At 36.4% G+C, this 72089-nt stretch overlaps 4 protein-coding genes across 6 annotated transcripts; all 4 read left to right on the top strand.

Moving 5' to 3' along the window:
- The first annotated feature begins 24127 nt into the window (after positions 1–24127).
- On the top strand, positions 24128–31108 carry LOC104228169 (ABC transporter B family member 21-like). Of its 3 annotated transcripts, none has more exons than XM_009780574.2 (13): positions 24128–24476; positions 25068–25412; positions 25718–25772; positions 25873–26048; positions 26174–26395; positions 26537–26775; positions 26910–27435; positions 27628–27901; positions 28285–29174; positions 29409–29675; positions 29778–30041; positions 30132–30425; positions 30543–31108. In XM_009780574.2, the coding sequence occupies exons 2-13, from the start codon at positions 25083–25085 to the stop codon at positions 30891–30893; spliced, it is 3888 nt and encodes a 1295-aa protein (XP_009778876.1). In that variant the 5' UTR covers positions 24128–24476; positions 25068–25082; the 3' UTR covers positions 30894–31108. The 3 variants fall into 3 exon arrangements, with proteins under 3 accessions (XP_009778876.1, XP_009778877.1, XP_070024604.1); XM_009780575.2 differs by lacking the exon at positions 24128–24476 and adding an exon at positions 24513–24915; XM_070168503.1 differs by lacking the exon at positions 24128–24476 and adding an exon at positions 24513–24932.
- A 10873-nt stretch (positions 31109–41981) lies between these two features.
- Positions 41982–48011, top strand: LOC104228171 (MYB-like transcription factor EOBI). The gene is made up of 5 exons (XM_009780578.2): positions 41982–41991; positions 42089–42147; positions 46134–46245; positions 47206–47335; positions 47456–48011. The coding sequence occupies exons 1-5, from the start codon at positions 41982–41984 to the stop codon at positions 48009–48011; spliced, it is 867 nt and encodes a 288-aa protein (XP_009778880.2).
- Positions 48012–52986: 4975 nt separating this feature from the next.
- LOC104228172 (pentatricopeptide repeat-containing protein At4g02750-like) lies at positions 52987–54555 on the top strand. Its single transcript, XM_009780579.2, has one exon. The coding sequence runs from the start codon at positions 52987–52989 to the stop codon at positions 54553–54555; it is 1569 nt and encodes a 522-aa protein (XP_009778881.2).
- Positions 54556–63836: 9281 nt separating this feature from the next.
- Positions 63837–64568, top strand: LOC138886283 (secreted RxLR effector protein 161-like). The gene has a single exon (XM_070167353.1). The coding sequence runs from the start codon at positions 63837–63839 to the stop codon at positions 64566–64568; it is 732 nt and encodes a 243-aa protein (XP_070023454.1).
- Positions 64569–72089: the final 7521 nt, after the last annotated feature.

Raw genomic sequence — 72089 nt, 5'->3', positions numbered from 1 at the left:
TGACAAGTACCTTTGAGGATTTCAATATTATCATCTTTGCATGGCACTGTTTTATTGCTATTTGGCGTATTCAAGTTCGTCTGTGTCTTCCCACTCCCAAATCCACAACCTAGTCCATTATTAGCTACATGTGTAGCTATCACTGCTTTCATCTTGCCATTTTTGATTGTTGGATCTGACTCTAGCTTGCTCTGCTCACTCACCATGCTCCTCGGAGTAGTATTGCCTATTGGTTCTTCAATTCTCACCCCTTTTGGTGAGACAAACAGCTCCATAACTGCCTTCCTTGCGTCTGTTGATCTCTGACTAGTAGTCGAAATTTTCATAAGATTCCGTTTAGGTCGTCCTTTTCCTCTCATGGCTCCAGCCGCGTACGTTAGCAAGGCCACGTTAACGTGCGCCAAGAGAAAACATGGAAGAAAGCTTTTTCTCTTATTGTATTATTTTTGAAATTAGGTTTCTTTCTAAGGTCAAAAGCCTTCTTAATTTTAAAAAATAAAAATAAAAATGTGTGCTTTAAAAAGGGTTGGTTGTTTCTGCTTTTTTTACTTTAAATGGCAGACCTAAAAGGATTATGAAATTGGACTAAAGAAGATGTTGTGCTTCTTTCTTTGGAGGGAAGATTTTAAGGAAATGTGCTGAAGGCCATTCGAAATTAGTCTGAAAATTTTAGTTACCTCCTATAACAATGGTATACACCCTATTTATTATAAACTAAAATCATTTTAAAACATTATTTTCTATAGCTACCTTTTATATTTTATAGCAAAATAGGTATTTATGGTATATAATACTATTGAGGCATGAAATACGCTATTTATGTTTTTGCTTTCTCTTTCTTTCAATTAATATATGATTCTCTCTTAGAATTTTTCTTCTTTCTCTCTCTTCCTTCTCTCTCTCTTCGAGCAAAATACCTTATTCTAATCGTGAATTCTCCGGCCAAATCCTCTAGGATTACTGTAATTGAAAATACTTCTAAACTGTTGGGAGAAAGAGGGGAAAGACGGACCTTTTTTTCAAAATCAGATTCCTCCATAGCAAGGAGTAGGGGTGTGCATTTGATTTATCGATTCAATTTTTACCCTTATCGATAATTACTTATCGATTTGTACATATGCTTATCGTTATCGTTTCAATAAGGTTTCGATTTTTTCAATTTCAATTTATCGATTTTTGGGGCTTATCGATTCGTTTATCGATTACACCAATAAGAAAATTTGTGGGACCTTTTCACTCCCGAAGAGGTGCATAGCATGCCCGAATCCTCTTCCAAATGGTAGGAAATAATAAAATCATTGGAGTAGATATAAAAATCACCTTAAATCTAAGAAGTCGAGTTCGTGATGATATAAAAAAATTAAAGCATATGTACATGTAATTAATACCCGAGGTTTCAATGTTAAGAGAGGTTTACCATGTGCATCCATGAGTACAAGTCCACCACCACCAGATCTTCCTCTGCCAGCAGCAATGGAACGATTCTTTCTTCTGGTGTAGTTGTCTACCCGGAAAACTAATCGACCTAGTTTATCAGGCGCCATGAATCCATCTGTCCCTTGGAAACTCATACCTCTTCAGGAATGAAAAGTCAGAAGCTGCACTGAAGAATGGGTAGAGGAAATAATAGGGTTAGGGACTTAGGGTAAAGGAAAGGGTATTATAGAATAAGGGTATATTTGTCTTTTTAGTATATCTTATCGGTTTATCGATAAACCGATAACCGAAGAGGACAAAATCGAAATCGAAATCGATAACTCGATAAGAAAAATTTCGAAACCGAAATCGATAAATCAATAAACTGATATCGATAAACCGATAACAAATAATCGATTCGATTTATCGATAAACCGATTCGAATGCACACCCCTAGTAAGGATGGGCTCGTTGCTCTGAGGCTAGGGCCATTGCGCAAGGAGAAAAAATGATTTCAGAATAATCCGAGTAGAGCATGGGTACTATAACATGAACGACAGATACTGTATTTTATACAGATCTGACGAGCCGGAAAACACCATCTCCGGTGAACTTTCCTCTCTTCTTTTCTATTTAGTCACATACAATAATAGAAATACATTGTATTATGTCACTCAAACACATTGTATTTTTATATAAATACATTTTTTTGCTTGTTTTTATGTATTTTAAAGGTATGTATTTTTTTAATACAGCTGAATACACCTATATTCATGCATATTGTACATACAGTATGCATGAAAACATGATATAAATATTGAAATACACCGAATACAAATATTGAAATAGAATAGAATATAAACAGTAAATACATTTAATTTTAAAATATAGTAAAATACACTGAATACAAATAAAAATATAGTGAATACAACCAATGAAATATACTGAATATAGCAGCAATAATATATATTAGAAATAACTAAAATACTATTGATACAAATACATCTGAATTCACTAAATACAAAAGAGCGAATATAATAAATACAAACATTGAATCTAATGAATGCAACAGTAAAAAACAAATATTGAAATACACTAAATACAAAAGTTAAATACAACAAGTATATACAACCGAAAAATCATTCTAATTAATCGGATTGATAATGAGGCATGTTAGAATTAATTTTGTTGAATTATATTAGGAGTGTATCATGTCAATTGATCCTATTTTCGTTATTAGACAACTGGAGAGACCTATTTTTAAGGTAATTGTTATTACGGTATTCATAAATACATGACGCAAATACATGTGAATATATTCGCGTATAGCTATAAAACCCTATTTTCAGGCGATTTTTGCTATTGTATTCATGAATACAGCGAATACACTACCGTAATAACTGAATAGTAGCTTGTCACGACCCAAGTTTTCCTCCGTAGGATGTCGTGACGGCACCTAGTCTCTAAAACTAGGTAAGCCTAACAATTTGCGAAAAAGAATTGAAATACGACTAAATCTCACATTTAACAGATAGATATATAACTGAATTACCGCTCGGCATGTACAAGTAAAAATCTACAACTCAGAGTGTAAAAAACACCCAAAACTCGGTAGTTACAAGTCACAAACTCTAAGGAAGTACTAAATGTCTCTATACATCAGCATCTAAGAGAATAAAGAAAAGACAACACACTAAGGATAGAGGGGGACTCTGAGGTCTGCGGACGCTGGCAGATATACGTTGAAGTCTCCGAGCAGCAACACACACACTCCTAATATCAAGGATGGTAGGATGTACCTGGGTGTGCACAAAAACATATGCAGAAGTATAGTATGAGTACACCACAACGGTACCCAGTAAGTACCAAGTGTCACGACCCCAAACTACCCCGATCATGATGGCGCCTATCACAGTACTAGGCAAGCCGATTCAACACTAATAACGTAAAGGTCTTTTGTAAATTCATTCCCAAATCAAATACGATAAAAAATCCTTCATTTTAATATAATAAAATATGCGGAAAACAAATACGCAAATACATCCACACTGCCCGATCCTCGTGTCACTAGTCATGAGCCACTATACTACAGTCTGATACTGTTTACTTAATACAAAATGAGACTGAAATATGTAATACTGAACTAAGAAGAAGAAAGGCAAGGCTGCGGACGCCATGCAACTACCTTGCAATCTCCGAAATGCTCTGAACGCAAGAGTCAGCTCTCACTCGGATGCTTTGGCACCTGGATCTGCACACAAGGTGCAGGGAGTAACGTGAGTACGCCAACTCAGTAAGTAACCAAAGTAAATAAAGGCTGAGTGCAGTGACGAGCATTTAAAATCATATACATACTATAACATAGAATCTCAATAGAAATATCAAAGTCAAATATGTAGTTCAATTTCCGAACATTTCGTAAAAACTCCAGTTTCGATGAAAGTTATTGTCACGGCCCAAAAATTCATCCGAAGGAGTCGTGATGACACCTAGTCTCTAAACTAGGTAAGCCTAACATTAACTGAAATAACATTGATATTTATTAACTTCAAATTAAATTACTCTGAACAAATTATAATTCCCAAAACCAGTGGTACAAGTCATAAGCCTTTTTAAGAGTAGTTATACAAAAATAATTACATCACTGTTCCGAAACAAAAGGAACATATGGAAATAAGTACAATTGAAGGTGACTCCGAGACCTATGAACGCTGCAGCAGGTTTACTTTGAGTCTCCACCGCAATGATTCACGCAGCTACTATCGATCAATACCTGGATCTGTACACAAAAATATATAAAAGTGTAGTATGAGCACACCACGGAGGTGCCCACTAAGTATCAAGACTAACCTCGGTGGGCTAGTGACGAGGAACAGTCTAGACACCTACTGGTCAATTGAATTGAACAGAATTTGATAATAAACTATCAACCTAAAATTGACAAGTAATATCAACAGCAGGGAAAGAAAAAACTATAATCACAAGAAACAATAAAGAGAAACACGGATGGAAACGAAAGATAACCAATTAAATTAACATCAACATAGTTGGAACACATACAAGTAAAAATGTACTCAAACAAGGAAGGCAATGTCAGCTCAATAAATCATACCGTTCCTGATGCACAATTACAACCATCTCAACTCGATGTCTTATATCATAACCTCAATTACCAAACTTTTAGCTCACCCGACACCTTGTGCCCATATATTTCTATCTCTCTTTACACAACAACGTTCTCATGTTACTCAGTAAATAGGGTCCATAATCAATGCAATTAAAATTCAAGGAGTCTCATTTACATAACATAAAGTAGAGTACAACTTCTAAGCTAACTAGGAACTCAGCAAGAAAAGATGAAATTATTTTTAGAAATCATTTGAATCAAGAAAGTACCATTTTCAATTAAAATATATTATCAAAAGAATTATTACCTTTATCATGGGATTTAAGAAATTAACTTAGTAAAAATTTCCTTTTAAGTAAAATACAACCTCAGATGGTTTAAGGGAATTTAATCGAGCAACTAATTGAATTTAAAGAAATGAAAGAATTATTGAAATTTGAAGTATTGAAATATATATATAAATACGGCGAAGTATTAAAAACTCTATGGGGTTCCATCACAAGTGTCACGGCAGTAAAGAAATTTGAACAATTAAAACACTTGAATTGATAACTACAAAGAAACACAACAAACAGAAAGTGCACGACATCACCCTTCGTGCTTTATCACTCTTCCTCACAATATGCATAAATAGAAATGTGCACGGCATCACCCTTCTGCTTTACGCTCTTCCTCACATGATCATGCACAACATCACCCGTCGTGCTTTTACTCTCAATAATGTGGCACGACATCACCCTTCGTGCTTTTACACTCTTCCTCACAATATGCATAAATAGAAATGTGCACGACATCACCCTTCGTGCTTTACACTCTTCCTCACCCAAACAATAGAAACAATAACATCACGGCAAGAAAGTCAACAATATGAATAATAACATCCTGGCAAAGGAGTCAACAATAGAAACAATAACATCCCGGCAAGGGAATCAACAATAGAAACAATAACATCCCGGCAAGGGAATCAACAATAGAAACAATAACATCCCGGCAAGGGAATCAACAATAGAAACAATAACTCAATAAACAATCTTGTTTCAACAGTTAGCTTTGCAATATAGATCTCAACTCGAGTCAATACTCAACAATGGACAATTACCAAAAGAATGTCATAAGTCTTGTTCAACATGAATAATCGTCAATTTAAACAAAAATAGTACATAATAAGGATCACGGAAAAATCAAGAAGCACGATAACCTCAACAAAACAACCAGACATAATAAGCACGTGATAACTACACCGGTAACCACAACAATTAGACATGTAGCATGTTTATACGAAGTCATAAAGGAAACTCACAATCAAGAAGTATCAAAACAATAAGGAAGCCAATCACTTTAATTAAGGTAATTAAGGGTCAAGTAACACGTACGAATTAGAGAAAAGCTAATAACATCATATGGAGCATATAGAGGCAATATAAGCAATTAGAAAACTCAACCATAACAGGATACTTTCCACATAATAAACATAAGGACCTAAGAACCCTAGAGGCAATTTCCCACAAATAAGTCCGAGCACACACTCGTCACCTCGCATGCACGGACTACAATTAGCATAGAAGACTCAAATCCTAAAGGGAAGTCCCCCACACAAGGTTAGGCAAGATACTTACCTCAATCCAGCTAATTCAATACTCAATTTAGCTTTTCCTTTACCAATTCATCAACTCTCAGCTCAATCTAGCCAAAAACAACTTGAATACATCAAACAATGCAAGAGAAAATAATTTCAATTAACAAAACTATGATTCTTATACAATTTGCAAAAACACAACAAAAGTCAACTCCCCGAGCCCGTACCTCGGAACCCAACAAAATTTATAAAGATCGAACACCCATTCCGCTACGAGTTTACCCATATAAAAATTATCTAATTCTGATACCATTTGGTCATTCAAATCATCATTTTACATTTTTGAAAGATTTCGCAATTTTCCCCAAATTTTCCTTTAGATTCTCATGAATTTGATATTAAATCTAAGATATAACCACAAAATATAGTTGAAAATTAATTAGCGACACTTATCCAATAATTTGGAGAAGTTTGGGTCTTTGAAATATTGCCCATGGAGGTTTAGGGTTTAAGAAAATTGAAAAATGGGCGAAAATCTCGTCAAAAACCTCACTTAACAGGCCTCAGATGTCGCATTTGCGACCCAAGGTTCGTAATTGCGAACCCTCACAAATTGCGAACAAAGCAGGGTTGACAGAAGTCGCATTTGCGACAAAAAGTTCGCATTTGCGAACTAGGAATCGCAAATGCGATGAAAAAGTTCGCATTTGCAAACACACCAGAAACCAGCAATTTTTTTCCGACATGAAAATGAGTATAACTTCCTCATACGATGTCCAAATTCGATGATTCTTTTTCCTATGACTCTCTAATTTTGATACAGATCTAATGGTTTAAACAAAACTAAATTTGGATCTCATTTGCTTAATGTGGTATTATTGTTGCTTGAAGAAACGACGATGAAGCATCCAAAAACAAGCGCAGCATAGCCTAAACCTATCCGAAACTCACCCAAGCCCTCGGATGTCACGACCCAAAAATCAGCCCGGTTGTGATGGCACCTATCGTGAAAGTAGGCCAGCCGACACAACTTCTGAATCAACCATTTTCCAATAAAAGTTATTTTTTTACCATTTATAAACGAATAATCTCATAATGAACATTTAAAAGAAAAATGTGGAATAATTATACAAGCCCGACATCGGGGTGTCACAAGTCATGAGCATCTACCAAGGTCTGAGTACAACAAGAGTCTAAAAATGTACTAAATACAATAATAAAAATGAGAGGAAGGAAGCAGTGCTGCGAAGGTCGTGCAACCACCTTGCTAACTCTGATGACTCCGCATATGAGCAATCAACACCCGCTACCGGGTTCCGAAATACCTGAATCTACACACAAGGTGCAGAGAGTAATGTGAGTACTCCAACCCAATAAGTAATAAGAGTAAATAAAGACTGGGCAGTAGGAAACGATGAATCCACATTTATGATAAACTCAATAAGCATAACAAGCTTTCAAATCAGAATACAAGTCAATCGTCTCATTTAAAATCCAGCTTTGGTAAAAATCATTTGAAAATGCTTTCCAACAATTTCAGTAGGGGTGCAATGCCATTTATAATAAAAGAGATGAAAATCATAATCGGCCCCTCGGACAAAACATAGTTCGTATACAGCCTCTCGGGCAAAACAAAAATTTATACCCATTTCATAACTTGAAAACTTCAGTTTGAATGAAAGTTGTTTAAAGCGATTGCTCAATATTTTCAATAGAGTCTCGATCTAAAGATGAGTAAAAGCAGTAATTAAATCAACATATTCGATAAAAACTCACTTTAAGGAGGAGTGAAAAATAGTAAGTTCATAAATAGGCCCCTCAGGCAAAGCACCACTCATGTACATGTATATCTATAGCCCCTCAGGCAAGCCTCTCAGTCACTTGAGACTCAATATATATATATATATATATTCCTGCGGCGTGCAGCCTAATCCATAGATATATAATCCTCACAACCAGGCCCTCGGCCTCTCTCAGTCACTAACCTCACAATCAGACCCTCGGTCTATCTCAGTCATCAACCTCACAATCAGACCCTCAGTCTATCTCAGTCGTCAACCTCACGATCACCCAGACCATCAGTAAAACAGGGAACTCAATCCAAACAGTTTTCACATTTTAAGAAGTAAAATGATAAAACCAGATTCAAACAATAAACAAGTAAAACATGATTGAGGATATGCTTTCAAAACAAATAGAGTGAGGAAATATAGTAAAAATGCCTCTAAGGGTCTCAACAGGTCGGTACAAGGCCCCAAACATGGCATACAACCCAAAATATAATACCAGCCTCTAAAACATGGAATATCATAAGATTTTCAAATCAAATACGCGACTTAACAGTTGTACGGGACGGACAAAGTCTCAATCCCCAACGGTGCACAGCTCCACGCTCGTCATCTAGCATGTGTGTCACCTCAAAGTAGCACAACAAAGTGAAATCCGAGATTTCAAACCCTCAGGAAAATATTTACAATCATTATTTACCTCGATCCGGTCCAAACTCTAGCCCGTGATGCCTTTGCCCTCACGAATCGACCTTCGGATGCTCCAAATCTAGACACAATCAGTACATAACTATTAAAATATGCTAAGGGAACAAAGCCCACTCAAAAATATCCAATTTAAATCAAAAAACCCGAAATTGCTCAAACTCGGCCCCCGGGCCCACGTCTTGGAATCTGATAAAAGTCACATCAATAGAATCCTCATCCTCTCACGAGTCAATACATACCAAGAACATCAAAATCAGACCTCAATTGCCCTTCAAATTCCCAATTTACACTCTCCAAATCCAAGCCCTAATTTCCCAATTTTTTGCTTTAATTTCCACATATTTTATGATTAAACAAGTAAGAATCAACATAGGATCGAGTATAGAGCTCAAAAATCTTACCTCCAAGTGTTACCCTTCGATTCCCTCTTCAATCTTTCTCAAAAGCTCCAAAAATCGTTCAACAATGGAGAAAATAGACCAATGCTCACGAAACTCACTTTTAAACATTCTACCCGAGGTAAAATTACTTTCTTTGCGAATGCGACCGATCTCTCGTGTTCGCGTAGACCAAATTCACTGCCTCTCTATTTTTCCCTTCGCGAACGCGGACAATTTCCATGTGAACGCGGTCCAACTCTCGCGAACGCATAGCACATGGGCCGGGGGTTCCCAACGACCTTACTCCTCTTCGCGAACGCGACCCAAGTCTCGCGTCCGCGATGCACATGACGCCTCCACCTTCGCGTTCGCGTCCCCTTCCTCGCGAACGCGTAGAACAAAAATATCAACATATAAAAACACCCTTCGTGAACGCGGGTCCCTGACCGCGAACGCGAAGAACAATTTGTCTACAATACAAACCAACAAAAACTGTCAAGTCCAAAGTCCAAAATTGATCCGTTTAGCCATCCGAAAATCACCTGAGGCCTTCGGGACCTCAACAAAACATGACAACACATCCCATAACCTCATTCAAACTTGTTCCAACCTTCGGAACTCTCAAAACAACATTAAAATACCAAAATCACATCGGATTCAAGCCTAAGAATTTCAAGAACTTCCAAATTACGCTTTTGATAAAAATTCAGACAAACCACGTCCGAATGACCTGAAATTTTGCACACTCGTCACAAATGACACAACAAATCTACTGCAACTTCCGGGATTCCATTCCGACCCTATATCAAAATCTCACCTATCAACCGGAAAATGCCAAAATCTCAATTTCGCCAATTCAAGCCTAAACCTTCCACGAACTTCCAAAATGCATTCCGATCACGCTCCTAAGTCCCAAATCACCTAACGGAGCTAACCAAATGAGAAAAATTCCGATCCGAGATCATATACCAACAAGTCAAATCTTGGTCAAACTTTTCAAATTTCAAGCTTCAAACTAAGAACTATTCTTCCAAATTCATTCTGATTACCCTGAAAACCGAAACCAACGATTTACATAAGTCATAATCCATCACACGGGGCAAGTCATGCCCGAGAACTGACGAGCAAGGTGCAAAAGCTCAAAACGACCGGTCGGGTCGTTACATCGGAGCTTCAAACCAAACATGCACGCAAGTCTAAAAACATCATACGGACTTGATCGTACGATCAAATCATCAAAATAACATCAAAAACTATAAATTTAACATCAAAACTCATGATTTTCTCAAGGACACTCAAATTTTCTAATTTTTCAACAGGACGTCCAAAGCACGTCAAATCAATTTCGGTTCTCACCAAATTTTACATATAGGACTTAAATATCATAACAAACTTGTACCGGGCTCCGAAACCAAAATACGAGCCCGATACCAACGAGTTCAAATATTAATTCATACCTTTATTTCCTTTAAAAACCAGCACAATAATTTTCTTCAAAAAATATTTTCTAAGGCTAGGGACCTCGGAATTCAATTCCGGGCATACGTCCAAGTCCCATATTTTACCGCGGACCTTCCAGGATCATTGAACACAGATCTGATTCCGTTTACCAAAAATGTTGACCAAAGTCAACTAAAAACCAAATTTTAACTCTAGAAATTACTATATTTTTCATATTTTCACATAAAAGCTTTCTGGTTTCACGCCCGGACTGCGCACACAAGTTGATACACATAATATGATGTTGCTCGTGATCTCAAACTGCCGAACCGGATGCAATTGCTCAAAACGACCAATTGGGTCGTTACAGTTATTTAAAACATTTGTTCAACATTTTTCAATAGAGGCTCAGAATAAATGAAGAGTGAAAACCATAATTTCATAAACAAGCCCCTCGGGCAAAGTTTCACTCATATATATATGGCTCATCGGGCAAGCCTCTCAGTCACTCGTGACTCAGCCCTCATCAATCAGCACTTATGCTCAGCACTCCCGCTCAATAGATAGCTCAATAATAATAACTATTGCGGCGTGCAGCCCGATCCATAAATACACATTGTCGACTGCGCTCACTGGGGGTGTGCAGACTCCAGAGGGGTTCCTACCGCCCAAATGCTATATCGCTGCGGCGTGCAACCCGATCCATATATATATATATATATATATATATATATATATATATATATAGCTGTGGCATGCAGCTCGATCCATAAATATATATAATCCTCACCGTCAGGTCCTCGACCTCTCTCAGTCATTAACCTCACAGTCACTCAGGCATTTTAGAAAAAAAATCAGGGAACTCGACCCAAACAGTTTTCATATATTAAAGGTAGAGTAATGAAACTGAAACAAATAATAAACAGGTAAAAGTCATGACTGAGGATATGCTTTCAAATCAAAACAGCATGAGGATAGTAGTAAAATACCCCTGAGGGTCCAAACAGTTTGGCATGAGGCCCAAACATGGCATTCAGCGCAAGTTAACAGATTCATTTCTAAAACAAGTAAATATCATATAGAGTTTATCAAAATATGCAACTTTACAGTTGCCACGGGACGGACCAAGTCACAATCCCTACCAATGCACGCCCACACGCCCATCACCTAGCATGTGTGTCACCTCATTTATCAAAACAGTACGAAATTCTGGGTTTCATACCCTCAGGTCCCATCGTTACTTACCTCGAACCGGATGAAAATCTACTCTACAATGCCCTTGCCTCTCGACTTGGCCTCAAATCGTCCCGAATCTATCCAAAATTCGAATCATATCATTAATACATGCCAAAAGGACAAAGCCCACGCAAAATTATCAAATTAAACTCAAAATCCCGAAATTGGTTAAACCCGGTCCCCGGGCCCACATCTCAGAATTCGATAAAAATTATAACACTAGAATCCTTATTCTCTCACGTGTCTATACATACCAAAATCATCAATATAGGACCTCGAATGGCCCCTCAAATCCCCAATTTAAACTCTCTAATTTCAAACCCTAATTTCCCAATTTTCACCTCTAATCTCTTCAATTTCCATGTTTAATCAACTGAACTTCACCATAGATACAAGTATCTAGTTTAAAAATCTTACCTCAACAAGTTTTTCCTTGATTTCCTCTTCAAAACCCTCCAAAAGCTTCAATCCCGACTTCAAAAATGGTGGAATGGGCTAAATTTCGCGAAGGGGAACTTATATACTTTCTGCTTAGTGATTTTTGTGTCTGCGGACAAAATTTCGCACCTGCGGGCCGTTTCTGCGCCCAAAAATCTGCTCCTGAAGAAATTCACTTAACTCCTCAAATGTCTCACCTGCGACCCAGGTCTCGCACCTGCGGGCTCGTAGATACGGTCCAGCCTTCCGCTCATGCGACTAATGTCGCTTCTGCAATCACCTTTCCGCTTCTTCGGCTCGCACCTATGGTCCCCAATCCGCAGGTGCAGTTATGACAGAAAACAGCAGCTGAAGCTGCTCAATTCCAATTTCAATCTTTCCGACAACCTTCCGAATTCATCCCGAGGCCCCCGGGACCTCAACCAAAAATACAAACAAGTATATACCAATATTCAAACTTATTCCAACCTTCGAACACTCAAAACAATATCGAAACACCAAATCACCCTCGGATTCAAGCCTAAGGATTTCCAAACTTCCGAATTCCGCAACCGATCTAAAAACCTATCAAACCTCATCCGAATGACCTGACATTTTTCACACATATCACAAATGACACAACGGACCTACTCCAACTTCCGGAATTCCATTCTGACCCCGATATCAAGATTTCCACTGCAGACCAAAAAATGCAAAATTTCCAATTTTGCCAAGTCAAGCCTAAATCTACCACGAACCTCCAAATTACATTTTGAACACTCTCCTAAGTCCAAAATCACCTTACAAAGTTATCCGAACCATCATAATTCATATCCGAGAACTTCTATGCATAAGTCAACATCCGGTTGATTTTTCCAACTTATACTTCCAAATAAGAGACTAAGTGTCTCATTTCCCTCCATGACCATCCCGAACATAGAACAACCAACACGATATGATAAAATACAGCTGAACAACACATAAAGAAGCAGAAATAGGGAGAGCGAGACTGTAACTCATGAAGCGACCGGTTGGGTTGTTACATCCTCCCCCTCTTAAACAAACGTTCATCCTAGAACGAGTCAAGAAACATACATGAAGCCTCAAATAGGTGTGGATATCTTCTCCGCATCTCCCGCTCGGTATCCCAAGTAGCCTTCTCCATGGGCCGACCTCTCCACTGCACTTTTACTGAAGCTATATCCTTTGATCTCAACTTTCGGACCCGTCGCTCCAAAATAGCTACTGGTTCCACATCATAAGTCAAATATGTAGTTCAATTCCAAACATCTCGTAAAAACTCCAGTTTCGATGAAAGTTATTTAAAATATTTGTTCATCATTTTTCAATAGCGGCTTAGTATAAAAGAAGAGTGAAAACAGTAATTTCATAAACAATCCCCTCAGGCAAAGTATCACTTATATATATATATATGGCCCCTCGGAAAAGCCTCTTAGTCACTCGTGATTCAACCCTCATCAATCAGCACTCACGCTCAACACTCTCGCTCAATAGATAGCTCAATAATAATAATCGCAACGGCGTGCAACCCGATCCGTAAATACACTTAATCGACTGCGCTCACTAGGGGTGTGCAGACTCCGGAGGGGCTCTTACAGCCCAAGCGCTATATCGTTGTGGCGTGCAGCCCGATCCAATACATATCGTTGCGGCGTGCAGACCGATCCATATATATATATATATATATATATATATATATATATATAGTGGCGTGCAACCCGATCCATAAATATATATAATCCTCACCATCAGGTCCTCGAGCTCTCTCAATCATTAATCTCACTGTCACTCGGGCATTTCAGTGAAAAATCAAGGAATTCAGCCCAAACAGTTTTCATATATTAAAAGTAGAGTAATGAAACTGAATCAAACAATAAATAGGTAAAAATCATGACTGAGAATATTCTTTCAAATCAAAACAACGTGAGGATAGTAGTAAAATACCCCCGAGGGTCCAAACAGTTCAGCACGAGGCCCCAAATATGACATTCACCCCAAGTTAACAGATACATTTCTAAAACACGTAGATATCATATAGAGTTTATCAAAATATGCAACTCTATAGTTGCCATGGGACAGACCAAGTCACAATCCCTACCAGTGCACACCCACATGCCCGTCACCTAGCATGTGCGTCACCTCATTTATCAAAACAATACTAAATTCTGGGGTTTCATACCCTCAGGTCTAGATTTACCATCGTTACTTACCTCGAATCGGACGAAAATCTACTCCACAATGCCCTTGCCTCTTGACTCGGCCTCAAATCATCCCGAATCTATCCAAAATCAGAATCATATCATCAATACATGCAAAAGGGACAAAGCCCACACAAAAATTATCAAATTAAACTCAAAATCCCGAAATTGGTCAAACTCGGCCCCTAGGCCCACATCTCGGAATTCGATAAAAACACAATACTAGAATCCTTATCCTCTCACGAGTCTATATATACCAAAATCATCAAAATCAAACCTCGAATGGCCCCTCAAATCCCCAATTTAAACTCTCTAGTTTCAAGCCCTAATTTCCCAATTCCAATCTTTCCGACAACTTTCCGAATTCATACTGAGGCCCCCAAGACCTCAACCAAAAATACAAACAAGTCATATACCACTATTCAAACTTATTCCAACTTTCGGAACACCCAAAATAATATCGAAACACCATCTTTTGGTTGATTCCGTATGTCCATTATCACTTGGATGGTACGGTGAAGAAGTAATTCTCTTGATTTCCAAACCCTTCCAAAAAATTTGTGACTTTTGAACCTATGAATTGCGGCCCATTGTCACAAGCAATTTCCCTCAGTATTCCGAACCGATAAATTATGTTGTCCCGTATGAAGTCGACCACTTCTCATTCATCGGTCTTTTGGTAAGGACCTGCTTCAACCCATTTAGTGAAGTAATCAGTTAAAACTAAAAGAAATCTTACCTTTCTAGGACCCGATGGTAACAGACCAAGTATGTCACATTTTTGAACGAATGCATTTGTGTCCTACTCCATCCGCAACCAATAATAACCTACCTTGATCAACTTTATAACTAACGAATATGCAGTAGACTGATTCCCGCAAACTCCTTCGTGGACTTCCCGCATTACGTAATCTGCCTTCGAGGACCCCAGACACCGGGCCAACGGTCCTTTGTATGATCTTCTATATAATTGCCCATTCACGAGGCAGTAGCGAGCTGCCTTGGTCTGTAGTACCTGGGATGCCTTCAGATCTTTGTGTAATTTATCATGCCGAAGATAATACCTACTGAGCCTGCTATTTATAGCTCTACCTACGGAAACAAGATCCTAGGGTCAAGCCCCTCTTAAATGGTAATAAAAGAGTCATTGATATGCATGTAATGGTCGACTTTGAATGCAAATATTCTATGCAATGGTCGCTCATTTATTGTTAACGAATATTCTCCCATCGAATGTCTTCCGACGACAAACCTTTGAACTTCTACTACCGACTGCGCTCCCTTCTTTACTCGATATCGATTACATTCGCTGTATTTGGTATTGGTTATGTCCTCCTGCCCTTTGTCTATCTTTGATTCTACGTGTCATATTACCATTCAACCCTTCATTGTAAACCAATTTTACCCCATACATATAGTGCATCCTAGCAAAGGTAAAATAATGTTCAATATAGCGCTTGCGCCAATGCTCACCACGGGCTAATATATATATATATATATAAAGGTGGGAATAAAAAAGGTGACTTGACACCTCTCTTAGGCGAAGAATCACATTTATCTTTTTTTCTCCTTTTTTTGCTTCTTTTCTCTCATTATTTTCTTTCAAATTCAAATTATATTAGAAAACCCAAAAGTTTGTATTAAGAAATTAAATAATGAGCAATCAGAAACGGCTTCTTAATTCCTCATGACCAAACAAATCCCCACTCCTCCATATAACTCCTAATTAATGTTAAGGGAGTAATTAGCTTTCATAATTTAGAAGAATCAGAAACGGCAAAAGCAATTATAACAAAGGAGTATAAGTATCTCACTTCTAATTAATGTATGTTTGCGGCAAGGCGCATGAAACATTATCGTGAGGGAGGGACTCAGTCATAAAATAGTGGAGTAAAGATCAGGACATGAGAAGGTAGTTGTGGAGCCTCATATTTGGCCAATTCTATTATCTCCCCAAATATTAATGCAACAATCACCTCTCCTCAACAATGTGAGCTGCTACGTTTTGACATTGTGGACTATAGCAATTTGCTTGCTCAAGATTACTTTGTGTTAGATCCTTTTTAAATTCACAATTGTGCTCATGTATTTCATTTCAAATGAAATATTTGTTGCTTTCTTTTCTTAGTTATCATGGTACAATAATCTATTTTCACGTTTAGTAACTAGAGCCTAGAATATGCTTTAAGTTTTACAAAAATGTTGTCATGTACTTTAAATTTACTATTGTTCTATTTTAGAACTGGTTTTTTCTTTTATTCAGTCGTATGAAATGTTGATATATTATTGTTATATTGTAATAACCCGAAATATTTTTTTATATACTTATTAATTATGAGTTGGAGTTAACTTTATTCATAGCTATTGAGTCAAATACTAAGGTAGTAAAATAGTGTATCAAATAAGTGATTAGTGTGCTAGTTACATATTAGTAAAAATTAAGAATTAGAAGTAAGTAACTTTAATTTAATATTTAAAAGGTATACATGTGGGCCAAGCCTACCCTTTTAACACCTTCACGAGAGATTTTCTTAGCAGATATTAGGTATACTAGGGCTTATAGCTATTAACAAGGAAATTTCAACAGAAGGATAGGATTTTCTTTCAGGAATTCGCTCGCTGCGTTGGAAGCTAGCAGCGTGAGTTTTAGAGCTCCAGATTGAGGCCATTGAGATTGTTTGATTGGCGTTCTAGACTTTTCAAGGTTGATGAACTTGTCGTTAGCGAGATAAGTGAGGCTTTAAGCTTTGATGCTTGCTTTTCTAAAACCCGTTTTGAAAATGTATTTTTTTCTGTCTGGTCCATGTGTTGGAACAAGCATGCACTTGATAGAATCGGTGGTCTTAGACTAGCCGCAAATATATTATTTTATGAAAATAAAAAAACAATTATTTTATAAGTTGTTTGATGGCATGATACGGTTGTGAGCCATGATATTGAGTTTGATAGTTTGATACGGCTGTGCGCCATGAGGTTGAGTTTGATACGGATGTGCGCCGTGATGTTGAGTTTGATACGGCTGTACGCCATGATGTTGAGTTTGATACGGTTGTGCGCCATGATGTTGAGTTTGATACGGTTGTGCACCATGATGTTGAGTTTGATGCGGCTGTGCGCCATGATGTTGAGTTTCATACGGCTGTGCGCCATAATGTTGAGTTTAATATGGCTGTGCGCCATGATATTGGGGCATTATGTATGCCTTTGTACATCACCCGAGCATTGTGTATGCTTCTAGATATATTTGGGCCATTGTGTATGCTTCAGTGAGTATTTTGTATGCTCTGTTATATATTTGAGGCATTGTGGTGTCGTTGTGGACTCATAGGTGTGTTGGTAAATTTCCTTTACTGCAATTCTGATAAGTCCTTAGTGGGTATCTTGTTGGTTAATTCTTAATAACTTGTTGATACACATATATTGAGTTATTGTATAATTATCATATTTACTATATCATTCATGTTGTGATGTTTTTTGTATTTTCTAACACTTATTCCAGAGGTATCTAAAGTGACGGGTCGAGGATCTTACTGGGTTATATTTACGTATAATTCACTCCTTACTTGCATCTCTATGCAGATGTCATTGCGGGAGATAGAGCTAGTGGCTGACGAGTTTGTTCGAGTGGATCCTATTGTTGAGGTGAGCCACCACATTGTTCGTGGAGGCTTTCGTTTCAGACTTACCTAGCTCGTGTTAGCTATTTCATTTTCTTTGGGGTTTGCATGCCCGTCAATAAAACTCATGTTACTCTTTTAGATGCTCCACGGTCTTAGTGTGAGATTTGGACTAGAGTTTTATTATTTGAGTGATTGTTGATTTTTCTATCAATTGACTAAGGTATTGGGCAATAATTATTTACTCTTTAATTACTAATAATTCTATTAGGCCTGCATCTTTTTCTCTCAGTGTTTGTGTAAATGGTTAAGCGTTAGAGAAAGAAGTTCGTCTGGCAAGTGGTGTTAGCTAGGTGTCAGCCACGTCTAGGAGGTAGTTTTGGACGTAACATATATGTGGCTTTAAATTTCTAAATTCAGAAAACAATTGATGAGAAGATTTTGTTAAACTTATTGTCACGATCTAAATTTGCTCTCCGTAAACTGTGGTGACGGCACCTAATTCTTAAGTAATTGTAACATGGGCAAGCGGGAGCATTACTTATAACGAGGCGTGGTAGGGCCTACTGTCGTGGGCACTACGAAAACAGAAGTTTGACTTTCCAATTGCTGCAGTCAAAGAAATAAATGATGCTCACTGAAGTGATGTTCACTGTTCCATGAATAAATAATTATTCTCCCTCCACTGTTGATATCATTTACTGAAAAGTTTCAGAACAGCTACAGTAAAATTGACTTTTAAATTGATAGGATTTCATTTTTTATTTACTGTAATTACTTATATTAAAAATGTAATCGTAATCACCAAATTATTTTATTAAATTTGGTTATTACGTATATATAAGAGGTCCAGGATTTATTTTATCCCTTCACGGCTGCATTAACTAGGCATGACTCATGAGTGACAAAAGATGTATTTATATGCTAAAAATATTGATGCATTATTCCTTATTGAATGGAGTAATTATTTCCCTTTATGGCTGCAATAGTTAGCCAGGAGTCACGGTATGCAGCAACAACAACAATAACCCAGTATAATCTCACTTAATGGGGTCTGAGGAGGGTAGTGTATACGCAGATCTTACCCCTACCCTAGGGTAGAGAGACTGTTTCCAAATAGACCCCCGACATCCTTCCCTCCAAGAACTTCCCACCTTGCTCTTGGGGAGACTCGAACTCACAACCTCTCGGTTGGAAATGGGGCTCAATCATCCCAAAAAATTCTTGTCCATTTTAAGCTAAGCACACAACTTTCTTGTCCATTAAGCCCTCATTTGTTTTTTTGTTCTATTTTTAATATCAAAACGTTTGAATCTGAATATACATCTGAATATCAAGATGTGTATTAAGATTAAGATATTTGAATTTGAATACACATCTGAATATTAAGACGTGTATTAAAATCTGAATACTAAATGATTAAGACTGTTTGATTATTAATATCTAAATGTATAAAATTTATCTTTATTTCAAAATTAATAAACACAAAATTCAATTAAAATGCTAATTAATCTAATATTCTATGGTAGTTGTCGATAGTGATGGCTAACGGCGGTGCTTGTGAATGCCGACTAGAGGCGGTGCTTGGTGGTAGTTTTAGTTGATAGTGGTGGTTCAGGGTAGTATCTAGTTATTGGTAGTGGTGGCTATTACGATTGAGGATGGTGGTAGTGGGTGGTGATAGTTAGTAATGGCGAGTGATGGTAGTAGTTATGATTGAGGTGGTAGTAGTTTATAATGATAGATAGTGCCGGCTATGATTGTTGATGGTGACGGGGGTGGTTAGTTGTGGTAGTTGAGGTGGATGAGTGTTGGTTGTGGTTGAAAATGATGATGGTGTGAGTGATGGGAGTGGTGGGGATGGTGGGCGGTGGTAGTCGATAGTAGCAGCTATGATCGAGGATGATGGTTGTGGTGGTGGTGGTGGTTGAGTATGGTCGTGGTGGGTGGCATGGTGGTAGTTGATAATGGTTGGCGGTGGCGACATTCAATAATGATTATGGATGATAGCATCTTAATGAAATTAAGTCTTTGTTATAGATCTTAATTATACAGACCTATTCAGTCACATACTCCCATTAAGTGGTTATGAAGTAAAAAAAAACAAACACGCTTAATGATTAAGATCTGAATAATTAAGATTCAGACTTTAAAACAAATGCACTTAATGTCTGAAATATATGAATAATTAAGATTCAGACCTCCATTCACTGCAAACAAATGAAGCCTAAGAGTATTCTTACATACCCCCTCCATCTCAAATTATTTGTCATTTTAAAAGTTCAAGAGAAAATTAATTATTTTTTTCCTATTCTACCCTTAATATTAATTGTTCTTGAAGACTACAAATAACTTAATTATGAATCAATACTATATTAAAAGCATGAAGGCCCTTATCGAAATATCGTTCGCTTTTTTACTCTTTTAAAAATAGATTTAAATTGGATAGAACGGTCTTTTAATTATTATTTTTAATATTTATGAGTTTAAAATCAACTAAAATTTAATTTAATTATTAAATTTTTCCTTATTTAAACTAAGTAAAAAATTTAATATTTAAAATATTAAAATCATAAACATTCTGTCTTATATAAATTTTCAACTTAAATTATGACACCAAATCTTCCAATGATGCCATATGATTTTCTCTAGTTGCACGTTACTCAGAATAGATCGAGTAATTGTGCTAAATTTTAGGTGCACAATTGTGATATAAACAAAATAAAACAAAGGGAAGAATAAAAAGATTAAATAAGAGAAAGATTCCCCTTTAAATGCTTAATATTTGCTTGGACATAAATATTAATATAAAATTAAACTCAACAATTGAAGTTGCTACTGAACGCAAGAAAGAAAAATGATTTGCAAAAGCCAATAATACTAACCATTCAAAAAACATAATGTGCAAAAGTTCAATTTTTTTACAATTTGGAAATAGAACTCTTTTTGGATAAAATACAATTATAATTAAATTGAAATTTGGTATGAGCTAATATTACATAAGCAAAAAAAAAAAGAAGAAGAAGCCACTAAGAATTTAAATCTTCAAAAAATAAGTTATTTCCTTTAGTGTTGATAGCACACGATTACCTATTTGAATTAACCAATCAGCACAATAATTCAGATCCATTCTTGTCCAATTTCATCATATAAGTAAATTTATTTTTGAGATACATAAATTTTGAGATACATAAAAATAAGTAAATTTAAGTGACATAAATTTTGAGATACATGAATTTATTCCATAAAAAGACCTTCGACGAAAGAATCAAATAGTAGAGCAAAATCAAGTATAGTACAATAACAATAATTAAATTATAGTAGTATAATTACAAATTTATATCTATACATATCCATATCTATATCTATATTGATATCTATCTATATCTATATATATACTATATTAAACGCACGAAGCCCCTACCGAAATGTTGTTCGCCTTTTTATCCTTTAAAAGTTAATTTTACACTAGATAAAATAGTTCTTTAATTATTTTCCTAAAATTTAGGACTTCAAAATCAACTAAAATTTTACTTAAGAAGATACTAATATTTTTTTTGTTAACAATGTAAAATTACCATTAACATCAAAACAATTACACTTATAGGGCAACCTTAATCTGACCCCAGATCAAGGCCCCCAACTCTATAATCTAATTACACAGTATAAGAAGATACTAATATTTAGGACTTCGAATTCAATTAAATTTTACCTTATTAGAATTTTTCTCTTATTTGACCAGTTTTTATAAATATCCTTTTGGAGTTTAGTACGTGGCCATTAATTTTTTTTTTTATTTGTAGCCTCTAAGGTATATAATAGTATTTCTTCCTCCAAATTACCAAGAATTCATTACCTAATAACATGATACATCCATCAGCAATGCACGCCTTTTTCCTGTTAAAATTTTAAGAGTTTTGATTTAATATGAACTTTAAATTTCTAGAAGTATGAACTAATTTGGTGTTATTTTAGAAATAAATTAAATCACAACCATACTATGTGAATTTGTAACTACAATTAATTTTTTAAACTTAAGATAAACTAATGTATTTGGAACTCTTAAAATAATTATAAATTTGTCATTTTATCCCCGATAATTTTGAAAAATTGATCACAACATTGTGAACTCTTGAAAATTCAATATTGTTATTCTCAGAGTGCATTCAGAGTAAGTTAGGATAGTATTAACTTTTATTTTAGTATTGAATGAACGTGCAAAAATAGGAAATTTAGACTTAAATCACTAAGAATCCATGCAACTTTTTTACACAGGAAGAAGTTCATTTGGCTTGTCTATAATTTATAATTGAGTTGGTAGGGTTTAGAACTATTTTTTTTTTTTTTTATATAATGACATTATGAACATAGAGTTTACAAAGAAATGCTAGATGAGATACAAAAACATAGCATTTTGTATCTTATATAATAAAATATTTATAACTATAAATAATTTAGAACTAATTACACTAAATTCATTCAGAAAATGTTGAATTCAACTATACATTCTATCAATGTACAAATATTTATTTTTATCATTTAAACATATATTGCGTGTAGTTTTACCTCCATTGTTATTTTTCAATAATTTGTATACATTTTATATTGATTAACGTGATGCCACGTGCAACGCACATACACTAAAACTAGTAAGTATTAAATGAAAAGAGATTATATTTTAAGACATAAATAAGGGATAAATAATAATAAAAAATTCCTATTTAATAGTAAGTATTTTCCAAGCTACCTTTGTTATGGTAAAGGTAGTAAAGGAAGCCTCATGCCATCTTCATACTCGTTCTTAACCATTATCCTTACATTGTTCAATCATTTTTTATTATATTGGAGCAAAGGGATTTATTTTTATTTTTTTTGAATTTTTAAAATAAGATGTTTATAACAATAATTAATAAAAGAATATATTAGTAAGGGAAAATTACAAAATATTAAAATAATAGAGATAAATATAATATCGTTAACCACAAAAGAGAATAGTGAGATAAAGCGAAATGTATATGAAGGGCCCACTTAGAGCTGGTCTAAACAAAAAGATGTTCCAAATCGTCTTTGTTTAAAAAATAGAGTTTGACTGACATTGGAAATGTTATATTACTATTGAGGGAGTTTTAACATTTTTCGTAAATCATATTTTTTACAATTTTTTTTTAAAAATATTTTGAAGTATTAACTAATGTGACTTATAATAGTAGTACTTTTTATGTAATTCTTAAATATGTAAATTTTATTTCAAAACTTGACTTTTCATCAGATTTAATCAATTTAACTCTCGTACTTCGAAAAAGTTTAAACAATTTTAAACATAAATTTGTAAAATAAATTGAAAATCTTCAATAAGGAAAAATGTCATTTAACTATTTGCGCTATGGCAATAAATAAAGAACTTAAAATTGACTTAAGAATGGAAGATTTAGCATAGAGACAAATCGGCGAAAGAATCTATTAGATGAGACGAGAAGATAATGGAGTTAAAGAGGAGTCGTTGGAACACACTAGCCTGAGACAGATCCAAAATTTAAATCGTATGGGTTCAATTTTAATGTTTTTAACATTAAATCCATTATATTTTTAAAGTTATGGGTTCATATCTATTATTTTTACAATTTTAATAAATTTTTACATACAAATTTTAATCCGCGTCAAAAGCTATGAGTTCAATTGAACCCGTAGTTATTACACTACATCCGCTAGCGGCATGGTATTTGGTGGATAATCAGTTGATTGGAAACAACAACAACAACGACCCAGTATAATCCCACAAGTAAGGTCTGGGAAGGATAATATGTACGCAGACCTTACCCCTACCCCGAATGATAGAGAGACTGTTTCCAAGAGACCCTCGGCTCAAAAGTGGATTGGAAGGTGGACTTTTATTGCGGATGCGCTGTCACACTGTGTGAATTGGCAATTTCCTGGCAACAATACATACATAACACATTTCTCCATCAAACTGTTTACTTGCTATCTAAGTTCCATATACGGATGTTCATTCCTTCTTCCCCACTCCAACCGAAATGCTTATCTAAGCAATTACGTACATCTTAATATTTAAATAAAAAAAAAAAAGCAACTGGTATATGTATTAAAAAAAAAGTCAGAGTCCACACCTTGTGCTTCAAGTAAATCATTATTGATTTGTCAACAGGATCCACGTTTAAACAATATATACATATGTGATGCGATTTTGATTCTGTGTAATGCAACCACATTTGGTAGGTTAAAAGGGAAGTTGAACGACAACCGGGCGGGAGTCCGTCCGAATTCAAATCCAAATCCGAATCCAAATCCAAATTCAAATCGCGTTTAGTTTGTGACAGCGGATTTGTCTCCACAAAGTATTCATTTCCCATAAGGAAACTCAAACTCAACTTACTTTACACCCTTAAAGTGCACTGCCCGAAAAAGCAGGAACCCCAAACAAGACAACTAAGTTTAGTTTGACAAATAATACTAAGTCCCAAAATCCAACCACAAATACAACCTCAATCATTTGACTATCATTCTGTCACAGGGAAGGAGAAGAAACTCAGATAAGGTAATCTTCCAAAACCAGCTTAAGCATCATATAATAAGTCCCTATGGATCACGAGTTCGAGCTGTATCAGCAACCATGCTTGTACTAGGGAAGACTGTCTACGTCACGCCCTTTGTGATGCCGTCCTTCTCGACCTGCCTTTTGGTATGCGGCCCTTCCTGAACGTGGGATGCCTTGTGCAGCGGCCGGCCCTTTATCAAATATCCCGTCCCCACCAGCCTCACCACCAGCGGGGGCTTTCTCCGTTTTGGTTTTGATCTATTTTCTGATTGATACATTATTGTATATCACATGCACCAACCAAATATGGGATGGTTTTCTTCTCTTTTACCAACTTTTGACTTCTCTACCTTCTTATGAATAATTTAATTTGGGTGCGGGGAGGGGAGAGTTGATTCTCTATGCTTTCAAGCTGAATTAATCTGAGACTAATTACTGGGTTAGTGGATCGGAATGGTAGTTTTGATTCCTTCTCAAATTCATTGAGTCAAATATCAGCCTCTTTAGATTAGTATTCATTACTCTGTTGGTTGCTTTGTTCCCTTCTGTATTTCTATTTTGCTTAACCTAGTAAAATGCTACTCTTTTCAGGTCTGAGTTCCGGCTATGGCTGAAAGGAACGGTTTGGATGGAAATACAGGACTTAATGGAGCCTCTTCATCATCAGGAAGTCGCGCATCGCAAACTGTGGCAGATACCAATGCAGGCCAGCAGGACTCTGACAAGACCAAACAACCGGAGAGCACTAATACAGTTCCCTTTTACAAGCTCTTCTCCTTTGCTGATTCTACTGATAAAGTTTTGATGATCATTGGTACAATTGCCGCTATTGGGAACGGATTGTCCTTGCCTATTATGACAATTCTTTTTGGAGAGTTGACTGACTCATTCGGACAAAACCAGAATAACAAAGATGTGCTTCGGGTAGTCTCCAGGGTAAGAAGAGACTTCACCTTTTAACTGTATGCTTTCTTGAACTTTTTCCAAATAGTATCACTCCTATTTCTCTAGTATGGCTCCTCATTTGATAAAAAAAAAAATGGCAGCCTCCCGCTATGCGCGGGGTTCGGGGAAGGGCCGGACACAAGGGTTTATTGTACGCAAACTTACCCTGCATTTCTGCAATAGGCTGTTTCCATGGCTCGAAGCCGTGACCTCCCGGTCACATGGCTCCTCATTTGATCTTTTTATAAACTGAGTAGTAGCCCTTCTGAAAGTGAAATCTGTCTAATTTCATGTAGGTCTCACTGAAATTTGTCTACTTAGCATTGGGATGTGGGGCAGCTGCATTTCTTCGTAAGTTCTCATTCTGATGACAGTTCTTGGTTCTGGCATACTAAGCATAGGCAATTTTGAACTATTATGATTGAAGTTTAAATTAATGCCTGTTGTTCAGAGGTCGCTTTTTGGATGATCTCCGGTGAAAGACAGGCTGCTCGAATAAGGAGTCTCTATCTGAAAACTATTTTGCAACAAGATATTGCTTTCTATGATAAGGAAACAAATACGGGAGAGGTGGTTGGGAGGATGTCCGGTGACACTGTTCTTATACAAGATGCAATGGGCGAGAAGGTACTCATGCTGAAAAGCAACTCTACTAAGCCCTTCCTTGTAGTTCACATTCTGCATAAAAAAAATCCTTTGTGAGAATAGAATTGCTCTTTCTATACTTGATGTTGTTTCCTTAACTTCGGCAGGTAGGGAAATTTGTACAGCTGATGGCAACATTTATAGGGGGCTTTGTCATCTCATTTACCAAAGGCTGGCTTCTCACACTTGTCATGTTATCAGTCATTCCTCTACTTGTCATATCTGGTGGAGTGATGTCCGTTATCCTATCTAAGATGGCATCCCGTGGACAAGATGCTTATGCCAGGGCTGCAACGGTGGTTGAACAGACAATTGGCTCCATTAGAACGGTATGTCATAAGTCTAAATTATTGGGAATGCCCATGCTCATGCTCTGATGAAATTTGTATGGGAGCAAAGCAATCTTTCTTAGACTTTCTTCTCAGAAAATCACTAGTAGAAGTATGACATGTGTCTTGTTTCCTCCGCAGGTTGCATCATTTACGGGGGAGAAGCAAGCTGTGGCTAACTATAACAAGTCCCTAGTTAAAGCTTACCAGTCAGGTGCAAATGAAGGGCTGGCAAGTGGATTAGGTCTTGGGTCAGTTTTTGCTATTATATACTGCAGTTATGCTTTGGCTATCTGGTTTGGCGCAAGGCTTATCTTGGAAAAAGGATATACTGGTGGTCAAGTTCTCAATGTAATTATAGCTGTGTTAACCGCTTCCATGTGAGTCTTCCATAGAACTACTAAATTCCTTAAATTCTACATACACAATCCATCATGTAAATTGAAGATGACTTTCTTTTACGGGATTTTCAAAGTTTTAATTCATGCGATATGATTAAATATTTCTATGACAGGTCCCTGGGCCAGGCATCTCCCTGTATGACCGCATTTGCTGCAGGTCAAGCTGCCGCTTACAAGATGTTTGAAACCATAAAGAGAAAGCCGGAGATAGATGCTTATGATACCAACGGAAAGATATTGGACGACATCCGTGGTGATATTGAATTGAATGACGTGTCCTTCAGTTACCCAGCCAGACCTGATGAGCAAATATTCAGTGGATTCTCACTATTCGTATCAAGTGGCACAACTGCAGCTTTGGTTGGGCAAAGTGGAAGTGGGAAGTCAACAGTCATAAGTCTGATAGAAAGATTCTATGATCCTCAAGCTGGTCAAGTTCTGATTGATGGAATTAATCTCAAAGACTTCCAGCTTAAGTGGATCAGGGGAAAGATTGGTCTTGTGAGCCAAGAACCGGTGCTTTTCACAGCAAGCATTAAGGAAAATATTGCGTATGGCAAGCACGATGCTACTGCTGAAGAGATTAAGGCTGCGGTTGAGTTAGCAAATGCCGCAAAGTTCATAGATAAACTACCACAGGTTTTATTTGGAACTTAGTCTGGTCATGTTTCTAAAGTCTTTGCTGCTTCTTTCAGCTTTCTTTGTCATCATCTGAGCTTATCAGGAACCAAACTAAGTTCCTGATTGTTGTTGTTACTAAAGCTCCTGATTGTTTATAAATTTTTGATGTGTACCATTATTTACCATTTGCACGAAAACTTCTGTGTTCAGGGTCTAGACACCATGGTTGGAGAACATGGAACTCAACTTTCTGGTGGGCAAAAGCAAAGAATTGCCATTGCAAGAGCAATATTAAAAGATCCACGGATATTACTGTTAGATGAAGCAACAAGTGCACTAGACGCAGAATCTGAGAGAGTTGTACAAGAAGCATTGGATAGGATTATGATCAACAGAACAACCATCATAGTTGCGCATCGATTGAGCACAATAAGGAATGCTGACATGATTGCAGTCATTCATCGGGGAAAAGTTGTTGAAAAAGGTATTGAACCATGTCCCTTACTTAGATATGCTATTCTCTGACCTCCAGTCCATCATCAACATTGCCTTCACTCTTATTCTTTTCAACGATGTATACTAATCCAGAATGTTATAGTAGTCTGGTTAGCATGTTTAAGTTACAAATTCATGACGTCTGATTTCAGACATGTCCAAACAAGAACCAAGAACTTTGTCATTACTATTATTTTTGTGTCTTGTCACTAGACACTCTTACGAACCTATTGCTTGTTTTCTTAATCTGTAAGTCTTTCCTAGGGAATCTTTAAGGGATTCCTCCACTGAGAGTTTCTTTTCTATCACAAATAGGTTCTTAAAAGAAAGACTCACGCATTCTCTTTAATGTCATTGCTGTGGACTGTTCAGGCACACATCACGAACTACTCGAGGATCCCCAGGGAGCATACTCTCAGCTTATACGCTTGCAAGAGGTGAACAAAGAAACAGAACAATCAGGCCTAAATGAGAGGGAGAGATTAGATAAATCTATGGGATCTGGTAGACAGTCAAGTAAAACAATGTCACTCTTACGATCTGTCAGTCGGAGTTCATCTGGCATAGGAAATAGCAGCCGCCATTCACTCTCCATCTCATATGGTTTACCTACTGGAGTTAGTGTACCTGAAACAGCTAATGCAGACACAGAAACTGGTATCCAGGAAGTATCTGGAAAGCCGTTAAAGGTCCCCATCCGTCGCTTAGCCTATCTCAACAAGCCTGAGGTACCTGTGATCATCATTGGAGCTGTGGCTGCAATTATTAATGGTACTTTACTTCCAATTTTCGGCATCTTATTCTCTAGCGCGATCAAAACATTTTATGAGCCCCCACATCAACTAAGGAAGGACTCAAAGTTTTGGGCTCTCATGTTTGTTGTTCTTGGAGCTGTAACTTTAATTGCATTTCCTACAAGGACATACCTTTTTAGTATAGCTGGTTGTAAGTTGATAAGAAGAATTAGATCAATGTGCTTTGAGAAGGTGGTCCGCATGGAGGTAGGGTGGTTTGATGAATCTGAGCACTCCTCTGGAATGATTGGTGCTAGGCTTTCTGCTGATGCAGCCAAAGTGCGTGCATTAGTAGGAGATTCACTTGCTCAAATGGTCCAAGATTCTGCGTCAGCAATTGCAGGTTTAGCTATTGCTTTTGAAGCAAGTTGGCAGTTGGCACTTATCATCCTTGCTATGATACCTCTAATTGGTTTAAATGGGTATGTTCAAATCAAGTTCATGAAAGGATTCAGTGCAGATGCAAAGGTTTGTCTATATCCTTGTTACAAAGCTTACTTACAGCGAACTAGGTTGCTTGTAGGATTAAAGACATGGACAATCAAGTCTTAAACTTGAAAATTGTTCTCAAACATCAGTTAAATCAATAAATTAGCCAAGATAGAAAGCTTTTAATCTCTCAGATGGTTAATTGGTTATTATCTGCTACCGTTGCCAAATTCTTTCGGTGATAATGTTACTGATTAATCGTACTTTTCACAGATGATGTATGAGGAAGCAAGTCAAGTTGCAAATGATGCTGTTGGAGGTATAAGAACTGTTGCGTCATTTTGTGCAGAAGAGAAGGTGATGAAAATATACAGAAGAAAGTGTGAAGGCCCATTGAAGGCTGGAATAAAGCAAGGTTTAATTAGCGGGATAGGGTTTGGTGTATCGTTTGCTTTGCTGTTTCTTGTATATGCAACCAGTTTTTACGCGGGAGCTCATCTTGTTCAGGATGGAAAAATCACTTTTTCAGACGTTTTCCGTGTATGTACAGTAATGGATATCCCCGTTACGTTTTTCTCTTTTTCAGGATTTCAGTTAAATTGGTTGTTATGAGGCTAAATTGGAATATCTGCAACATGGCAGGTTTTCTTTGCTCTAACGATGGCAGCTATAGGTATTTCCCAGTCAAGCTCATTGGCACCAGATTCAAGCAAGGCCAAGGATGCTGCTGCTTCCATATTTGCTATTCTAGACAGGAAATCCAAAATAGATCCAAGTGATGATTCTGGTATGACATTGGACACTGTGAAGGGAGATATTGAGCTGCAGCACATAAGCTTTAAGTATCCAACGAGGCCAGATGTTCAAATTTTTAGAGACCTTTGCTTGACCATTCGCAGTGGAAAGGTAAATTTATAGTTGGATTTCGTCTTACATATATTAGCCCTACTGCATAATTCATTGGTTAACTTAGTTTGGGGTGAGCTGAAATTTCAGACGGTTGCTTTGGTTGGGGAGAGCGGATGTGGAAAGTCAACCGTAGTATCTTTACTGCAAAGGTTTTATGATCCTGATTCAGGCCAGGTTACATTGGACGGAATAGAGATTCAGAAGTTCCAAGTAAAATGGCTGAGGCAGCAAATGGGACTTGTAAGCCAAGAACCAGTGTTGTTCAACGACACAATCCGAGCCAATATTGCATACGGAAAGGAAGGAAATGCAACTGAAGCAGAAATTATAGCAGCAGCAGAATTAGCAAACGCCCACAAGTTCATCAGTGGTTTGCAACAGGTTGGTTTGAACCGACACCTTTGCTACCTTTGATATTGCCATTGATGATAATTCCTTGTTATCCATCGTTGTTAGGCGAGCTTATAATAATTACATTTGAAACTATATGAATTATAGGGTTATGATACGACAGTGGGAGAGCGAGGAACTCAGCTGTCAGGTGGGCAAAAACAACGAGTAGCAATAGCGAGAGCCATAGTGAAAAATCCGAAAATCCTACTATTGGATGAGGCAACAAGCGCATTGGATGCAGAATCAGAGAGATTAGTTCAAGATGCACTTGACCGAGTGATGGTAAATCGTACAACTGTGGTGGTAGCTCATAGATTATCAACCATTAAAGGAGCAGATGTAATTGCTGTGGTAAAAAATGGAGTGATCGTAGAGAAAGGGAAGCATGAGACTCTGATCAACATCAAAGATGGCTTTTATGCCTCTTTGGTGGCCCTCCACACGCGTGCTTCTTAGTTCTACTTCTTATTTTCATCAAGTAAATTGTATTCATTTTTCATCTTTTTGACATTTGCTGAAGAAGAGTTTCTTTAATAGTGTACTGCAAGTCATATAAAGCATAGTATAGTAGCATTCTTCAACTACCAAATGAGAGAAGCAAGTAACCTTGCCTCCCCAACTTGACTTGATGTGTTCTGGTTATTAAGTTCCCACATCTTTTTCTCATTCTATTTACTGCTTTGGCTGCAGGAGCATTACACATGGTATGACATCAATGATGAATTAGATTTATAGATCCCTCCCAATTTAGGAGGATATATAGTGTTTTTACCTTTCTCCTCCAGTTTGACTCGAACCCAGGAACTAACCGTTGTGGGTGGAGGTGCTACGTCAAATGAGCAAGACTCACTTGTCGGCAACATCGCTTTGATCGTTGAAATTCTTCACTTCAACTGTAGCTCAAAAATGATTTGACTGAATTAACCGTATATTATCTTTATTGTTCACATATATCAACCAATTCAATTTCATACGGGAGGGAAAATATAAAAAAATAGCCAGATTTACAATTGGTAATTAAAAAATAGCCACTATTTTAAAAGTAATCGAAATTTAGCCATTTTTTTAATGTAAAGATAAAATCTTTATGCGCAAGAGCTCCATAATCCCACATGTTATGCCAAAACTTTCCGTGCGTTGAAGTTCAAACCTAAATATGCTGGAAGTTTATACGCAGGAGCTCCATAATTCAACATAATATGCTGTAACTTTTCGTATTTCAGCAAAACAGTGGCTATTTTTTAATGACTTTGCAAACACTGAATATTTTTCAATTACCTATTCTAAAAGAGATTTTTTCATTCCTATACACTATTGGAAACTTTACTACCGTAAATATTCATGTCTAATAAATTACCTTACCTACACAAATTTTGTTTACAAAATATATACATTTCCACGTGCCTTCAGTTAACGGATTTAGTTACTTTATCACATGGACTCCCGTGCTTTCCGCTGCAAATCCTAACTCTTTTCTTTTCTTCTTTCTTTATACAATTAAGTACTACTATCAAACACTTGCACACGGACACAATTTTATGTCATTATTTACTCTCTCTCTATACACCTACTTAATTTTTTTATTTTTTTTACTCGCAGTAATGTATTTAACTACTACATTTATTGAATAACTTTGCCTATTATAGTTTCGACGGCTAAAAAATTACTGATAGTTTGTATCTCTATTTAGATTTGAACTTTAATTTATAGCCAATATTAATTCATTAATCACTATACTATATCCACTTAGTAGTAATTGTTTTCTTATACTCCATCCGTTCCAGTTATGTGAACCTGTTTGATTGGGCACAGAGTTTAAAAAAAAAATAAGACTTTTGGAATTTGTGATCCTAAACAAGTCCAAATGGGCCCAGAGTATTTGTGTGGTTATAAAAGCTTCTCATTAAGGGTAGAGTTGTAAGTTTAAGCTAAATTGTTACCAAATTTAGAAAGGGTTCATTCTTTTTGGAACGGACCAAAAAAGAAATAGATTCACATAAACTGAAATAGAGGGAGTATTGAAAAACCCACTGGGACTGAAAGTAGCAGTCTGCAGCTGCTGCTGCCATTTGCAAGTGCAGCATAGTGGATGTCAAATCTTAGTGGGTCAGTGTCGAGTTCAGTGTGCCAATGTAAATGATCATCAGGTCCTCAAATTTTACAAAGTTAACTAGGAAAGCAGCATTTTAAGTAGTTACCGGTTAGGATTAAAAGAATTGATCTGAAAGATTCAATAAAAGAGACTCTTGTATCGGAACTTGAGATGAGAGAAGCTGTAAACGAAGACAAAACAACCTCTTCTTCCTCCCTAATGAAGACACGGGCATAGTATAATCTTAAATGCAAATTTTATACAAAATTTATACAATATGTCTTTTGTATATTATTTATCTGATTTATACATAGTAAAAATAAATTTCATACAACTAATTATATATTATACAATTTATCTACAACTTATCTACGACTTTCACACATTATTTCTACCCAATTAAATACAACTACAATAACATACAACTTAAATACAAAATTTACACAATGTCTTTTGTATATTTGGTATCTGATTTATACATAGTAAAAATAAATTTCATACAACTAATTATATATTATACAACTTATCTACAATTTTCATACATTATTTCTACTCAGTTATATACTACTACAATATCATACAACTTAAATATAATTTTTATACAATGTTATTCAACTTTCATACAATAGTTAAATAAATAAAAGAAAAATATATAAACAACTTTCATATCTTCTTCTTCTTCTTCTTCTTCTTCTTCTAGTTTCAATCTGAAATTCAGCCAAAACCAAGTCTAATCTTCACCAAAACCCCTCAAAATTGAGATATGAAATTAAGGATTTAGAGATAGAGAGAGATGTAGAGAGAATTCCCAATTCTTTGCAACAACATCCAATTCAAACAAATAATGTTTTTTGAAAACCCAAATTCGAATTTAAAGCTTCAAAGCTTTTTAATGGCTATTAATAGTGGAATTGCTGCTCTCTTGTACAAGATGAGGAGGGTGTGATGTGGAGAGAAAAACGTAGGGGGAGTAAGATAAAGAGAGAGAAACGTGGGAGAATGGGAGTGATTGTAAGAATTGATTAATTATCCTTAAATCCTAAAAATTTACATAATTGATAATTTTGTATATAGGAAGTAATTAAAGTGGAACTTGAGTAAGGAAGGTAATATAGTTTCAGCTTTCATATAGCGTATAAGAATGTAAAAATTACATTCTAAAACTGACTAACCCGTGATATTTTCACCATATTGGAGCCATGAGTCTGGCGATACTAGAGGCCTAGCCTTTTTTCCCTAGACATTATGAAAAGAATCTTTTTTCATAAATCACATCACAAAAATATAATAAAAGATGTAAAAAAAATTAAAGCAACTATAATTAAACATGAAGAGTTTCCTGAATGGTATTTAGATGTTCATTGAGTGTTCGTACCTTTGCTGCTTTTCCCAGTTACCTTTTTTCTCTTCTAAAGTTAAAATCCGCTACACTATTTGCGAATGTGACATATAAGTGCACTACGATTTTACAAGTCAATTTTCTGATTGCTATTTACAAGTCGCAATCAGTGAATGCGATTTATAAATGCGAATTATAAATTCAATACTATTTAAGGATCATATTGGTAAATGCAATAACCTCAATCTGTAAAAGCTGCATCCTCAACGGCTGAGCGATTATGCCAGTGATCAAAATATCTTTTGCAATGCACCCTTTTTTTTTTATTCTCATTTGGATCCTTATTATTACATATAAATTTCTTATCAAAATTTTATCTCTCTTTTTTTATTTATAAATCTCCGATAATTTTTGTAATAAACCGAAACGTACTTTTGAGCAGAAAAGTATTTATCAGCAATCATAAATACGTCCTTCAAGTATGAGCCTTTTTTACTTCTTCTCATTTTTAAGGAAAGTTTTTTATATGTCTAATATCTTAAATCTGAAATTGGTAGATAACAAGTATAATCATCTTAACTAAGTTAAACGTACAAATTTTAAGTAACAAAATTCTTAGAAGTGTCAGCTGTATAGGTCAAAATCTGCCATAAAGGAATTTAGCATAAAGTGACATTAAGGAAAATGGTGCGGTCGAGAGGTCGACTAGTAAACAGTGGGACTCGTAGTCGAGCAGTTAACTATGGTCGAGGTCGAGCACCAAGGGCAGAGCACTAACAACTAGTTTTTGTAATAAGATATTAAAGAGAATATTCATTGAATATTCTCTGCGATTGTACCATTAGGTTGATTAGGGATATGTCTCATATAAATAGAAAAAGAGATAAAGGGATAAAACATGCAACATTCATTTGATAAGAACACTTTTTGAGAAAAAAACTCTCTCTCAACAAAGATACAAACTCTACATTTTTATTAAGATTCCATCATCTATTATTGCATACTTTTCCATCAGATCCGAGAATAGTTCCAATGTTTTAGGACTTGTCTGTCATTCATATCATTCTCCTTATTTACACAAATCCTATTTATTGCTTGATGTTACTCTATTATTGCTCCAATCTTTTGGAATATCAAATGAGCACGGTTTGCAGCCCCCCACCAACATTATCTCACGTTGTTTATGCTAACTAGTTCTGGATATAGAGATATTATCACTAACTAGGTTTAACTCTTTGTTACACAAGATTTACTAGTTTAACCGAAAGTATATATTATTTTTTGGTCAAATAATTTGACGCCGTCTGTGAGGATTTCCTACTTTTATAGTCATACAAATCTTATGATATATACAAGATCACAAGTTCTAAAAAATCTTTTTTTCCTTAAAATCACCAATTAAATACCATGTAAAAGGATGACGTGTATAAAGAAGGATGAATATATTCCATTTCTTCCATCTGTGGTATTTGATTCGCCTCCAAACCCACCTTCACGTCCATTTGAACAATTAGATCTCTTTTTGCCTCATTAGATGACGCCATTCGTTGACATAATATTGAGAGACTATCTCCCTGGTTGGCTCAGTTACAAAAGGATCTATTCTCTCTTTGAATGAATATTAGAATCTTTGAATACAAACATTAAATTAGTGTGTAGGATAAGGAAGCACATCGCCGCCGTCATCCCCATCCAAACCAATAGCGAGTGAGAAATTTAAAGATAGGTCAAAATATAAGGAAATATATAGTATATATATACGCCCCTAAATGCATAATGTAATTTTTTAACGAAGGCCATGTCAAATTGATACCCCTTAGCCAAACAATTCGGGCCAAATCTTGAAGAAAGCTAAAAAGCGCTTCCGGCCCTGTCCCGCAGCTGACTGATTTGCTGCCTTAACTTTAGAAAAATCGTTTTTGTTCTAATGTTTTTTTCTCTAGAAGTAGGTAAAGTAAGAGAAGACTTAGATATATGGCTTCGCCACAACTCCGTATATTTGGAAGAGCTATTCTTGAATTGCATTTTTTGATAATGCTTCTAGATTGCAGAGCTTGTCAATTTTCTTTCCGTATTTTGTATAATTAATATTAAATTTTTTAACATCATCCCAATTATCTCGATTTTTCTTTGGCATCAGTACGATTTGATTAATTTTCGATAATTTTTTTAGACATAATGTAAAAGTCATTAATAAAAGTTAGAGTGCGATTATATGCATAATTGCATAGGATTGCAAAAATCTCTTAACATATTTACTGTTTAAAATGTAATGAATCAAGGAAGAACATGAAAAATAGCTAGAAAAGAGATATATAGATCACATGAATAAAAAGATATTAAGTTGGGACTCAAGAGTAGAGTTTATTTAGAAGATTAGGTATTCAATAAGAGAAATCTAAGTCATATGAGAGGAAAAATATACAATACCTTGTGACTTGCCACTCAAGATGTTGGAACTAATTTAGTCATATCAACTGGAATAGCATAATAGGATTGTGGGTGTTAATTATCTATTCGCTTATAACCGTTTTCGTATTCCCACATGCTAAAAGAAAAAATTTAGTGCTTTGTTATTTTTAAATTTAAAATATAAAATACATTTTTAAAACATAAATTTATTCGGTATGATTCAATATTTTTTGATTTATTTTATAAAATTAAACATCTACCTTAATTATTCGGTACATATATAGATTTATTTAAAATTTATTATTTTATCAAAAGAAACCTAATAATCAGTCTGCTACGATTTGGTCCGATCGATTTAATCGGTTTTAAAAAATTCAATGACGCCCTACTATCAGGGGCGGACCTAGTGATAAAAAAATAGTTAGATTTGCCGGCCTTAGTTATGTGAGACCACTTTTCGCCTTACTCTCTTGCTTCTTTGACTATTGCTCTGGCTAACACTTTCTTTTCGTTTTGACTTGCCTTCCTATCTTATAATCTGGACTTGCATACATTTTACTGTCACGATCCAAAATCAACCGTCATGATGATGCCTATCGTGAAACTAGGCAAGCCATTACTCAACATTTCAACACAGTAAAAACTTTGAAAATAAAGACGGAAGCAATTAATATTTAAGAAAAAAAAACCCTTTTTGAAGCAGAAATAATCCGAAATACGATGCAAACTATCCCAAAAGTGCTCAGTGGGGGTATGTACAGACTCCGGAGGGGTTCTTTCAGCCCAAACGCTATCACAAAATTAGTATAACCGCTGCGGCGTGCAGCCCGATCCCATAACTGTCACTCATAATCAGGATATCGGCCTCACTCAATGATCAATCTCTCAAGTCTCACTCACGGGCTTATAATGTCATGAAAACTCGCCCAAAACAATGATATGATGTATCAATAAATAACAACTGAGACTAAGATATGATATGAAATGAATGAATATGACTGAGAACGAAATATCAAAGAAATCAATAAGGTGATAACAAGAAACGACCACTATGGGTCCCAACAGTATCAACATAAAGCCTAAACATGATATTTAACATGACTGACAACTCAATTACTTTTTCACATGATGAAAATACGAATATCAACAAGATAGAATCACTATACAGTACCATGAAATCAACCATGTCACAATTCTCACGGTGTACGCCCGTCACTTGGCATGTACGACACCTCAATACCAATCACATAACACATAATTCGGGGTTTCGAACCCTTAGAACGAAGTTTAAAAAGTTACTTACCTCAATCCGGGTAAAACTCTACTCCAAAATGCCTTTGCCTCTCAAATCAATCTCCAAACATCCAGAATCTAGCCATAAGCAGTACAATACAATTAATATAAGCTAAATGGATCAATTCCACAAGAAAAATACTAAATTATAGCCAAATCCAAAATCGGCTCAAACCCGGCCCCCGAGCCCATGTCTCGAAATTCGACAAAAGTCACTAAACCCGAAAGCCCATTCACTCACGAGTCTAACCATAATAAATTTATCAAAATCTGACACCAAATGGCCATTTAAATCCCCACAATTCACTCTCCAAATTCTTAGCCTCAAACCTCCAAATTTCACCTCAGAAACACATCAACTGGATGGAAAATTAGTGAGGAAACATTATTATTGAAGAAAAATGAACACAAGGAGCTTACCTCAATAATCTCTTCAAAAACCCTTTCAAAAATCTCCAAAATCCGAGCTTAAAATGTTAGAAATGGCCAAAAATCTCAGAACCTCGCTTAAATAGGTTCTACCCAGGAATTTCCGCACATGTGAAGCTTGAGCTCGCACCTACGCGCCCGTTTGTGTGGAAAAATGAGTGCTTCTGCGCAAACCACTTAGTCCTAACTGCCTCAGCACCTGCGACCTCTGATCCACATCTGCGCTATCGCAAGTGCGGGAAAAATATCGCACATGCGGACTCTGGTGATCTTCCTCACTTCCGCACCTGCAGTCCACCTGCCGCAGCTGCAGCCCGCAAAACCCTCGCAAGTGCGATCACACCAGCTGAGTCCAAACTTCAGGAGTCCCTCAAATCAAACTCCAAGTCCATTAACCACCCAGAATCAACCCGAGGCCCCCAGACCTCAACCAAACATACCAACAAGTCCTAAATCATGATTCAAACTTATTCGAACCCTCAAATCACCTTAAACAACACCAAAAATACAAATTACATACAGATTCAAGCCTAATAAACTTTGAAATTTCCAAATTCCACAAACGTCGCCGAAACCTATTAAATCACGTCCGATTGACCTCAAATTTTGCACACAAGTCATAAATGATACTACGAACCTACTCCAACTTTCGAAAATCCAATCTGACCCCAATATCAAAAAATCCACTCCTGATCAAACTTTCCAAAATTTCCAACTTTCGCCATTTCAAGCCTTATTCTACTACGTACCTCCAAATCATAATATGGACACGCTCCTAAGTCCAAAATCACTTAACGGAGCTAATAGAACCATCAAAATTCAAATTCGAGGTTGTTTACACATAAGTCAATATTCGGTCAACTTTTCCAACTTAAGCTTTCAATTAAGCGACCAAGTGTCTCAATTCACTCTAAAATCTCTCCGGACTCAAACCAACTAACCCGATAAGTAATATAACAACTGTAGAACACAAAAGGAGCAGAAAATAGATTAACGAGGCTACAACTTTCGAAACAACTGGCCGGATCGTTAAATTTACATATAATTATTTTAAGTGATTATTGCTATCTAATTTGAGTTAGACAAGTAGAAAACGGTCTTATACCACTAGTGACCGACCTTTTATTTAATATATAGTACTAGAACTAATTGAGTAGATGCACTAGTGGACGGGGCTTCTTCAACCACAGACTTTTAGCAATAGGTTGATAACACAACAGATCTAGCCGTTCGACAATGGGTTGCTAGCAAATACAATATTTGTGACACCGCAACATAATATATATGAGAAAATATATTAATCTTTTTTTTGTGTGTAAAGAAAAATATTGTTAATCTCCAACCAAACCAGAATTACATTCAAATATCTGTACAAACTAGAAGAAGTCCTTCTAGTCGCAAAACTTGCTATCTATCTTGTCCTATGTTTCTGTTATATATGCTTTCTATCCATTCCCTACTTCTTCTCCCTTCTTTTCTAATGTTATGCACACTTAGTCTAACTCTACCTTTTTGTTGAATCTGTTTGCACACCATTACTGGACTTGGTACTTTACCATTCCATATTGCATCATTCCTAGCTTGCCATATTTTGTACACCAAAGCTGCCACAACTGCTGTGATAAATTTCCTGCACAGTTTTCCTTTGCCATATACCATACATGCCTAACTCATTTGTTCTCAATCCAAGCCATTCCTTCAGAAGTTTATAACATTCCTCTGAGAAATGACATTCAAAGAATAAATGCTGCAAAGTTTCTGTACCTTCCCCACATATTCCACAACTTGTGTCTGTACATACTCCAATCTTTCCCAATTTTTCCCTTGTTAATAACCTTTTATGCATTACCAGCCAACTTATGAAACTATGCTTTGGAATATTAATAGAATTCCAAATCCATCTAGCCCAAGGCCAGTTTTTTATCTCCCCTTTCCTCCAAATATACCCTTTTGGACAGTGTATCTTCCTCCCATTAGTTGCCAGTCATACCCTCTATATCCATCTTTAAACTTTTCTTTCACACTACATATTCTCTTCCAGTACCAACTACAATCTTTTGGAGGTTGGTACTGTTTCCAGCTTGACCCTTTAATGTATATATGATCCACCCATTTCACCCATAGATTATCTGCCTTTTGTGCTATATTCCACACATACTTGGCAATTGCTGCCTTATTCCATATCACATAATCCTTTATCCCTAATCCTCATTTTTCCTTTGGTCAACAAATCATATCCAAAGCAATTAATGGAACTTTGTTTTCCTATTCCCTCTCATCCCATAGAAAGTTTCTACATGCTACAATGATTCTTTTCAGCATATCTTTTGGAAGTATCAAGATTGAGGACCAGTAAGTATGTACCTGTAATAGCACTGAATTTATTAACTGAACTTTCCCAGCATAAGATAGATTTCTGGAGCTCCATGCCTTTATTCTTGCAGTCATTTAATCAACTAGCACTTCACAGTCTATGCTTGACAGCTTCTTTGCTGAGATTAGTACTCCCAAATATTTAAATGGCAGCTTCCCCTTCTGATATCTAGTTACTTCACACAAATCTTCTAATTCCTGCTTTGGCATATTAGCACTAAAGATGTTTGACTTTCCTACATTTGTACTCAACCTAGAAGTCTTTGAGAACGCTTGCATGCCTCTTAATAGAAGAATTACTAATTGGTAATTCCCTTGCAAAACAACAATACATCATCAACAAAACACAAATGATTCGGTTTCAGCCCTTTACATTTGGTGTGGTACCCAAACTCTTCATTTTTGCTACTTTGCTCAGTATTCTTGTCATATACTCCATATAGATAATAAATAACAGAGGTGAGATTGGATCCCCCTGTCTTAGACCACTTTCCCCTTTTATATTACCATACAATTCTCCATTCAGTGCAATGTTATATCTTGTTGTTGTTATGCATGCCATAATCCACTTGATGAACCTTTGAGGAAAGTTCATAGCATGAAGTATTTCTTCCACAAATGTCCATTCTACGGAATCATACACCTTTTAAGATCAATTTTTATCAGATAACTCTGAGTTGTATTTTTTCTGTTATACAATCTCACCAGGTCTTGACATATTAGAATATTTTGGACTAAAGTTCTGCCTACAACAAAGGCACTCTGGCTCTCAGAAATTAACTTAGGCAGCACTAATCTTAACCTGTTACACATCATTTTTGATATCAACTTGTACACTGTGTTACATCCTGCTATAGGCTTGTAGTCTCCCACATTTGTAGCATGAGATCTCTTAGGTATCACTGTTATCACTGTTATCACTGTATGGTTCAACACTTTCAGCATTTCTCCTGTTCGAAATAATTCCAGTACTGCAACCATCACATCTTTCCCAACCACATCCCAGCTATCTTTAAAAAATTTGCTACAATAGCCATCTGGCCCTGGTGATTTCTCACCATTGATTGCCCATAAGGCTCTTTTAACCTCATTTTCTGTAAATTCTGCTTCTAACATTTCCCTTTGTTCTGCTGTTACAATTTGCCCCTGCCTCACCAGACTACTATTTACATGCTCTCTTTCCTTATTGCTTGTACCCAATAATTTGATGTAAAAATCAATGAATGCTTTAGCAATTGCATCCATCTCTATACTGATTCCTTGCTTCCTTCAGTCTCTTATACTTCCTGATTAAGCTTGCTTCTTCCTCTTGCAGGTGCTGGTTCAAAGGCATCTGCTGCAATCTTTGCTGGCATTGCATCAGCTCTTCTTGTATTTGATCAGTCTGCTTTTCAATTTGCCTAAATCTCTCCCTATTCAGCTGTCTTAGTTTACTCTTCAAGCTATTCAATTTCCCTACTAATTCATACATTTTGGTTCCCTTTTTAGTTGTCTTCCATCCTTGTTTAACCTTCTCCTCATAGTCTGGTGTCAAACTCCACATATTAAAATATCTGAATATATATTGCTTCTTCTGATCTCCTGCCCAACTTATTATAGCAGGGCAATGATCAAAAGTCCCTTTATTCCTATAATACACCTCTGAATCTGGAAGAGCCAATATCCATTCATTATTCACCAACACCCTATCAATTCTACTATATACTCTATCAGCTCCACCTTGCTTATTGTTCCATGTAAAGAAAGACCTTGAAGATTTCATATCCTGCAAGGTACATTCCTCAACACATTGTTTGAACTTTCTTATTTCTGACATTGTAACTGGGATCCCAATTCTTTTATCTCTGTGCAAAATGCAATTAAAATCTCCCATGACTGCCCAAGGTCCTGCCATATGCTCATGAATTTACTTTATGTCTTCCCATAATTTCCTTCTAAGTGTTGTATCATTGAAATCATATACCAATGTAACTGCTAATTTCTTCTTTGTGCCTCTATGCTGCACTCCACAATGTATAAACTATTATGTAACTCTATATATAGTTATATCAAACACCATAGTTTTTTATAATAGCCAAATTCTTCCTCCTTTATATTGACTAAGATTTGTACTATGTGACCAACCATTACACAAGTTAAGAGCTGCTCTTTCAGCTTTATCTCTCTTAACCTTAGTCTCCAGAAGGCCAAATAATCCAGCTTGAGAGTTATGCATAAACAGATTCACCTTCTTCTGTTTTTCTGAATTATTCAGCCCTCTGATGTTCCAGAATCCTATCTTATCCATGCTTTGGTGGGATACCCCCACCTTTATCATATTGAACCACCCTTTTCCCTATATTTTCAGTCTCCACTATCACTCTCTGCTACCCTGTCTGACTAGTACTTGCACCCTCTTCACTATATTGCTGTCCTAAAGTGATAAATGCATTATCTATTTTTAGAGGTATGTCTTGTACTACTACATTCTTCCTCACATACTTCCCAATCCTGTATCCCTGATTATAGTTCTGATTCCAACTTTTTCCACTTTTTTATTTTCTACCCTTGCTTCATTTAGCTGCATTTTTATCCCTTTCTGCTCTGTTACCTTCTTTTGTGCTTCCTTTCTTCCTTCCTGCTTCTCTTCCACCCTTTATGTATTGATCACTTGTTGTTGTTCTTTCTTATCTTTTTCTTACTGTATATACTTTCTGCATTCTACAATTTCATGCTCATAGTTCTTACATTTCTCACAAAGTACAGGTTTCCACTTATAATGCACATCTTGCTCTACTATTTTGCCCACCTCATTTTCAAATCTTATACTCGTCGGATATTGTTGATTTAATTTTACCTCCACTAGCACTCTTGCATATGTTAACCTCTCCTTTTTTGTAGTAGCAGTGTCTGCCTTCAGAGGTTTCCAATTAGCCCAGCTATCTTTGTTAATGCCACTTTCCCCCAGTACTTGATGTTTAACCCTGTCAATCTCACCTAAATAGGGATCTTCTCCATTTGTTCCTTTGTTATCTCCATATCTGGTTTCCATGGTTTCACAATAACTGGCTTTCTATCAAACATTTGAACACCTTCTTCTACTACTTTACTTCTACTTTCTGCACTATGAAATCTCACCAAAAATACTCTTCTGTTCAGTTGCGCAACTTTATCAATCCCCAAATCTCCCCAAATTCTCCTGAAATACCCATCCATCACAACCTGAGGTGGATTTGATCCTACCACATAACATACCACAACTGTTGTCCAGTAATCAATCTCATCCTTATAATGTCTGCCATTGTAATTTTCACATTCAACTTTGTATTCTCTTCTAATAGATCAATTCCTTCCTCGATTGGAATTGAACTTGCTACATTACTCCATGACTTAGTACTAGGATCTAGGGCTGTATTCGAACTTGTGATTTTGCTCATTTTTGCTTCTTCTTCCACACTATCTGCCCAGGATGTCCTACTCATCGTTGAAGTTCCTTCATTGCATTTGTTTCCCCCCTTCGGTGTTTCTGAATTGGACAGCAAATTGATATCCAAAGGTATAATCCCTTGGATCGCATTGATGTTCTTCATTTTCTTCGCATCTCCAGATTGCGGTACTCCTGTTCGCATTGGATTCAGTGTCTGGTTACCTTGGATCTTCTGACCTCCTCTTCCCGTCTTCGATTTTCTCGCTATTGTCAGCTTTCGCTGAGAGAAAACCGCTTTCTAGAGAGAGTGTCTTTCAACTAGCTTATCCTATATACTAAAACTTCATCAAATTATAAATATAAATCCATAATTTTAAAGATATAATGAATGTTGTGCTAAATCAGGTTAAATCTTAATTACCCAGCCTCCTACCTCCTGCCCCGGTGTCTGTTTCCACTCGTGCATGAAGGTGAATAAATCTGTAATAATTAAGGTTATAAATTGGCATCTTTTTGGATTGTGACTAGTAAACGAAACCTTTTTGACCTTATCACTACCAAACAATTAATTCCTAATTCCACAACATAAACAGATGGAGCAATATTAGTGAGGTTAAAGTAAAGAAGGTCAAAGTCTCGAACCAAATACCTAAACACTTCAAAGAGGACCACATGAAGTCAAGATACCTCCACTGCACAAATGTGAATTCGAAGCTACCCTAGAGGGATTTATCCGCACCTAAGTTTAATTTAATTTTGTGCGTTACGAGATGGAAAATTGAAATCCGCCTATATAAACTTGTTTACATTGTTAATTTCAAACCCGAATAAAGAATGAAGGTTATAATAGATTGACGGACGATGTAAAACCTCATACTACAAGGTTATATACAAATGGGTCAAATTTGTGTCACATCTCTTGGGCGCATGTTCGAGGGTGAAATTCAAAATAGGCAGATTTACAAGTGGTAATTGAAAAATAGTTATAGTTTTAAAAGTAATCAAAATTTAGTCACTTTTCATGTAAAGATAAATCTGAACGAAAATAATATTCAAAATCCGGAAAATATTCCAGCATAATATACATGAGTTCCAGCATAATATGCTGAAAGTTCATACATATGTGCTCCAATCTCTAGTATATTATGCTGGAACTTTTCGTGTGTTGGAGTTTCAATATAATATGTTAGATGTTCATTTACAGGTGCACCAATCTCCATATATTATGTTGGAACTTTTCGTGTGTTGGAGTTCCAGCATAATATGCTGGATGTTCATACACAGATGCACCAATCTCTAGCATATTATGCTGGAACTTTCCGTGTGTTGGAGTTCCAGCATAATATGCTAGATGTTCATACACGGGTACAACAATTTCCAGTATATTATGCTGGAACTTTCCGTGTTGCAGCAAAATAGTAATTATTAACTTTCCGTGTATTGGAGTTCCAGCATAATATGCTAGATGTTCATACATAGGTACACCAATCTCTAGTATATTATGCTGAAACTTTCCACGTTGCAGCAAAATAGTAATTATTTTTCAATGCCTTTATAAACATTGACTATTTTTCAATTACCAGTCCGAAAATTAGCTAGCTCGTACTGTTTTCACCATATTCGAGGCCCAAAAAGCGCACACACGTGCACTCTAAAAGCAACGAAATTAGTCGACGAGTCAAAGTACAAGAGTTTGCTTTGGAATAAACTATTCGTAAATCCAAAAACAAAAGATTCTGACTTATTAACTTGTGAGAATTATAATGGAAATATTTATATATATATATATTGTCAATTATTTACACTATTTATAACATTATCTAAGTACCAAGTTGCTTACCATAGTTTACATGTATCATTTCGCACTTACTATGTAACTATAGACGTTTAATTGTAATTGACCTTTAAGTACTCAAATAGTGTATACACAGTGTATAAAAGTTAATTTCATATAAAAAGCTTCGAAGAACAAAGATTCGAACTAGTAATATCTCTAGTTTTAAAAGATTACTAATCAATTTAGAGTTACATGTAATTACTTTTTAATTAACATGCATGATTGTACAAATATTTCTTACACCACATAAAACTACTCAAAAGAAAAAGTAAAGGACCTTAATTATCACCCACCTATTTGTGTGTATATAAGTATATAGTCCCTTGTCTATACTCGTCACTAGCAATTAGCAGCAAATGTAATAGGTACATGAACTCTAGTTGTTTACATATATAGAAGATCCAATCTTATTTCCACTTAACTAATAATCTTTGGTTTTTTTGCAGATAATAAGAAGATAAAGATTGGAAATGGAGGAGGAGAAAGCAAGAGAGAGATTAATATACAGTGCAGAGGAAAAAGTAGAGATGAGGAAAGGAGGCTGGACTTTGGATGAAGACTCCAAACTCATCCATTACATCTCCCTACTTGGTCAGGGACGCTGGGATTCCTTGGCTCACTTTGCCGGTACTGTATAAACTCTCTTTATTTCATAACTTAGTTTCATACTTCAACTTTTCATGCACTATCACTGTATAATTACTCCATCCGTCTCGTGTTTCTCTTTTACACACCTCTTAAGATTATACTTCCTCTGTTCTAGTTTATGTGAACCTATTTTCTTTTTGGTGTCCGTTCCAAAAAGAATGAACCCTTTCTAAATTTGGTAACAATTTAGCTTAAAGTTACAACTCTATCCTTAATGAGAAGCTTTTATAATCACACAAATACTCTGGGTCCCATTTGGACTTGTTTAGGACCACAAATTCCAAAAGTCTTCATTTTTTTCTTGAACTCCGTGCCCAGTTAAATAGGTTCACATAAATTGGAACAGAGGGAGTATTAAATAGTCGAGATTTTTTATTGTTTTATCCTTGTTTATGTCTTAAGATATAATTTCTCTTCATTTAATATTTACTCATCATTGAGGTATTTGTAATCTTCAAGAATTATTATTATTATTATTATTAAGGGTAAAATAGAAAAAAAATATTTTAGTCTTAAACTTTTAAATAATTTGAGACAATTATTTTTAGAAATCACGAGAGATAATTTAATTTGAGACGGAGGGAGTACCGTACTATCAAAGTGCACATATTTTGCTAATGCATAGTCAATAGTACCAACCACGGATCCGACATTTAATCTTGACAGATTCTAACTTTTGTATGTTTTTTATAGTTAATTCATTGTACTTTTGAAATTATTGATTCAAGCATATTTACATAATATTTGTTGTAAAATTTAGTAATGTATATATCCATGTCAATAATATTGAGTTCAGTTGAATCAATCATCGTACGACAAAGGCTGCATCTAACCCTAAGCTAAACCATGCAAGCGTTCCGATCCTATATATCAAATGCATGCAATGCTTAAAAGAGATACGTATTTTCATAATTTTCATTCTTTGACATGTACATATAGGGTTGAAGCGTACAGGTAAGAGCTGCAGATTAAGATGGATGAACTACTTGCGTCCGAATTTACGACGAGGAAAACTTACTCCTCAAGAACAGCTTCTTATTTTACTCCTTCATTTTCGCTTTGGAAATCGGTGAGTGTATATCCATCCTCCTTCCTCGATCTCTTTCCTTTATTTATTTTTTCATTTTCATTTTGGAAATCGCGCGATGTGTATATATACTACACTTAACATTTACTTACTTATAAAAAGATGGGCAAAGATCGCAGAACAATTGCCAGGAAGAACAGATAACGAGGTTAAGAATTACTGGAGAACAAAAGTTCAAAAACATGCAAAACAGCTGCATTGCGACGTCAATAGCCTACAGTTTCGAGACTTCCTTTATTATCAATGGCTGCCCAGGCTAACTGAACAAATACGTTCCACGTCATCGCCTCAAGAACAACTCATGTCTTCTTCTTCTTCTACCTCTCACAATAACAGTACAGAAGTAATATTGGAGAATTTTACTTTTCTTCAAGCTGGGATTAATGAATCGACTAACATCACATGTCCTATAAACCAGAGTACTCCAAACGTTGCCCAAGTTACGTCACTAATAGATGATAATATTTGGAATCTCTCGAGCGGTAACTGGACATCATCTGGATTTGAAGATGAATTTTATGATCTTTCAAGCACAGATATGGCGATTTATTCTAATTCTCAGGATCAGTGTCACAGTTGGGCAAGTGCAGGATCAGAAGTATTATTACCAGATGAAACTCTAGGATTGAGTGATGTGGACCTTTGGCTCTTTCCTTAGAAGGGTTGTGATTTAGTTGGCTAGAATTATCTTCAGTCTGGTTTTCTCTTTTCCATGTACATAGTATTTTACCATAGAAGGGGAGCATTGGAGCAACGGTAAAGTTGTCTCCATGTAACCTATTGGTCACGGGTTCCAGCGGTAGAAACAGCTACTAATGCTTGCATTAGTTTGGGCTGTCTACATCACACCCTTTGGGGTGCGACCCTTCCCTGCATCCTGTGTGAACACAGGATGCAAGCTTGTGCACCGGGCTGCCTTTTATAGTATATTATCGCAAATGTTGTGTTTTTATCTAATGCCCATCAACAAGCAATTGATTTAAGGGTGTACTCTCTCTATTCCACTTTATATGACAAAGTTTGAGTATGCATGGAGTTTAAGAAAGAAAGGCTTTTGAAACTTATGATCTAGAATATGTCATAGATCATTTGATCAAGGGCAAAAATGGAAAATATCTAAAGTTAAATTATCTTTAAAATTACAAAGTTGTCATTCATTTTTGAACAAACTAAAAAAAATTAAGTCACATAAAGTGTAATGCAGAGAGAATTTGTTTTCTTTAACAATCCAAATTTGATATACTATTAACTAGAAACCATATGATAACCTATGTATAAGGTATGTGGATGCGTTTTAATATTATCCTACATATTTTTTGGGAAGAAATTGTTGAAAAAATATGACTATATTAACAAAGAACAAAAGCAGAACATAAATAACTTATCAAATAAAAATATTTATTGGGAGTGCGAATAAAGTCTCTTATTGGTAATTAAATAAGATTTGGAACCTACATATAAGATGTTAGGAATTCTTAATGGTTTGAGGCCTGTTGAGGAAAACCATGGGGCCCAAAGCAGATATATCACACCATGTAAGAGTATCTTCGTGTTGGTTTATTCCAACAACTGGTATCAGAATCCAGATTTGACAAAACGAGTATGACGATGGTTGAGTGAAGGCGAGACACTCGATTCGCTTACCTTTACAAGCTTGGAGACGTGTACACAAGAAGAAACTGGTTGGGGGCTTCAATTGCCATAAATACATCTTTGGTACATAGTGAATCTCGGGATTGAGTACTCGTGGATCGTGATAATGGGCCACGTATGTAACTCAGTTAGAGGGAGAGATTATTGGTGTGTGAACAAAGTCTCGCATTGATAGTCAAAAAGATTGAGAACCTACATATAAGATGTAGTGATCTCTTAATGGTGTGAGCTATTGTGAGAAAAACTGTGCAGACTTGACCTAAAATGAATAATTTCACACTATGTAAGAGTGTCTTTGGCTAGTTTAGTCCAGTAATATTATATTGTGGAAGGTCGTTGCCTTGAAAATGATTTCGGCTGACTACCGTTCGTTCCTCAAGGTTCAACAACACCCAAATACGTACACTCATAGCTTAAAGTTCAGAGTTTGCAGAAACACGATTGCCCAAAAACTTATTGAGAAGAACTAGAGAAAGAGGAGAATGTGTTTTTTGTGTTTTTGTAGGAGAGAAATCAAAACCTATATATATACGTAATTAAGGGCAACGGTTAGGTTGTATAGTCAAAATCTAAAACGATTGTAATATTAATTATATTGTTTTTAACATCAGGAATAACATAATAATTGTTGGTATACTCAACAATAATTTTTCCAAAGTCAAATTTGGATTAGGCCTCATCCCGGAGGAGTAGAAGCAAATCCACCAGTTTTGCCTCCAGGACCATTTTTCACGTGTGCGAGCTCACTTCTTTTTACTAACTCTTTATAAATCAAATAAAGGACAACTAATTATAAAGTGAATAAGAGAAGTTAAAAAAAAGAGACTCTTCGTAATCCATGAGGGACAGTTTCCTTCTAATAATAAGACAAAGAAGGACCCGTCTAGCTATAGATTTCGCCAAAATATATTTGGGTTTTTCCGGCACATACATGTTTGTTCATAAATTTTATTCATATTTTGGCAAATTCTCAAAACCCAAAACCCAAGAGTTGGTTTTGGCCCCAAGTATTACTATTACATTTTTTAAAAATTGCCCCAAACTTTTGGAATTTATAAAAAAGCCCACCAATTATTATTTTGTAACAATGCTACTTCGTCTTCTCGGTCATCTGTTAGTGTATTATGTAGTTTATTATAAAAATGATAATTTTGTACCAAATTTATTTATGTTCAGGATTATGGTTGCGATAATATAATAAATGTTATTGATGAAGGTACTGTTGGGTATTTGTGATAGTTTTTAGAACTTGTGGGTATAAGACATGTTTCATGTTTTTTCCAGAAAAAAGTGAAATATAATTTGAAAACTGATGTCCAAACACATTTTAATCTTCAAACCAAACTTCACTCAAATCAGATTTTTCAAAATAAATTTGGGAATCTGTGGCCAAACGCTAGCGAAGTAAGAGGAAAAAGTGATCCAATTTGAAAGCTCTTTCTATGTATTTGGGACAGTTTCAAATAGAGCTCTTTGAGAGTAGAGGTGGCAAAATGGTTAAAAGAAAATAGTTATCCACCCATATTATCTATCAAAAAATAGGTTGGATAATGAACCATTTAAAAATGGGTCGAATATGGATAAAGAACCATATTATCCACTTAGAAAATAGTTAACCAAATGAATAACCAATGGATAACTAATATGTTTAACTTTTACATTTGTAAAGCTTCAAATTGGAGTTCCTCAAGTTTGGAAGACAAAGAATTCTCTCATAAGTGATCATATTTAAGAAGCCATGGATAATATGATTATTCATATTATCAGCACGATAAACTCGTTTTTATCCGTCTCAAATATGGGTCGGGTCGGATAATTTATCCGTTCTGACCCGCTCATATCCGACCCAACCCGACCGTTTGCCACCCCTAATTGAGAGTGTATAGTTTTTTATAGGAATTTTTACCTCCTATAGCAAAGGTTGATACCCTATTTATTTTAAATAAATACCCTTTTAAAAAATTATATTCCATAGCTACCTTTTGATTTTTTATAGCCAAATATCTATTTATGGTTATCTCCTACCTTTAAGCCATAAAATAAGTTTTGTATTATTTTTCTCTCTCCCCTTAAATTTATCGTATCCCCTGCCCCATATCTATTCTCCCTCTCTCTCATCTTCCACCTTAAGCTTTTCAACCACATGCACAAAGCCTATAAACTCTCGATCTGTTTCAGTAGCCGAATCCATCGAACATTTCTCACTACTCAATCAGAACCAGTGTTAAGCAGTCCCGTCCCAACTCAAGAAAACATCACCCGTTTAATTTTAGAACAAAAATCTGCAACTAAAGCAGTTCAAACCTTTAGAAGCTGTTCAAGCCAATATCTTTCAGCGTTGATTTGGGAATACAGAAGTGAGGCAAGACAAGGAAAACCTTACATCTGAACTTGAATTAGAATTGAAAGGCTTAAGGCTAGGGCACAAATGAGTATAGCGATTTTCTCCATTTTGGAGTACAAATTGAGAGGAAAAGAGGGAATCTAGGGAAAAAGGGACCTTTCTTTTTTGGGTTCTTGATTTGGTTCTACTTATCCTCTATCTCGACGAGACGACATTAGGGTTGTTCTTGAACAAAGACGACGGAGTTTGGGGCTGAGCAACTTGAATTTTCTGTTAATATATTTCAATGTATTTCAATGTATCTTGTTGTATTTCCATGTATTTCACTGTATTCATTGTCTTTTTTTCATTGTATTTTAATGTATCCCGCTGTATTCTATGCATTTCATTGTATTCACTATCTTGCTATATGCTATGAATGTATTCATAAGTATTTTTTAATTAATATAATTTATGTATTCAGATGTATTATATAATTTTTCTGAAGATTGCTATGTTTTTTTTTTTTTGGTTGAGAATCTTTTTTATAACTGAAAATACAAAATTTGTGTGTTATAATTGAGTTTGTTGAGTTATATTAGGAGTCTATTATGTTAATTGATTCACTTTTCGTTTTAAAAACAATGTAATTCCCTATTTCACGTCGTGAATACAGTCGAATACAATAATCTGTCCAACTGTAATCCCATGTTTCACTCCATGAATACAGTCGAATACACTCGAATACAACAACTGATTAGCTGGACTTCCCTGATTCACGCCTATTTTTGCTACCGTATTCATGAATACAATAGTTTAAATACATCAAATACATCTTATAACCACAGAAAAAGTATCTATAATCTGTAATATAGCAAATGGTATCTATAGATAGCTAATTATTATTAAAAGATGATACTTTATGAAAATTTCTTATCTTTATATCTTCAGGTAACAAAATGGGGAGAGAATGAATATTTTTGAATTTTCTTAATATTTGAACTTTAATGATGTACAGTCTTAAATGTATTCCCAATAGTTTGCTTATGGTTCTAATTAGGGCTGTGCACGGATCAGATCGGATCGGATTTAGCATATTTCAGATTCGAATTTCGGATTTCGGATTCTAGAAAATGCAATCCGAATCCGATCCGAATTATATCGGATCAGATCGGATTTTAAAGTTTGAATCGGATCGGATATCAGATCATATTATTATGCCTCAAAGTTAAACTAATATGTATATTTTCTTTGTAAAAGAGGCAATACATTAAGAAAAATTCATGTTTATGCAATTATGAGAGTACTATGGTGCCAATATAGCTAAATCTAGCAATTGTAAAGATAATAACTTGGAGGTTGATGTAAATTAAAGTGTAGTATTTATACATGTCCTAATAATTTCGGATTTCGGATTGGATTGGATTAAAATATACCAATCCGAAATTTTAATAAACATAATCCGAAATCCGATCCAATCCGAAATCCGAAATTCAAAATTGAATGGATCGGTTCGGATTTCGGATATCCGATCCGAATGAACAGCCCTAGTTCTAATTTTTAAGTCTCTTGCTCCTTCATATGGTTATAAGTTTGCACCTTGGCACAAAATGAACATTTGGACGGTTAGGCTGATCTGGCGGCTACAAGGAGTCAAATGCCCGAGCTGCGCACCTTTGCTGTTTGCCGCCAAATTTCTACCCTTTCGACGATTAATTTAAACAAAACGATCAACAGTTTTATAGCAAACGGAAACCTCAAAGAAGCGCGCAAACTCTTCGACCAAAGCCCCCACTTAAGAAACGTCGTGTCATGGAATTCAATTATCGCTGGCTACTTCAGATACAGCTGCATCCAACAAGCAGAGTACCTGTTCGACGAAATGCCTCACAGAGATGTCGTTTCTTGGAACACCATGCTTTCCGGATATCGCAATGCTAACAACCCAGAAAAAGTGTATAATTGCTTTCTGCATATGAACAGATATGGAGGCAGACCCAATGAGCTCACTTTCGCAGTAGCAATTAGCTCCTTCTTGCATAAAGATTTCAAGCATTTGGTCCCACAGCTTCATGGTCTTGTGCTTAGTTTAGGGATAAGTCTCAATGTCTTTGTAGGGTCAGCATTGATGAGGGTTTATATTGATTTAAATGATTACAAAGGTTTAGCTCGAGTTTTCGATGAAATTTTGGTTAAAGATGTTACGCCGTGGAACGTGCTGATTTTGGGTTATATGAAATTTGGGTGCACAAGTGAGGCTCAGAGGGCTTTTGATATGATGCCTATGAGAAATACTTTTACTTGGAGTACTTTGATCAATGGGTACATTGAAAACAACAAGCTTAATGAAGCTCGGTCCCTTTTTGATAAGATGAGTGAGAAAGATGTGGTTTCTTGGACAGCAATGATAAGAGGGTATGTGCAGTATGGAAACTTTATGGAGGCTTTGAAATTGTTTAAGGTGATGTTGAGCTCAGGAGCTCGTCCTAATCATTTTACATTTTCAACTGTTTTAGATGCCTGCGCGGGTAACTCTGCTGTTCTTGTGGGTAATCAAGTTCACGCTTGCATCTTGAAGTCTGGTTTCCCTCTTGATGTCGTCTTGTTGACCTCCCTTGTTGACATGTATGCAAAATGTGGTGACATTGACATTGCGTTCTGCATTTTTGAGTCCATTCCTGAAAGGAATTTGGTGGCTTGGAATTCAATCATTGGGGGTTATGCGAGACACGGGCTTCCAGAGAGGGCAATGCAGGAGTTTGAAAGGATGGTCAAGAGTGGTATTAGGCCTGATGAAATTACTTTTATTAATTTGGTCTATGCATGTGGCCATGGTGGACTAGTCGAAGAAGGTGAGAGAATTTTCAACTCTATGGTAACGGATTACAGTTTGAAAGCAGAGATGGAACACTATGCATGTATGGTGGACTTGTACGGAAAGGCAGGTCAGCTTGAGAAAGCAGAGAGATTGATAGAGGGGATGCCTTTTAAGCCCGATGTGGTGGTTTGGGGGGCGTTGTTGGGAGCCTGTGGCTTGCACTCGTGTCTAGAGCTCGGAGAGATTGCAGCAAATGGGATCTACACATTGGAGAATGACCATCCTGCTGTATATTCTGTTCTTTCTAAAATCTACGGTGACAAAGGAGTGTGCAGTGACATAACTGGTTTGGAGAAGTTGATGAAGAATTGGCGCGCTAGAAAGCAGAAAGCTGGTAGTTGGATTTAATCTCCTTCTTCCACAAGTATAACTGTGACAAAAATGGCAGATGCTCAAAACAGTTCGTAAGGAAGTCTTGGCGGGTTGTAAGATTATATTCACGCGGGTTTTCCCTACTACTAACTTCCAGGCTGAAAAAACATTTTAGGTGGAAAATGGCGGAGCAACTAGGAGCAAAATGTTCCAAAGAGCATGACTTGTCTGTTACTCATGTTGTCTCTCTGGATGCTAGAACAAAAAAATCACGCTGAGCAGTGCAGCAAAGCAAATACTTGGTCAACCCAGGTTGGATTGAAGCTGCCAACTATCAATGGCGAAAACCACTCGGAGAAGACTTCCCTGTCAGTACATAGTTATCAGTTTTTTGAACATTGCGTACCACGATCTTAAATAGGAGCTTATATATGGGAAGTCCATGTTAAAATTTGATATATATAGAACAAGTCTCAACATCCATCTTAGATAGGAGCTTATATATGGGAAGTCCAGGTGCAAATTTGATACTGTATATATAGAACAAATATCAATATTTTACAGTCAGGACTGAATTTTGCATGATATAATTTCTAGGAGAACAGCTGAAACAAACATAGAGAAGAAGGATAACAGGGCTACTCGTTGACTAATATGCACATATACCATATATTAGTGTCATATTGGCTAAGACTGACAGTTGCAAGAAGTTTATATATTGCTACTATCTACAGAGTCCTAAAACTGCAAGCTACCAAAAATCTTCTTGCAATTTACTAGTTTTCAAACTACAGCTATACAAAACTTTCATCCTCACTTTTAACGAATATTGAGATCATCCAAAGTGCTGAACTCACCTAAAAGAGATCCATAGTTATCGATGATTGGTAAGCCCAGTTTCAATGAAAATTTAACTTCCCTATTACCTGGAAGTTGGACCCATTCCCCCATCCATAAATCTCCATCTTCTTGACCTTCTTGCTTCTCCCCTGCACTATAATCAGTTGGCATATTGCTTTGCAGCTCGACCTTCTTTGAGCTCTGAAAATCAAATATCTTAGACTGATAAGCATGGAAAGCTTCTTCAGCAGTGCCTATTTCGTGAGAATCAATCCTTTGGTCAGTTCCTCCATTAGATGGATCTGAGATTGGAACATCAATTTCTGACCCACCAGCTGATTCGGACTGAAGTGCTTCGCAATTTACATTTTCATGTCCTTGCTTGACATTGACTAATTTCTCTTTCCCTGCATCTTGCTTAGAATGAGTTTGCTTATTAGTACATTGCTGCTGCTTTTCCTCGACTAGTTTCTGAAACTCGAGCTTCTTAGACTGATAAGCCTGGGAAGCCTCTTCAGCAGTGCCAAAAGTCCCCAACCAAATTCTTTTCTTACTGGTGGGGTTTCTAATCTCAGATGTATATTTCCCTGAATTCTTTCTCTTGTGTACCCCAACGATATGTGTTGGTTTTTGGTGAAAATCGATTCTTTCATTTCTTCTACCCATACTAGCAGTATCTAAGGTTTGATCATTAGCCACAGACAAGGATGCCACAACAGGTGATTCAGGGTGCTGAATTTGATCACAATTCTTTGGTTTATTCTCCTTATTTCCCTGCTGGCGTAATTTCTCAATCTCAGACTTCTTGGACAAATAAGCTTGTGAAGCCTCCTCAATAGTGTCAAAAGTGCCCAACCATACTTTCTTTTGCCTAATTCGGTCCGTAATTACAGCACCATACCTCCCGTCCTTTTGCCTCCGGACTCCAAGTAAGCTTCTCTTGGCTTTAGGATTGCAGCTTGTAGTAATATTACACTCATCAGATGATTCTGTTACATTGACATTAGCCATTAAACATGACGTTTCTTTAGAAGATTCGGGTTCTTTCCCTGATGTCTTGTTCTTGTGAACCTCAACGACATGTCTTGCTGTTTTGTGAGAGTCGACTCTTCCATTTCTTCTATTCACATGACTATCAGTATCTAACGTTTGATCATTAGCCACAGACAAGGATGGCACAACAGGTGATTCAGGCTGCTGAATTTGATTACAATTCTTTGGTTTATTCTCCTTATTTCCCTGCTGGCGTAATTTCTCAATCTCAGACTTCTTGGACAAATAAGCTTGTGAAGCCTCTTCAATAGTGTCAAAAGTGCCCAACCATACTTTCTTATGCCTAATTCGGTCCGTAATTACAGCACCATACCTCCCGTCCTTTTGCCTCCGGACTCCAAGTAAGCTTCTCTTGGCTTTAGGATTGCAGCTTGTAGTAATATTAGACTGATCAGATGATTCTGTTACATTGACATTAGCCATTAAACATGAGGTTTCTTTAGAAGATTCAGGTTCTTTCCCTGAAGTCTTGTTCTTGTGAACCTCAACGATATGTCTTGTTGTTTCGTAATAGTTGATTCTTTCATTTCTTTTACTCACATGGCTAGCAGTATCTAAGGTTTGATCATTAGCCACAGACAAGGATGCCACAGCAGGTGATTCAGGCTGCTGAAATTGTTCAAAATTCTTCTTTGGTTTATCCTCCTCATTTCCCTGCTGGCTTAATTTCTCAAACTCGGACTTCTTGGACAAATAAGCTTGTGAAGCCTCTTCAATAGTGTCAAAAGTGCCCAACCATACTTGCTTATGCCTAATTTTATCTGTAACTACAGCACCATACCTCCCGTTCTTTTGCCTTCGCACTCCAATTAAGCTTCTCTTGGTTTTAGCACTAGGATTGCTTGTAGTATTACAGTCATCAGATGATTCTGTGACATTGACATTAGCCATTAAACATGAGGTTTCTTTAGAAGATTCAGGTTCTTTCCCTGACGTCTTGTTCTTGTGAACCTCAACGATATGTCTTGTTGTTTCGTGAGAGTTGATTCTTTCGTTTCTTCTACTCACATGGCTAGCAGTATCTAAGGTTTGATCATTAGCCACAGACAAGGGTGCCACAACAGGTGATTCAGGCTGCTGAATTTGTTCAAAATTCTTCTTTGGTTTATCCTCCTCATTTCCCTGCTGGCTTAATTTCTCAAACTCGGACTTCTTGGACAAATAAGCTTGTGAAGCCTCTTCAATAGTGTCAAAAGTGCCCAACCATACTTGCTTATGCCTAATTTTATCTGTAACTACAGCACCATACCTCCCGTTCTTTTGCCTTCGCACTCCAATTAAGCTTCTCTTGGTTTTAGCACTAGGATTGCTTGTAGTATTACAGTCATCAGATGATTCTGTGACATTGACATTAGCCATTAAACATGAGGTTTCTTTAGAAGATTCAGGTTCTTTCCCTGACGTCTTGTTCTTGTGAAACTCAACGATATGTCTTGTTGTTTCGTGAGAGTTGATTCTTTCGTTTCTTCTACTCACATGGCTAGCAGTATCTAAGGTTTGATCATTAGCCACAGACAAGGGTGCCACAACAGGTGATTCAGGCTGCTGAATTTGTTCAAAATTCTTCTTTGGTTTATCCTCCTCATTTCCCTGCTGGCTTAATTTCTCAAACTCGGACTTCTTGGACAAATAAGCTTGTGAAGCCTCTTCAATAGTGTCAAAAGTGCCCAACCATACTTGCTTATGCCTAATTTTATCTGTAACTACAGCACCATACCTCCCGTTCTTTTGCCTTCGCACTCCAATTAAGCTTCTCTTGGTTTTAGCACTAGGATTGCTTGTAGTATTACACTCATCAGATGATTCTGTGACATTGACATTAGCCATTAAACATGAGGTTTCTTTAGAAGATTCAGGTTCTTTCCCTGACGTCTTGTTCTTGTGAACCTCAACGATATGTCTTGTTGTTTTGTGAGAGTTGATTCTTTCGTTTCTTCTACTCACATGGCTAGCAGTATCTAAGGTTTGATCATTAGCCACAGACAAGGGTGCCACAACAGGTGATTCAGGCTGCTGAAATTGTTCAAAATTCTTCTTTGGTTTATCCTCCTCATTTCCCTGCTGGCTTAATTTCTCAAACTCGGACTTCTTGGACAAATAAGCTTGTGAAGCCTCTTCAATAGTGTCAAAAGTGCCCAACCATACTTGCTTATGCCTAATTTTATCTGTAACTACAGCACCATACCTCCCGTTCTTTTGCCTTCGCACTCCAATTAAGCTTCTCTTGGTTTTAGCACTAGGATTGCTTGTAGTATTACACTCATCAGATGATTCTGTGACATTGACATTAGCCATTAAACATGAGGTTTCTTTAGAAGATTCAGGTTCTTTCCCTGACGTCTTGTTCTTGTGAACCTCAACGATATGTCTTGTTGTTTTGTGAGAGTTGATTCTTTCGTTTCTTCTACTCACATGGCTAGCAGTATCTAAGGTTTGATCATTAGCCACAGACAAGGGTGCCACAACAGGTGATTCAGGCTGCTGAAATTGTTCAAAATTCTTCTTTGGTTTATCCTCCTCATTTCCCTGCTGGCTTAATTTCTCAAACTCGGACTTCTTGGACAAATAAGCTTGTGAAGCCTCTTCAATAGTGTCAAAAGTGCCCAACCATACTTGCTTATGCCTAATTTTATCTGTAACTACAGCACCATACCTCCCGTTCTTTTGCCTTCGCACTCCAATTAAGCTTCTCTTGGTTTTAGCACTAGGATTGCTTGTAGTATTACACTCATCAGATGATTCTGTGACATTGACATTAGCCATTAAACATGAGGTTTCTTTAGAAGATTCAGGTTCTTTCCCTGACGTCTTGTTCTTGTGAACCTCAACGATATGTCTTGTTGTTTTGTGAGAGTTGATTCTTTCGTTTCTTCTACTCACATGGCTAGCAGTATCTAAGGTTTGATCATTAGCCACAGACAAGGGTGCCACAACAGGTGATTCAGGCTGCTGAAATTGTTCAAAATTCTTCTTTGGTTTATCCTCCTCATTTCCCTGCTGGCTTAATTTCTCAAACTCGGACTTCTTGGACAAATAAGCTTGTGAAGCCTCTTCAATAGTGTCAAAAGTGCCCAACCATACTTGCTTATGCCTAATTTTATCTGTAACTACAGCACCATACCTCCCGTTCTTTTGCCTTCGCACTCCAATTAAGCTTCTCTTGGTTTTAGCACTAGGATTGCTTGTAGTATTACACTCATCAGATGATTCTGTGACATTGACATTAGCCATTAAACATGAGGTTTCTTTAGAAGATTCAGGTTCTTTCCCTGACGTCTTGTTCTTGTGAACCTCAACGATATGTCTTGTTGTTTTGTGAGAGTTGATTCTTTCGTTTCTTCTACTCACATGGCTAGCAGTATCTAAGGTTTGATCATTAGCCACAGACAAGGGTGCCACAACAGGTGATTCAGACTGCTGAAATTGTTCAAGATTCTTCTTTGGTTTATTCTCCTCATTTCCCTGCTGGCTTAATTTCTCAAACTCGGACTTCTTGGGCAAATAAGCGTATGACGCCTCTTCAATAGTGTCAAAAGTGCCCAACCATACTTGCTTATGCCTAATTTTATCTGTAACTACAGCACCATACCTCCCATTCTTTTGCCTTCGCACTCCAATTAAGCTTCTCTTGGCTTTAACACTAGGATTGCTTGTAGTATTACACTCATCAGATGATTCTGTGACATTGACATTAGCCATTAAACTTGAGGTTTCTTTTGATTCGTGCATGTTAAAGCCTTTGGATGCCTCTTTAACAGTACCAAAGAAGGCCTGTTTTTTCATCTTAAAAGGGTCTTTTCTATATCTCCTCATATTTTGCAATTCAGCTTGTGCTTTCTCAAGGAATGATATCTCCTTAATAAAGGGCTTTTTACCTCTTCTTTCAGCAGCAGCGCTGGTACTGTTAGTCGAATTTGAGCTATGTGCTTTGAGCTCTGTCGCATGCAAATCCATAATACTACTGTCCATTTGATTAATGTGTTGAAAATGAGTAGTGGACTTTACCTTGTCAACAAAAATCTCAGAAACGCCACAATCTGATAGCTGCTCAACTAGGGTTATGTTCTGTTTCTGTTTCTTGCAGCTGGTTTCTTCTTCTTCTTCTTCTTCTTCCTCTGCTAGTACTCCTTGTTGATCAGTTTCCATAGCAACTATGTTAAAATGACAATGTACATTGAATTGAGGGATATGTCTTGTCTTTGGTGAGATGAAAGAGGGAATGGGGTTTGGTGGAATTCGGAAGGAATAACACTTTGCTACTGAGCTCTTCCTTCCTATTGTAGAATTTAGGTAGCTACTTGACGCGTGTTGTTTGTTATTTCTCTACTTTTTGTCAAAAAGGTTCGTCTAACCATATTATAAACCGATAATTAGGGTGTCAATTAATTTTTATTAACTGATTAAATCGATCGAATTGTACCATGCAATATCGATTATTAAGTTTCTTTTATAACTAATTAAAATCGTAAATTTTTATATATATTTGTAACTGTATCGATAATTAGGGTAAACTTTTAATTTTATAAAAGAACCGAAAAAATACGGAACTGAATTATTTTATATAAGAAAAATATTATATATATATATATATATATATATATATATATATATATATATTAAGTTATAAAAAAATCTTTTCCTAGGTCCTTGTGATTATAAAAAGGTCTACAAGCCACTAAATAACGAAAACCCAAAATCTCAACTCCCAAGTATGCAATTCCTACGGGAAATAAATTAGTTCTAGCTACGATCTTGAGCAGTAACCCAATAGATATTCCAGTGTATAGAGGAATTTTTAGAAACCACTATTATTTAGTGGCTAATAATTTTCTATAGCTATTATATACATAATTACTTTCTATAACTACTATTCAGTTGTTACGATAGTATATTCATTATATTCACGTTGTTGTATTCATGAATACAGCGGCAAAAAGAGCTTAAACATTAGGGTAGTCCAGCTATACGCGCATGTATTCGCACCATGTATTCATGACTACAGCAACAAAGAGCGCCTAAAATTAGGGCAGTCCAGTTGTACGCGCATGTATTCATATGTATTTGCGCCATGTATTCATAAATACAACATCAAAAAGCGCCTAAGCTCAGGGCAGTCCAGTTGTACGCGCATGTATTCACATGTATTCGCGCTGCTGCATTCATGAATACAACAGTAAAAATCGTCTAAAATCAGGGCAATCCAACTGTACACACATGTATTCATATGTATTTGCGTCATGTATTCATGAATACAGCAGCAAAAAGCGCCTAAACTCAAGACAGTCCAGTTGTACGCGCATGTATTTATATGTATTCGCGCTGCTGCATTCATGAATACATCAGTAAAAATCATCTAAAATCAGGGCAGTCCAACTTTACGCTCATGTATTCATATGTATTCGCGCCATGTATTCATGAATACAGTAATGACAATCACCTTAAAAATAGGTATGTCTAGTTGTCTAAGAGAGAAGAAAAATATTAATAGCGTATTTTATGCCTCAATGGTAGTATATACCATAAATACTTATTTTTCTATAAAATATAAAAGATAGCTATAGAAAATAATATTTTAAAATAATTTTTATTTATAATAAATAGGATGTATACCTTTTGTACAGGAGGTAAAATTTCCATTAATATATTTCCATTCATGTGATCTATATTTCTTTTGACTTAATTTCCTTTATATTACATTAGAATAGTGGAATGGATCTCTAGTCTGGCTATCTTTCATATTCCCTTGATTTATTATCTTTTAAACAGTAAAAACGTTTAGAGAGTTTTGTCAAAATCCTAAGTACGTGTGTATATTATCGTGTTCTAATTTCTATTAGCGATTTGTACATGACATCTTGAAAAAATACCAAAAATTAACCGAATCATACCGATATCAAAGAGAAACCTAGGTAATTGAAACGGTTTCGAATAATCTAATTTTAATTATATAAAATTGAGTAATCAAAAAATTGATATGATACAAAGTTTATGAAATAATTGGCTGAACCAAACCATTGATACCCCAACTAGTAGAGCTGTGAGAATGATGTTTTGGTAATAATTATATATTGGTCTTCAAAGTGCCTTTGTAATGCTAAATCATCTACTCAAGTCTCAAGTCGTTCGGATGTAGTTCTTCTTGCAATTTCTAACTTAATTTATTGAAAAAATTGCCTATTATTCTAAACATTACTAGGCGGTGATCGCCCGTACCAGCACGGACCCAACATTTGATGAAGTACTTTAAAAAGTCATAAATACAAAGAATACAATGAAGTTAAAATACAAAAGAATTTACAGATGATAAGTCACAAAATTTGGATTTCAAGTTTTATTGAAATCATACAATGTAAGTACTTAGTGTGAGCACCTAATTTTTTATCATATTTTATCACCTTCTATTATGTAAATATTTTTAGGAGTTTAATATACAATTTTTAGCTTTGTTTCGCCTTTTTAATAGGGTAAAAAAATTAAAACTAATTTAAAAGGTCAATTATTATTTTTAATATTACTTTTTTTTTATCTTTATTTAAAAAAAACTAAAAAATTAAACATTTTTTTAATAAAAAATCGGGCGGGAATAAAAAAGAGGAAAAAGGGGAAGTAGGGAATTAAAAAATAAAAGTAAAAGAAGGTGGAAATTGAAAAACAGATAAAAGAAAGTGAGAAATAAAAAAGAAAAGTAAAGGTAGGTGGGAATTAAAAAAAGTAAAAGAAACAACAACAACAACAACAACCCAGTGAAATCCCACTAATGGGGTCTGGGGAGGGTAGTGTGTACGCAGACCTTACCCCTACCCCGAAGAGAGGTTGTTTCCGAAAGACTCTCGGCTAAAAGAAAGCGGAAATTAAAAAAAGTGGAAATTAAAAAAGAAAAGTAAAGGAAGGTGGGGGATTAAAAAAAAGAAGGAAAATGGGAAGTGATTTTTTTTAATTAAAAATCTGGAAAACAAATTCGAAAATTTGTCTATAAAAAGAAAGTGATTTTTTTTTTTAAAAAAGTAAAGGTAGATGGAAATTAAAAATTAAAAGTAAAGGAAGGTCGGGAATTTTTTTATGGTCTTATGCAGTCTTCTCGAGCCTGGTTTGGTAAGTTCAGCACGGTTATCCAGGAGTTTGGCATGACCCGTAGTGAAGCTGATCACTTTGTGTTTTATCGGCACTCTTCTTCAAGTTTATGTATTTATTTGGTAGTCTATGTTGATGATATTGTTATTACTGGCAATGACCAGGATGGTATTACTAATCTGAAGAAGCATCTCTTCCAGCATTTTCAAACTAAGGATCTAGGCAGATTGAAGTACTTTCTAGGTATTGAGGTTGCTCAATGTAGCTCATGTATTGTTATTTCTCAAAGGAAATATGCTTTAGACATTCTTTAGAAGACAGGGATGATAGGTTGCAGACCTGTTGATACTCCGATGGATCCGAATTCTAAACTTCTGCTAGGACAAGGGGAGCCGCTTAGTGATCCCGCAAGCTATAAGCGGCTGGTTGGTAAATTAAATTATCTCACAGTGACTAGACCCGACAATTCTTATCCTGTGAGTGTTGTAAGTCAGTTTATGAATTCTCCGTGTGATAGTCATTGGGATGCAGTCGTCCGCATTATCCGGTATATAAAATCGGCTCTAGGCAAAAGATTACTATTTGAGGATCGAGGTCATGAGCAGATCGTTGGGTACTCAGATGCATATTGGGAAGGATCACCTTCTGATAGACGTTCGACGTCTGGATATTGTGTTTTAGTAGGAGGAAACTTGGTGTCCTGGAAAAGCAAGAAACAGAATGTAGTTGCTCGGTCTAGTTCAGAATCAGAATATCGAGCAATAGCTATGGCAACATGTGAACTAGTCTGGACCAAACAATTGCTCAAGGAGTTGAAATTTGGTGAAATCAGTCAGATGGAACTTGTGTGCGATAATCAAGCTGCCCTTCATATTGCATCAAATCCGGTGTTTCATGAGAGAACTAAACATATTGAGATTGATTGTCACTTCGTAAGAGAGAAGATACTTTCAGGAGATATTACTACGAAGTTTGTGAGGTCGAATGATCAACTTGCAAATATTTTCACCAAGTCCCTCACTGGTCCTCGCATTGGTTATATATGTAATAAGCTCGGTACATATAATTTGTATGCCCCGGCTTGAGGGGGAGTGCTAGATATAGATATGTAGTTGTCCCACATTGGAATAGGTGTAGTATGCACTTTGTATAGAGTAGCTATAAATAAGCCCACCTTGTATTGCATTAGCCACACAATATCAATATATCATATTTTCTCCCGTGCCTTCTCACATGAACATTGCATACCACGATCTTAGATAGGAGCTTATATATGGGAAGTCCATGTTAATATTGTTAAATTTATTGTATTTGTAAATAATAATTCTGGAGAATATAAGTTAGCGTATAAACGGAAATATAAACGAAACAGAATATATATCCGAGCCCACTGAATTCACAGTGTTTCCTTAAGGAATTTAACTCCCTCCTAGTACCCAAGGTTGTGGATTATTTCCTCCCAGGATAGAATGAATTACACACTGGTGTAGTGGTACTTCAAACCCCAATGTTTCAGCGAACACAAAGTTCGGTAGCAAATCACACTTACTATTGCTTGGTTCAAAGTTAAAACAATGCAGAAGAAAGGAGGAGAACTCATAAAATCATATGGAAATTCTGAGAGAGAGGACTGCAATTTATAGCCAATGTTGAGTTCAAACTGAAAAGGAGATCAGTGATAGGCAAGCTCTCAATTTCTGTGTGTTTTCTACAAGCTGCTGGCACCATCTATTTATAGCGCAGTCAGCTGCTAAACACGAACCCGCCACAAATTCAGCGGAGCATTTGCTCATGGTGGCCGGAGCACTAGGGATGTTATGGAGCAAGCACTTGTACTTGGTGGCTGAACCACTTGCCGTTTAATGGAGCAAGCACTTGGCCTTGGTGGAACAAATCCACGGATTGAAATACATCCATTACAAACACGAATAATATTACGTTAATATTCACTATTAACAAATAAATTTGGTCCAAAAAACTAATCAATTAATCGATCATTTGACCAAATCCAAATCCAAATCCGAAGCCGAAGCCGTAGCCGAGCGACGATGATGACGCGAGGCTTGCCTTCTTCTCAACTCTTTAAGAGCTACAAGAAGAGCAATTGTATATATAACCACCAAAAATATTTTCCTCTTCCAATATGGGTCAATGTCTCATTGTCAAGAGGGGAAACTTAAAATTTCGCTCAAAAATTTCGTTTTCCCTCCATTTCCCATTCACCATCTTTTAAGCTAATTTTTAACTTAAAAAATCTCTAACAAAAATTTGATATATATAGAGAGCAAGTCTCAACATCCATCTTAGATAGGAGCTTATATGTGGGAAGTCCAGGTGAAAATTTGATATATATAGAACAACAACAACAACAACAACCCAGTGTAATCCCACTTAGTGGGGTCTTGGGAAGGTAGTGTGTACGCAGACCTTACCCCTACCCTGGGGTAGTGAGGCTATTTCCAAATAGACCCTCGGTATCATTCCCTCCAAGAACTTACCGCCTTGCTCTTGGGGAGACTCAAACTCACAACCTCTTGGTTGGAAGTGGAGGTTGCTTACCATCAGAGTAACTTCTCTTGCTAAATTGATATATATAGAACAAATATCAATATTTTACAGTCAGGACTGAATTTTGCATGATATAATTTCTAGGAGAACAACTAAAACAAAAATAGAGAAGAAGGATAACAGGGCTATTCGTTGACTAATATGTGTCACACCTCCTTTTTCACCCGCGCCCCCAAAGGCGCAGAGGGAGTTTTTCCAATTAAAGGACAATCGAAACGGGATTTATTATTTAATTCAGAGTCTCCACTTGGGGGATTTATGGTGTCCCAAATCACCGGTTGAATCCCGAATCGAGGAAAAGATTGACTCTGTATTGCAGTCCGCGAACCAGAAATCTAAGTAAGGAATTCTGTTAACCCGAGAGAAGGTGTTAGGCATTCCCGAGTTCCGTGGTTCTAGCACGGTCGCTTAACTGTTATATGTGGCTTGAATTATCTGATTTTAACAATTATGAACTTATGTGCAAAATTTTAACTCTTACAGCTTTTATTATTATTATTATTTTAAAAGAGAATTGCAACGTTATTAAAACACGTTTTGAACCACGTCACATCAATGCACCCATGATTTTGGACATGTTTTAACATCGTTTAGATTTGGATTTGGGTCGCATAAATGCGCACCGAGTTTAGGGAAGTAATGTTATTAAAAGCGCGCCTACAGTGACTAACGTGTTATTCTTTTGGGGAAGGCCGTGAAATTTGCTAAACGGCCCATCCCGAATTCTATGTATTCATTATAACCATTTATTGAGGGCCCCGCAGCTTGTGCGTTTTATTTGGCGAGGCTCGTCTCGTTTTTTATTATTTTTTTTAAAAGGAATTTGCAACGTCGTGGAAATGCATCTCGAACCACGTCACAATCAATGTACCCGTGATTAGCGACACATTTCGACTTCGTTGAGATTTGGAGTTGGGTCGCATAAATGTGCACCCGGGTTTAAGAAGGTAAGATTATTAAAATGCGTGCCTAAAGCGATTAGCGTATTATTATTTTGGGGAAGGTGAAATTTTGCTAAACGGCTCATCCCGAAGTCTAGGTATTTAAAATAACCATTTATTGAGGGTCCCGCCATTTGTACGTTTTATTTGGCGAGGCTCGTCTCATATTTTATTTAAAGGATAACCTAAAGAGACTAAGATTTTTCTATTTTTTTCTCTAAAGATAAAGAAAAAGGTCCTAATTAGTCAATATTATAAAAGCGGACTTCGAGTTCAAGTTCGAGTCCAAACAAAAGGACGGACCTTTTAATTTTGATCCACTACCTAACTCAAAGCCCCAAACTTATATTGTGTTAACTATATACTGAAACCTTTAAATCAGGGCCAAATTAAATGGGCCAACTAATTCTACTTGTGAACGAACAACTACAAGTGGGCCTTGAGGCAAGCCCAAAACCGAATGGGGCGTGCCAAGCTGCGTAGGAGAGATCGAGGGATCGAGCCCCTGAGCTGGGAAACCCGTGTTTTCCCTAAGCTATAACCAAACATCTCTGGAAACTGGGCCATCGACAGACCAGTCACATAAGGCCCAACAGCAGGCCCAGATCTGCTACACTTATTTCAAATTACTTCACATGTGCCCAAATAGCTCACAACAGAATAACCAATTCATACAAGCCAGCTAAAGTCCCAATTCAAAATAAGGTATTATTCAAATCACTACTACTAGATTAACACTTAAACACATTAATACTTCAAACCAGCTGAACTACGGAATTGAATCAACGAGACACAGACCTCTTTTAAACTTGTCTTTTTCTTTGCGATTACTGGAAACTAATTCATGCTTAACAACACTCATTTAAACTAACACTAACAATTAATGATTGGAGACTAACATTATTTACTACCACATTACAGCATACTGGACTATTTAGAGTGTACAGTTAACCTGGAAGTCTATGCTACTGAATTCAGTGTTTAACTACCAAATCTATAATCAAATAAGATGAGATTACTGATCCCATATAGTCCTCGTTAAGTACACATTCCACAGCTTCAAATTTCATCGAGTGTTAATCATCTCAAAATATATTTCAACTATCATTTATAATGGAATAACAACAGACGCCTCATCCAGCGAGCAACTGCCCAAATATTTTATTTCATGCTTAATCTCGGAGTTACATCATCAGTGAGTTCATGTGTGTACCTGGAATCGAGAATAGCAGAAGAAGAAGAAGAAGAAGAAGAAGAAGAAGAAGAAGAAGAAGAAGAAAGGCAGGTCAGCAGCAGCAGTAGTATACAATACAACAACACCACATCAAAGAGCAGAGCAACAACCAGCAGAAATAACACCCAGCACAAGCAGTCCAAAACCCAGGAGTGAAACCAGAAAATACCAAGCAATTCACAGACAGGAACATAATGTATTCAGAAATGAGACAGGAGAGTAGATTTTCTAATTTCTGTTCTTCAGATTCTCAAATAAAGTCACTCAGAACCTCAATTAAACAGTAATAAACTGATTCTGATTTGAGTAGTAAAGAAGACCTTACTTTTTCAGTATTTAGCTCTCAACCTATTGAACTCTTTAGAGTAAAAACTCAGCTTGTATTTCATTCTTAAACTCTGAATTTCTGATGTCAAAATTCCCCCTTACTCTATATCTCTCACCTCTTTTCCTTCCTTTAGGTCTGCCCAAAAGAAAAGCCAGACCAGACTAAAAAAGTTCCTCTTCATTCTGTCCAGACCCCTATTTATACCCAAACCTCAGCCCCTTTCCAGCTCTAAGGAGCACTTAGCTAATTAGGAAAGTATTTCTCCCCACTACTACATGTTTTGTTCTCCTTTTAATTCACTTGTTCCCCACTACCCTTGTCTTTTCTTTATTTAAATTCAAATAGGTATGGGCACCTATTTCTTAATCTATTTACTCTAAACCTTCCCCTACCATTATGTTTTGTTCCCCATTAACACTTAAACAATTCATTAGTTTAATGGTATTTTAGTACCCTAATGTCAGACCATTCAACTTAAACTACTTTCAAACCTTTTCGATCCCAAAATACCCTCCTAAAGTCCCTGAAATTACTGTTCTGCCCTAAACCTCTTAATCTGATGGTAGAACTCTACAAGTTATAACCTTAACAACTGATTTCTAACTGATCACTAAATTACTACAGCTATAACCAATTCACAACCAAATTCAAACAATGATTCAATCAGAATTGAAGTAGTAAGAATCAAATTATTATCAGGTTATTCTAACATTCAAACATGTAAAACTAATCGACGACACTTATCCAATCGACTACACGAATTACAACACATACAATCAATAGCAAATCAAAATCGAACAGGCACACATGTGATTCGAGTCGTATTGATAGAAACAGGGATTTATAATAAAACTTAGCTAATCGACGAAACTCATTCAAATCGATTATATAGTTTATCATATACTTGACCATGACCAAAAAAAGTTCGACCAAATAAAAGGTCATTGAAGAAGGACAGAATCAATCGACAAAAAATTGAAAAATCAATAAAACTAAACTAAACAAATAAATAGATATAAACAAATACAAAATGGAACAAACAGGAAAGGAAAAATACCTCAAGAACTCGGAAACTGGACGACCCTGACTTGGACTCTGACTCGGACTCTTTGAGGTCGAACGGACCTTAATCGAGTGTTCTCAACGGAGAACACTTCGACTAAGGTCTATCAGACCCCAAATCATCCTTTAATTTGGACAGATTTCAACCTTTGGTTTTCTAGGGTTCTTGGGGGTTCGATTTGGGGTTCGAACGGTTCTGGTCTGATTCGAACCAAACCAATGGTAGTTTGGTGACGAGGGAGGTCAGGGAGATGTCCGATATGAGTTTGGGACTGGTTGGGGTAGGTTTAGGTTCTGCTCGAATCTTCGATTGAAGATTCGAGAAGCTGGAGGTTGATTCGAGGCAAATGGTTAGCGGATCTGTAACGAGGGTGGTCAGATGGCTTAGGGGTGTTAATTTGGTGACCGGCGGCGTTGTTGCCGCTGGGTTTCAGGCGGAGGTGTAACAATGGCGGCTAGTGTTTGGGTCTGGTCCGTCTCTGAGCTTGAGAGCGACGATGGGGTGAGGGGGGGTTTGGTTTGGGGCGTGGGGTAAGGGATTAGGGTTATATACGGGAGGGGCGTTTGAACTTGGCCGTTGGATCAATCACGATCAACGGCCTGGATCATTTTACTAATGGGCACGGTGTCATTTGGAGTAGTACTGGGGGGTCCGGGTTGGGTCAAAAACGGGTTATGGGAGGAGTGGTCTGGACCGTTCGATCAAAACAAATCACCGGTCCAGATTGAGCGTGACAGAAATGACGCCGTTTGAGCGGTTGTTTTGCCAGACCGATTGGATCGGGTACAGGGGTGAAATTTGGGCCTGGTTTAGGTCAAAAATAAAACGGCCCAGTTCCGATTTCTTTGGATTTTTCATTTCTTCCTTTTCTTTTAACTTCTTTTAATTCCTAATTACCAAAAATTAAATTCCAAAAAATCTTAAATTAAATTATAGAACTTAAATTAACTTGTTAAAAACACAAATTAACTTCTATTACAACTATTAATACAATTAAACATCAATTACAAACAAAATCACACAATTGGACTACAATACATATTTTTGTGATTTTTGCTCTTTTAAAAATCAAATATGGTTCAATTAATTCCTAATTGCAAAATTAAATCCTAAATGTTCATGCAACATATATTTTGTATTTTTCCTTTAATAAAATGAAAACAAACATGCACAGACAAATACAGATAATTAACAACATGCCACAAAAAAACTCTCAAAATTTCGTATAAAGGAAAAATTATTTTATCTTGATTTCTTTTGAAGTAGTTCTTTGTGAAGCAAAAATCACGGCTCACAGCTACCCCTCTTTGTCCGAAAATACGAAGAGTTTCCGTACAAAGATAAAGTGAGCGGATACGAGCGATTTTTGCCCGTTCGGCTACTCCCTATGAAGCATTTTTTGAAAGGCTTAACCGAACCTTTGCTTCGAAGGTTTCCTACATATCCCTGGCTAAAAGGAAATCAGGTTAATATAGTGTCGACGCCCCCTTTTCCTCTAACCGTGGGGTCAGAAATCGGGTATACGACATTGGGAGGACAACTCTATTCCCTTTCGAGAATTGGGTTTGGAAGTTGAAGAGTCGCCGCCTAATGATTATAGTGCATTAGGACACTTTAAGAAAGGTTTGAGATGAAGAGACCAGAGATTAGGGTAAGGGCTAGAAATTATCTCGAGGGGAAGGTGTTAGGCAGCCCTCAAGATCCACTAGTGTGGTTCCCGGCCATGCTACAATTGTGACTTTAAGAAGACAAGTAAGAGAACAGGCAAAGGGATTCACATAGCTTATCAAACAAGCTTAAGAGTTGAAGAAATAGAGTGTTTAGAAAATTAGTCCTAAAAGAAAACTAAAAAAATTAACAAGTAAAGGGAAAGGGGGTCCTAGGTTTATTGATAATATGGATCACATCAATGCAATATCCAGCAATCACTCCTCAAAAGAGGGGTCGCACGTGATATTAGCGCACCGGTCATCATATCCATATTCTACCCTTCATACCCCGTTAAGGTATTAAAGCGTGTTTAGTCTCGTTTACTTATTGCATGCTAATACCCGTCCCGACCTATCAGTCCCGGGGTATTAGGACTTCTAATCCTAAGAGGGAAGAAAGGGATGGGGCCTTTATGGAGTTTAAAGGATAAAATTCTAGTTTCGACATTCAAAACAAATATCAAATAAAGGGATGAGTAAACAAGCAAACAAGGCTCAAATAAACCCCTTAAATCAGACAACACTTAGTCTAGCATGTCTTAGCATATACTGATTTGGTCTTTAAATTTAAAACCTAAGCGGCAGACTAGTTTAACACATAGAGTCGGATAAAAAGTCTGCATTAGACAACCCGGATCCAATTGTCAGAAATTGAAGTATTTTAAGCGAGTCATTTAGAAAAAAAGCACCGTTTTCAGAAAGGACCTAACGCATAATAGTTTAAGACAGAAGGTTGAAAATTTGCAGAGGTTCAGAGATGACT

This window comes from Nicotiana sylvestris, chromosome 2, assembly GCF_000393655.2.
Source record: "Nicotiana sylvestris chromosome 2, ASM39365v2, whole genome shotgun sequence".
Taxonomy (NCBI): domain Eukaryota; kingdom Viridiplantae; phylum Streptophyta; class Magnoliopsida; order Solanales; family Solanaceae; genus Nicotiana; species Nicotiana sylvestris.
Note: the sequence above shows the minus strand (reverse complement) of the source record. Positions and strands in the feature narration are given on the sequence as shown.

What these genes read in the sequence shown, in the direction of transcription:
- LOC104228169 (XM_009780574.2), top strand. Translation starts at nt 25,083, where the DNA reads ATGGCTGAAAGGAACGGTTTGGATGGAAATACAGGACTTAATGGAGCC. An exon ending in AAGATGCAATGGGCGAGAAG is followed by an intron (nt 26,049 to 26,173) that starts GTACTCATGCTG and finishes TAACTTCGGCAG; the next exon opens with GTAGGGAAATTTGTACAGCT. An exon ending in TCATCAGTGGTTTGCAACAG is followed by an intron (nt 30,426 to 30,542) that starts GTTGGTTTGAAC and finishes TATGAATTATAG; the next exon opens with GGTTATGATACGACAGTGGG.
- LOC104228171 (XM_009780578.2), top strand. An exon ending in TTCCTTGGCTCACTTTGCCG is followed by an intron (nt 46,246 to 47,205) that starts GTACTGTATAAA and finishes ATGTACATATAG; the next exon opens with GGTTGAAGCGTACAGGTAAG. An exon ending in CATTTTCGCTTTGGAAATCG is followed by an intron (nt 47,336 to 47,455) that starts GTGAGTGTATAT and finishes ACTTATAAAAAG; the next exon opens with ATGGGCAAAGATCGCAGAAC.
- LOC104228172 (XM_009780579.2), top strand. Translation starts at nt 52,987, where the DNA reads ATGCCCGAGCTGCGCACCTTTGCTGTTTGCCGCCAAATTTCTACCCTT.
- LOC138886283 (XM_070167353.1), top strand. Translation starts at nt 63,837, where the DNA reads ATGGATCCGAATTCTAAACTTCTGCTAGGACAAGGGGAGCCGCTTAGT.